This window comes from Cricetulus griseus, chromosome 6 (genome assembly GCF_003668045.3).
Source record: "Cricetulus griseus strain 17A/GY chromosome 6, alternate assembly CriGri-PICRH-1.0, whole genome shotgun sequence".
NCBI lineage: Eukaryota > Metazoa > Chordata > Mammalia > Rodentia > Cricetidae > Cricetulus > Cricetulus griseus.
The window spans coordinates 4982979-5054353 of record NC_048599.1 but is presented as its reverse complement, the minus strand read 5'-3'; the positions used below and the strand labels follow the sequence as shown (position 1 = coordinate 5054353).

General features: G+C 47.5%; 1 protein-coding gene across 8 annotated transcripts; it reads left to right on the top strand.

The window, feature by feature from the left end:
• Positions 1–45454: 45454 nt before the first annotated feature.
• Stx16 (syntaxin 16) lies at positions 45455–71140 on the top strand. Of its 8 annotated transcripts, none has more exons than XM_027419839.2 (9): positions 45455–45825; positions 53874–53885; positions 60206–60313; positions 61125–61265; positions 62042–62207; positions 64799–64890; positions 65394–65537; positions 66440–66520; positions 68361–71140. In XM_027419839.2, the coding sequence occupies exons 1-9, from the start codon at positions 45745–45747 to the stop codon at positions 68463–68465; spliced, it is 930 nt and encodes a 309-aa protein (XP_027275640.1). In that variant the 5' UTR covers positions 45455–45744; the 3' UTR covers positions 68466–71140. The 8 variants fall into 8 exon arrangements, with proteins under 8 accessions (XP_027275640.1, XP_027275645.1, XP_027275637.1 ...); XM_027419844.2 differs by having other exon boundaries at positions 53874–53899; XM_027419836.2 differs by having other exon boundaries at positions 45455–45876.
• Positions 71141–71375: the final 235 nt, after the last annotated feature.

The following is a 71375-nucleotide window of genomic DNA, read 5'->3' as shown; positions in this document are numbered from 1 at the left end:
ACTGGTGGCATGAAGGCCTGAGATGCTCCGGAGATCCTCTGTGGTTCTGGGTTTTTTTTGTTTTTTTTTTTAAATCCTTTCCAGCTGCCAGGATGAGGCCAGAGCCTCCCAGCTAGGCCCCAGTGAGGCCCTAGATCCCCAATCCAATGACATCATCCAAGAACCATCCAGCCGGCAGCAGACAGGCATGGCTGGCTACAACAGCATCCTTCCAGCTCTGTTTCAAGGCAGAGATACTTGCAGGGACTACTGAAGACAACTGTCCTCTCAGACCACTTCGGTAAACTGTAGGAGCCCTGTAGCCTCTGTACAGGTGTCCTTTTGCCAGAGGTCAGTGAAATCCATAAACCAACAAAGGAGAACAGCTTGACTCTCAGAGCTAAGAGAGCCATGCTCCTGCCTGGACCCCCATCAGAAACTCTGTTCCCAACTGAACTGACACAAGTCCCTGCCGGCCCACACTGGCCTCGCAGGGGGGAGTCACACACAGGTTTAATATACACTTGGTGGAGACCTGACAAGAGCAGTGGGCAGGGAGACTGCTCCATCGCCAGCTGCTGCTGCATCTGGAGCCCCCGTCTCTGGTTCTCTCAGTGGAAAAGTATGTTGGGCTTGGGGGTCTGCTCATTGGATGTTTCCTCTCTCAGGCTCCCACTCAAAAGACAGAACAGATTGGAGGAGGCAGGCTAATAGCATCCTGGTGACAGCCCAATTTTCATTTCTTGTGGAAGGGCCTCACATTAGCTCTGAGTCCCAGCCCAGCTCCCTCCACTCAGCCTCCACGCTGCCCTTTCCATTTGAAGAAATGCAGGCTGACCAAGACCACCTCCTTCCTAACTAGCCTGGACCCAGCCCGGACCACACGTTCTGTTAATCACCCTGGCTGGGAAGGTTTTCCAAGAAAAGGCACAGGGACATGAGGCCACTGGCAGCCCAGGCACACAGAAGCTTGCTGTCTACTTAGTTCCATCTTCTCTGGAGCCCTGTCTGCAGCTCCAGCTGGTCCTGGGCAGTGATATAAATGCCCGGAGCTTGAGAAATACATACCTCCGTTTCCTTGTACTGATCTGGTCTGTGGGGCTGGTGTTAGCAGTAAGATTGGTGAGGTCGTGTTATGTTGGAATTAAGGCTGGGTTGGTTTAGGGAGGATTTTGTGTTGTTCAGCTTTCCTTTGCTATAGCAAAATGCCCAAGAAAAATGATTTCAAGGAGAAAGGATATTTGGCTCATGGTTTCTCAGGTGTCAGCTCAGAGTTGTCTGGCTCTGTTGTTTTTAGGCCTCTGGTGAGGAAGAAGCATCATGGCAGAAGGAAGGTGGAGGTACTGGTCACCTCACAGAAGCCAGGAAGTGGAGAGGGGCGAGAACCTGATGGGCTCTTCAAGGACACATAATCCATTGACTGACATCTTCAAGCTAAGCTATGTCTCCTGAGTCATTCAGCCATGAACCCATGGATGGGCTAATTGGATAAAGTTGGCATCCTCATTGCTGCAACTTACTGGAGTTCATAGACAGTGCTAACATGGCATTACCCTTCAGAATGAGCTTTACTTTCACAGGCTCGTGGCCATGGCCAGTTGTGGCAAGGTCTTTAAAGTGGGAGAGAATTAGGGGAGAGATCACAGCCACAGACAGCCATGAGCAACCATAAGGTGACATATGGGATCTCCCAAGTCCCTCAGTTCCCTCCAGGACACCAGAACAAGGAGTTTCTCTGTCATATAGTGTGGTGATATGTTACCCAGACCTCCAGACCTCTATGGTTAGCTAATAGCAGAAAGGCTTTATTTTTTCAAGTGCAATATCACCACAATATAGAGCCCTCTGTCAGGGGGTGAGAGTAAGTTCTACACTACACGACAGCCCAAATTTCCATACTCCCAAACTCCATCTGTAACAGGTATTCCAAAGGTTTATGAAGCCATGGCCATGGCCATGTCCATTCACGGCCGTGACCTCACTCCCAGTACCAATAGTCTGCATCTGTTTTCTCATTAGTGACCAGAACAACCTAAAACAACATAACATGTTTGGTTGGACCAAAACAACATAAGGACAGTCAGGATTTGTTTTGCTCCTATTTTCTGAGCTAGCGCTGTGCCTGGGGTCCATTGTGGCAATGGGACTGCTTAGAGAAACAAGGTGTGGTTCACTCCATGGCAACAGGAGGCAGAGAGAATGGTCCACACAGTGTACAGGAAACAGAGCAGAACCATAACAGGGAGGGGCCATGGCAAACCAGAGACATGATGGACACCCTTCCAGAGCCCCATTTCCTCAGATGAGGCCTGCATCCCAGTTCTGCACCTCCCCAAAGACTATCCATATTTTAGATCCATCGGGGACTCAAACCATTCACTGGGTCCGAGTTCCCATGACCTAACCCTGGAATTGTCCGTGAAGACCCACCCAGGCATGTGCTTTAGTAGATTCTGGATGCTTCTCAGTCCAATAAAGACGATAATCAGGATTAACTGTCAAGCAATCCAGTAACCTCTCAGGTTCCCACTTCTGAATACTGGAGAATCAAGCAACACGTGAGTCTTGATGTTCCCAGTGTCACTCACTCTCCAATCCAAACATGACACATTAGGTTGGGGTTTAATATTCTTTAAGACCACACCAGAGATGCAAATATGGTGTGCACACGTGTGCATGAGGGTATGCAGTGAGTGGGCAGTGTGGGTTTGAACGGGAAGCAGGCACCTATGTGCACGTGAGTGTGCACAGTGAGTGTGCATGTGAGTGTGCACAGCAAATGCAGTGTACCAGTGGTGTGTGTGTGTGTGTGTGTGTGTGTGTGTGTGTGTGTGCGCGCGTGCGAGAGCAGATAAATGGATACAGTGTGTGGGTGCTCAGGTTTGAGCACATAGGTAATTTTACAATGTTCCCAAGCTTGCTTTCCACTCTCCCTGTTCCTCTGTCGCAGCACTAAAGCCTCATTAATGTGCAGGAGGCGTTCAGGCCAGAGCTTAGATGAGTCACCGCTGAGCTGCAGACAGTGGGGGCTGTGCTGGGTACAGCTTCTCCCCTCCTCCGGCCTCTGTTTTGGGCCAGCTTGTACACCCTACCTCTACCCTCCCTGGGCCTGGGTAGTGTCAGCTAGCTGCTTTTTGTGGGGATGGGAAACAGACTGACTCCAGAGGCTGTGGTTGTTTTTCTCTGCCAGACAGCAGCAGAGGTCGGGAGGGCACATACTGTTCCCAAGACTGTCCTTCTCAGGAGCCCTGTGGATGCTGATTGATAGGTCCTGTGCTCAGTCCACCCCTGCAGGTGTCTCCTACACGTGACTCTGTGTGGCTCCTTATTGAGGAGCTATCCAGCCCAACAGGACCATCACCCTTTCCTGTGCAGCCTGTTTGCCCTTCTGGGTATGTTACAGAAACGTCAAGCCCAAGTCTCATGAAGCAGGAAAATAAAAGGATCGTAGCAGGCAGAGAGAGGCACCACTTGAGGTGTCTTGGTCAATTTGGGGACTTCCTGAGATGTGCACCGCATGAGTGCAAACCCCATGGCTCTGCCTGGCCAGTACCGGGCTTGGTACACCGTGGAAACTAGGTAGACATGTCTGGGATGGAGGCTGGGTGAACAGTCAGGCAGAGAAGCCAATGACTTCAATGACTAGGAGAGTGACGACAGAAGGATGTTTAGATAGAAACGGCCCCAGAAAAGACCCCCTCCCCCAAACCTGGGCAGTAGATTGGCTGAAGAGAACAAGAAGGAGGTTGGGAGGCTGCAGTTTGGGCCTCTGGCTATAGAAGGGAGGAACCCAGGGGAGTGGGGAGCAGGAGAGGACAACCAGGAAAGGGTGATGTGTGACTCACATCCTGTGACAGAGAAGCCTTCTGCAGGGGACCAGAGGGCTGTAGAGTACCCACCCTATTGAGAGCAGTCCATGGATTTGAAAAGCAGCTCTTCAATACTCTGGTATGGGTCCTTGTTTGTGGTCAGTCAGCAAAGGAAGTGGCCATCTAGCTTGTACCTCAGGTCATGTGCTCATCTTCTCCACATACTCTGAAGACAATGACGCTACCCTACTTACCAGGCAGTCGTGGGTTAGCACATTCTACCTCTCCAGGATGGCTTGCTCCAGGAAGGTCAACCCACTTGTGCCTGATGCGATGTAGACTGACAGACTATGGCTACCAGGAAGGGAACCCACGATCCTGTTTTGCAGAGGGAATAAGTAAGGGGCCATACTCCATCCCTCTCTGCCACGATGAGATGTCCAGTATGGTAGTTAACTTGGGTTTAGAATCACCTGGGAGACATACTTTTGATGTGTCTATAAGGGAATTTCCAGAGAGGTCTGACCCAGCTGCACGGGGCTGAAAGTGAGTGGCACTACTGGACTGGGAAAAGCACCCCCTCTTTTTCATTCATAAACAGGAGGAAGCAAGATGTTCTAAAGCTGTTCCTCTGAACTGAAATACTCTCTCCTGGAAGGAGAGGAGAAACTCACAAAACTCAGGAAATAAATGAAATTTACAAGGCTTAGGAAGCTTATGTAAGTTCTTGTTTTTTTTTTTTTTTTTTTTTTTTTTTTTTGTTGTTTTTTTTTTTGGTTTTTCAAGACAGGGTTTCTCTGTATAGCTTTGGAGCCTATCCTGGCACTCGCTCTGGAGACCAGGCTGGCCTCGAACTCACAGAGATCCGCCTGCCTCTGCCTCCCGAGTGCTGGGATTAAAGGCGTTCGCCACCAACGTCCTGCAGCTTATGTAAGTTCTAAGGTTCACGAGACATCGTCCTAAAGTTATAAAATTAGTAAAAAACCGTGCTGGGGAGAGGAGACTTTCTTGTGGAGCTGCCTGTAAGTTAGGCAAAGAGCTCCAGGGATGCAGCTTTCCTAAGTCATTGCTCGTGGTGGGATGGGCAGGCTGGTGGTGCGGCTGCCTTTGGGTCATTCATGTTCTTCTAAGGGTCCCTCGTAAGGGACCTGTAAGTCATACCCCTGTAAGTCATGCCAATAAACTCTCTGGTTCACCAAGTTGGATTTGAATGGACTCATTCTTTGGCCTGTCATCAGTGCCCTATGTGAAGAGACGCTTGTTCATGTCTCTCCAGGAAAAGGCACTCGACACGTGAATACAAGCAAGCACTCATCTCTCCCTTCTTCCAGCTTACAGGCACAATGTGGACATTTGGTTGACATTCCTGCCACCATAGCTAAAGCCACACTGGCTACTGTGGCTTCTCTTCCACGTACTGCACTCTCAAACTGTGTGTCAAAATAAGTACTCCTTGCTTAGTTTGCTCTTGTTAGGTATTTTGTTGCACAGTAAGTAATACAGCAAATAGGTACTGAGGGTTGGGGCCTTGCCATGTGCTTCTTAAGCTTTGGATTTTGGGATATTCACCGAGGAAAGCTTTGGACATAGAGTGGAGATGACCCAAGAGAAAGGCTACATGTGAGACAGACATTAGAACTGGAGGTCAGCACTACCCTAGGCTCTTGGAGCCCAGATAATGCCACCACACAGCCCAGGTGCTGGGCATGACCTTCGGGCTTTGGTGTTGCCCAGGTGGTTTTCAGTTTGCATTCGTTCTAAGTCTCCTTGCTCTCCCCCACACCTCTCCTTCAGAATGAGGGTATTTATTCAACACCATTGTATATGGGAGATCTACAGTGTCACTCGCTTATGGATTTTCCAGGGGCTTATGGGTAAGAGATCACCTTGGTTCTCAGAAGCAATTTTGGATGCTTAAACTGTGTCAGGACTGTTAAAGCCTGTGGAGACTTTTAAAGTTAGACTGGAAGCATTTTGCATTATAAAAGAGTCGTTATTAAATGACCATAAACCTAGGGGAGCCAGGAGTAGAATTGTATGGCTTAAAGGTGATCTCCATGTATCACGTTGACTTACGATGGTTAAACTTGTTTGCAAATTTGACGTGATTTAGAATCGCCTTGGAGACACACTTTTTGGTGTGGAATCCCCCACCCCCACCCCAGCATCACACTTACACACTCATTTTCATGTCCACACTGCCGCTGTAAGGCTTCTCATATTACCAAGCCTTCCCCACCACAGCAGGAAAGAAAAAACAAACAAACAAACAAAACAAAAACCCAGCTAATTTTTTACACCCAGGGAGCAAACATTGAGGAGGTGGTACGGTCCTCAGATGAAAATCTGGTGTCTGAGTCCTACTCCCGGACAAGAGGAAGATAAAAGTGGAGGGACCTTGGGGGCAGAGGCCAACCTGGCAGGCCACAAGCAGCTTGAACCTGGTTTCTACCCACTCTGGAGGTGCCATTTAGTCCCAGGCTATGAGTGTACACGGAATAAGATAACAAACCACTTTCCCTTTGAAGGGAGTTTGACTTTGAAAGACCAGAAGAGCTATTTGTAACACTTTTAACCCCTTTTATAGATCAGTTGTTATGGAGGATGACAGAGAAAAAAGTCATGGTTTTAGGAGGAGAAGTTTTAAAAGGTTTGGTTGGGGGCTGGGGAGCTGGCTCAGTGGATAAGAGTGTTTGCTGTTCAAGGATGAGGACCAGGAGCTCAGATCCCAGAGTCCATTAAAAAAAAGAAGAAGAAGAAAGAAAGAAAAAAGAAAGAAAGAAAAAAACCACCTACTCACCTAACCAAACAAACAAAACCCTAAAAAAAACACCTGTGAATGGCTTGCATGAAACTGAATCCTAACCCTTGGAGAAAGAGACAGGAGCTCACCTGGGCCTGCTGGACCCCACCCAGCTCCAGGTTGACTTGCAGACCCTGTCTCAAAGAAATAAGAGGCAGAGGGTGAGAGAGCAGGTCACCTGACAGCCTCTGGAGCACACCCTCAGGTGCTGGGATGCACACACAGTGCACAAAGACAACACACTTGCTATCTGGTTTCATTTTTGTTGCTCTAATCAAACACCCCTGACAAAAACCAACTCATGTCTCTCTAGAGAAACACACACACACACACACACACACACACACACACACACACACACACACACACACACACACACACACACGGGATTTATTAGGATGGCTCACAGGCTGTAGCCCAACTAGTCCAACAATGGCTGTCTACCAACAGAAGGTCCAAGAATCCAGCAGTTGTTCGGTCCATTAACTGATGTCTCAGCTGATCTTTAGTACACACCAGAATCCCCAACAAGTAGACTCTAACCCAGTGAAGGAGTGGAATTGCCAGCAAGACTGGGAGCAAGCAGACAAAGAGAGCAAGCACCCTTCTTCCATGGGCTTCCAGCAGAAGGTGTGACCCGGATAGAGCTGTGCCTTCCCACTTCCCACTGGATTAAAAATAGTTATTCCCTTTTGAAATAATGTTTTTCTTTGTTTGTTTTGTTTTTGTTTACAATTCCAGATTCCATTCCACCATGGTGGGAAAGTCAGAGGCAGGAGCCTGAGAAAACTGGTCACATTTCATCCACAGTCGAGTGCACCTTTGCGTGCTAGGCTTCTTCATTCATGGACAATACTGGGCCCGGCCTAGCATGGTGCCACCCACAAGGGCTGGGCTTCTCCCACAGGCATGTCCACAGGCCAACCTGATCTAAACAATTCTTCAGTCCAGAGTGCCCTTTGAGGTGATCCTAAGTTGTGTCAGCTTGACAATTATAGCTAACCATCAATCTCCCAAGGAACTGTAAGAAGACCAGTGGATCCCACTTGCCCCTCTGATGCACCATTCCTTGTAGAACTTACTAGAGCCAGAGAGATCTGAGAACTTCACCCTTCTACTTGGCACTGCTGAGCCAGGAATTCATCCATAAGCATTCTTCTTTTTTTTTTTAACCTATTATTTAATATCCACTCTTGCAGATGTCTGCTGGTGGTTGGTTTGTGTTTGAGTTGCTCAGTTAGGTTTTAGGAATGTTTCTCCACCAACCTTACTATAAAGCATTCAGGCTATATTCTCCTGCCACATCTTGTATGTTCCCCCTCTTTTTCTCTGTCTTACCTTCTTTTTTCCATCTTTATCCCTTCTTTTTTTTTCCTTTTTACCTCTTAGTTGTAACTCTTTCTTGTATTTAGCAGTCACTAAACCCTGGTGACCCCACAGTGTCTCGACCGTCCCCTCCCGACTGTACTCAGCTGTCCTAGATTGCTTTCTGGTGCTGTGATGAATACCATGAGCCAAAGCAGCCTGAGAGGGAAAGAGCTTAGCTCATTTTACAGTTTGTAGTCAGTCAGTCAGGGAACCCAATGCAGGAACCTGAGGGCAAGAACGGAAGCAGAGGGCATAGAGCCAGGCTTGCTCCTCCTGGCTCACTCAGTTGGCTTTCTAATACAATTCAGGACAAGTTGCCCAGGATGGCGTCACACACAGTGGGCTGGGGCCTTCCACTTTGGTCATCAACCAAGAAAAGGTCCTAAAGGCTTTCCAATAGGTCAACTGAGGGAGGCATTTTCTCAACTAAGATTTCCTCTTCCAGACAACTCCAGCTTTTGTAAAGTTGATAAAACCAAACCAAACCAAACCAGGGCACTGCCTCAATTCTTTTCTTTCCAAAGTAGATCTAATAGTGACTCCTTCTCCTTGCCCACCCTACTTCTTCCTCACTCCTAATCCTGTTAACTAAAATTTGAATATACTTTATACTATCCTTTGTTGTTTATTCTCCAACAGCTATTGAAGTCAAAAGGGACATTGTTATTAATTTGCTAGTACAACAGTTGCGTGCTATAATATCAAACAGCTGTCGTTGCTCTCCTAGTTAATACCCTACTTGGGGAATATTATACAGCTTACACCAGGCACCTTGAGCTCCTGGTCTGAGGAATTAGTTTTTGAACTAAATACTCAACTCTATCACATCCAAATCCCACTTGAACATTACAGATACATCAACTGAAAGAATATAGCTGATAAAAAAATAACAACAGATGCATAAATCCCAATGCAGTAACATAAGAAACAGGAAAAAAAAAGCAAAGATGACTCCAAAAATTATTAACCCTACAGTCATGGCATCTAGAAAGAGTGAGCAAGATGAAACACCAGGCTGAGAATGCAGATAAGGATCATAAAAGTATGTTCAAAGTTGCATCTCCCCTTCCTCCCCCACCAAAAGCAAAGCCAGATGAACTATAAAATAAGGAAAGTGGCAGATGGTACAAAACGGTAATTCAAGAAAGAGATAGAAATACCAAAGTACGCCCCTCTGAGATGCTGGAAACAAACAAACAAAAAATGTAGTAAGTCCAGTTATAAAACTGTAGAAGTCCTCAGCAACAGAACAGTCAAGAAGACGGCATATCTGAGCTTGATGACGAGGAGAAAGTACTGAAACAACCCAACAAGGTCAAAGATGAAATGATAAGAAGGGAAGCAGGGAAAATTTCAGGATATACAAATGGGTTATAAGCATAGAAGAAGAAGGAGAAGGAGGAAGAGGAGGAGGAGGAGGAGGAGGAGGAGGAGGAGGAGGAGGAGGAGAAGAAGAAGAAGAAGAAGAAGAAGAAGAAGAAGAAGAAGAAGAAGAAGAAGAAGAAGAATTTCTTTCTAAAGGTAAAGGAAATACTTTCAAAAGAATCATAACAGAAAACTTCCCAAAGTTTAGAAAGGAGATGTCAGTGCCAATGTAGGAGACATTTAGGAACCAAACAGACAAGACCAGAAAGATACTTCCCTCCTCATATTTTAATTTAAACACTAATATGCAGAACAAAGAAAACAGGCTGTAATTTGGCACAGAAAAGCATCAAGTCACCTACAAAGGTGGGCCCATTAGAATCATATCTGATCACCCAACTGAAACTTTAAAATCAAGAGACATTATCCATCAGGCTCTGATGGATAATAACCGCCAACTCAGAGTGCTATACCCAGCAAAACTACCTGTCATAGCTGAAGGGGAAATAAAAACTTACCATGACCAAAACAGACTAAAGTTATTTATGATCACCAAGCCAGCCCAATAGAAGATATGTGAAGGAATCCTACAGTCTAAAGAGAAAAACAAGACATCCATGAGTCCTCAGGAAAAAAAAAAAAACAAAAACAAACCACACTAAAAAATCAACCAACCAAAAGAGGAAAAGAAAAATACCAAATTCCACAAAATCAACCAAATGATGGGAAACAATACACAATTTTCAACAAAGCTCTGAATATTAATGGTCTTGTTTCCCTCCATCAAAAGACAGACTAGTGGATTGGATCAACCAGGAGGCAATCCAGGCCTAGAAAGGCCACTGCCACATGGTCTATCTCCCATGTGGATCTGGACTTTGGATTTTTAGATTTCTCTGTTTGCTATGGAGCATCTGCAGATCTCAGAAAGCTAGTCTTTAAGAAGAGGCCTTAGGGATGAGAAGATTGTAGAACACATATGAAATGAAGGTGGAGGTGATGAATACTGGGGATAAAGGGTTTTGTTGTTGTTGTTTTTAACCAACTTTATTTTCTCTAAGTTAAAACAAAACAAACGACATTTAAAAACAGAGCCAGCTACTGCTACTTTCTACCAAGAAAATGTTTCTTTTGGTGTTCACCCATCTAAATTTCTGTGAAGGTGATCTTGTGAAATCGTCCAGGGGATGAATGTTTAAGCAAGAATGGGTTGGTAGCACAGGAAGACGGAGTGAGGGATGTATGGAAAACCCTCATTGAAGCCCCTGCTTTCAAAGATAACTTAAATACATGTAATTGTTTAAAAAAAGTTTTAACAAGGCACCCCTGCATGGATGAACAATGCTATCATTGAAAACATGGATTATTGAATGAAAATGTCAGTGCTAGGGGGATACTGGCTTATGAGTTATTAGTAAAGAGCTTACAGTGACCTCCAAAATAAAACAGGCTATTGTCTTTGTTCTTAATTACCTTCCAGAACTAGATGGTAAGATCCTATTACTGAAGACACAATACACTTTGGTTACAGGATTCAAGCCAGAATTGACTTGAAAACTTCTTCCCTGCTAGCTAGCTTTTATAGTGCCGGTGGGTGCTGGGCATGCTATAGGGAAAGAGAAGCCATCAACAAGAATCTTATCTCCAGTGAACCCTGCATGCTACAAGACTGGCCTGACAGGAACGGTGAATCTTCTAGTGTAACAGTGGTGTAAGTGTTACTGGATACCAACCACTTTTTGGGTTGACTTGAGGCCTGATCCACAGGGGGCAATTCATGCTTGGTACTGTACATCTGACCAAAAGCTCCAGCTGTGGAGCTCATAATCCCTACTAGGGGACATGTTGTCTAATTGCCTTCTAAATGTTTATGTTTACACTCACGTAGCTTGGTGCTGCCCTCAACCTTGGTTACAGAAGTGTCTCTATGTAGCGGCCAGCAGATAATGGAGAATGAGTGACTGTTGAATGCTCACCCCTCGATGGGACATCCATCTCAACTCCACCTAGGCTCTGGGAATACAATGTAAGAGCCAGAAGATGGGGAGAAGTGCTGCTAATTGCTGGATTCAGAGCATGTCATGGTCCTTGCAATCAGGAGCTCACATCAGCAAAAGTTATGCTCCGTAGACCTGCAGGTACAAAGTCAAGCTCATGAGATCAGTCAGTGTTCCAACAGGTAGCACCAACTGAGCCCACTGAGTTACAAAAAAAGGAGAAGGAACGAAGAGGCAGCTATATTTGGTAACAGGAGGAGTGGGATGATGTCTTAGGGTTACTACTGCTGTGACGAAACACCATGACCAAAGAAACTTGGGGAGGAAAATGTTTATTTGACTTATGTCTCCACATCATCGTTTGTCATCAAAGGAAATCAGGACAGGACTCAAGTAGGGTGGGGACTTGGAGGCAGGAGCTGATGCAGATGCCATGGAGGGGAGCTGCTTACTGGCTTGCTCGTCGTGATTTTCTGTGTGCTTTCTTACAGATCCCAGATCTACCAGCCAAGGTATGGCACCACATAATGGGTTGGGCCAGCCCCCATCAATCACTAATTAAGAAAATACCCTGCAGGCTTGTCTACAGCCCAGCCTTATGGAAGCATTTTCTCAGTTGAGGCTCCATTCTCTCTGATGACTGTAGCTTGTGTCAAGTTGACACGAAAATAGCCAGTAGAGATGGGGAAATGTGGTGTATATAATCAAGATACATTGTATACATACATGAAATTATCAAAAGAATAAGAGACAATCCCTTTAAAATAGAATTAATTGATAAAAAGCTAATCATTACAAATATAGCATATAACCTTCTATTCTTTGTTCTCATGGTCTCATATTTATTTTGTAATGTAGCCCAAATTAAAAAAAAAATATCCTGCCCCGGGCGATGGTGGCAATCCCAGCACTTGGGAGGCAGAGGCAGGTGGATCTCTGTGAGTTTGAGACCAACCTGGTCTACATGAGCTAGTTCCAGGACACCCTCCAAAGCCACAGAGAAACCCTGTCTCAAAAACAAACAAACAAACAAAAACTCTCAAGTCTGCAATATTCACAACAAATTAAAAGTCTAAAGACTCTTAACAGTGAAATCCTTTTTGAATAAAAAACCAAATTGTAGACTTTGTCCATGTCATAAACAGGATCCTGTCCAATGAATAGTCACACCAAAGCAAAACCAAGACCAAGAGAAGATGTCTAATCATCCAGCCCCCCTGGCCAATCTCTGGTCTGAGCTCCAGATGGCTGCCATCTATGGCATCCACAGCTTCTTTTGTGGGCATAGGCCATCACCATTCCACACCTGGAATGCTACATGGTGGAAATCCTGTGGCTTCTCTGATATGCTGGGTCTCCATTGCAACTAAGGCTTCACCTTCACCAGTGGCCTTCCAAGACCTCTGTGCAGGAATTCCAACACCACCACAAGGTACTACAAGGTCTCAGACCATGTGTGATCCCTGCATGCCTTCAAAGCCAGTACTACATGGATGACTCACATTGCCGAGTTCTTCTGACATGTAGGCTGGCCCACTTTGATGGCAACTGTATAAACTCCTGTGCTTTGACCTGAAGGAGACACTTTCCTGTAGTCCCAGTGAAGCCCAGGTTCACCTCAGTGGTGCCGGGCTCTTTGGCAATCACAACCGCTTCTGTAGAGGATCTCATCAGCACACACAGATTCTCAACCAAAGCATTACAATAATGCCCCCTGGTCCTGCTGACAACAAAGTCCTTGTTCTCTGAGATATGGCATGGCTCCGTGGCGATGCTACTCTCACCGATATTACCTTCAAGCTCCCACAAGAATTACGCGTCAAGCTATGAGCACTCAGTGATTTTTCTAGCCCAAAGATCTCAGTCTTCCATATTCCTCTCACAACATAATCCAAGGCATAAAAGACATATACACAGTCAGTTATATCACAGCAACACTGCTTCATGTACCCCTCTTGCCATGATAAAACACCCTGACCAAAGGAACAGGTTCTATTTGGATTACAATTTCAGACTGCAGACCTTCATTGTAGGAAGTGACAGAAGCAGACACTCACGAGGGAGTTGGTCACACCACACCCCCAGTCAAAACCAAAAAGAAGAAGTTCACGCAGGCCTACTGGCTTACTTCCTGGCTTGCTTTTCTTCTCTTACACAGTTCAGGCCCTGGCCTAAGAATGGAACTGTCCCCCCACTGGCATGCTCACAGGTCAACCTGATATAACAATCCTTCAGTGAGACCCTTTTCTGGGGTTATTTAAAGTTGTGTCAAGTTGACAAAGCTAAACATCACACTCACACAAGTTGTGATGGCTAGTTTCCATTTTCAGCCTGGTGAGATTTAGTAGGGGGTTACTTTGATTATGCTACTTGATGTGGGAAGACCTTCACTGTGGCCTGGGATCCTAGGCTGTATAAAAAGGAGAATGTAAACACAAGCACTCATCATGGATATGACATGGTCAACTGCTTCAAGCTTCTGTTGCTGTGATTTCCCTGCCACAAGGGACTGTCACCTGGAACTATGAGACTATGTAAGCTCTTCCTTCCTCAAGTCCCTTGGTCAGGGTCTTTTGTCACAGCCACCAAAAGTAACTTTGGTGGTTTGAATGAGAATGGCCCCCATAGGTTCATATATTTGAATGCTTGGTTCTCAGTTGGTGGAACTGTTTGGGAAGGATTAGGAGGGTGTGGTCTTGTTGGAGGAGGTGTGTCACTGGGGTGAACTTTGAGGTCCCAAAAGCTCATCCCATGCCCGGTTAGTGCTCTTTTGCCTCATGTTTGTGGATCAGGATGTAAGACCTTAGCTACTGTTCCAGCACTAGGTCTGCTGGTCTGCTGGCATGCTCCCCACCATGATGGCCACGGAACTGTAAGCCCCCAATAAATTATTTCTTCTGTAACTTGCCTTGGTCATGGTGCTTTGTTGTAGTATCATAGTAACAGGAAATTAACTAAGACTAACACACACACACACACACACACACACACACACACACACACACACCACCACCACCACCACCACCAACAACAACAACAACAACAACAACAACAAACTCGATAAAATAATAGGTTTCAGCAGTGGATAAACTGATGGAGACAGCATGTTGAGAACTGTGGAAGTCATTGCTCCATCTGTCCTCCCCATGCTCATGTCCTCATTGTGTCCTGTGAGAAAGCTCCCTGGCCCTGCTGACCATCTCTGCCTCTTTGGTTGACATCATGCTTGACTGAAAACTTGGTGAGCTTCCCCTGGGTAGCCAACCTAAGGACTCTCTGGCTCAGGGATGGGCCTGGGAGACAGAGCGCCTCTCGCTGGGTCCTAGCCTTGTCTCCCTCACTGGACTCTTTCCCTTTTTACTGTCCCACTGTCCCTCTCTCCTTCTTTGCCTTTGCCATCTCCTCTCTCTGGCCTTCCCTCTTCCACCCTCCTCCTCTCCTCCATGTCTTCTCTGCAGACCCTAAGGATCCTTAGCATATGAGAAGAGACTCTGGCTATTAGACTTGGGATCCCTGTGAAAGCCTGTTACTTCTGCTCAAGCACTTGTCTAAAGAACAGCTCCTGAGATCTTTTCCATTGTGCGGATGTGTGGGAGGATGGGGTGGGATGCATGCAGAGCCCAGAGGAGATGTCTCCCTCCATCACTCTCCCCCTTAGTCCCTTGAAATAAGATCTCTCAGTGAATCTAAAGCTCGTGGGTTTGGCCACTCCTTGCCCTTGTACACAGCAAGCACTCTTAGCCACTAAGCCATCTTCCCAGCCCCCATACCTTTATTGTCTAATAAATTTTTATGTAGCCTTTGGAACATAGGTATATGAATTAGGTGTACAAATCAAACACTGATATAAATCATGAAGAAATTCATTTAAAAACAATTCTTTGATATACACATAATTTTACCATTTATTAAAGATGAAAGCAAATTTGCATGCTAATGAGATGGATATGCTTGTTCATTTTTACATAAAGAATTAAATCTTGGCTGAATATTTAATATTGCAGGATGTTGAGCATCTTCAATGTTTTTCAGAGTTGCTCAATATTTTGATTTTATAATCATCAATGCAGAGAATGTCACTTTGCATAAATACATAGCACAAAATGGTAGAACTATGTTTAGGGCCATTTCAGAAACTATAGGAAATTCTATCTAAAACCCAAGCCAGAATTCATTTAATGATATTTTTAATGCAACTCAAGTCAGAAACTCAAACAGCAATTTTTAAAGTCAAACACTCTAACACAATACAATCCAAATACATTCTAATTTGATATTTACATGCTGAAGAGTGGCAGTGGGAAATATGAAGTCTTTGTTTTCTGTAATTAAAGAGTTCTGCTACTGTGTGAGCAGAAAGGTTTGCACGTACAATCGAAGCACAGAGACCCGGGCCAGGAGGGCAATCCCAGCTTGCTGCAGGGGCCATGAGAGCTGAGCTCAGTCCTGATCACCATGTATAACCTTGTAATCACAGTGCTGGGGAGATAGACAGACAGATCTCTGTGGCTCATTAGCCAGGCAGTCTAACTACTCTGTGATCCCTAGGTCTCAGTGAGAGACTTTGTCTCAGAAAAACAGCATGGACAATTCTTGAGGAATGGCATCCAAGGTTCACCTCTAGCCCACCCCACCCCACCCCTCATACATACACCCCCCCACGACCACAAGCCACTTCATTTTATAACATATGACAATTTGGAATCTGTGCTGAGAGATTTTCATTGGATGAGGTGTTGTGAATATATTGGTCACAGCCAATACTTCAGCGACATCGCATGCTGCAATACTGGCAAACACTGCAAGAGACACCTTAGATTTATGATGAATTTCATTTTGAAGTAACTTGGTTGTTGCATGTTTAGAAACCTTTTTTTTTTTTTTACTGGTGCCAAGTTTTTTCATAACCACCACATTCAGTTTCATGACCTTGGTGTGTAAGAAACTGGGTTCTAGAAGAGTCTATGGTATGCACTGGAGAGACTGAAGGTAGTGTACAGAGGCAACAGGATGACTGCAACGTATAATGCCTTTACTACAATAGGTTAGACACTAACTCCCTGCCCATTACCTCATTTTCTTGGAAAGAACTTAGACACATCCCCAGAAGTCCTTTGAGCAAGGCCAAGAATCCAGTGAGAAGAACCAACCTAGCACTGGAATAAGCTAAGACATGAAAATGGGTTTCCATGGTGTGTTGGAGGCCCTGGTGGAGAGTAAGGTATTTTGGCACAATTCTGGAGGTGTCCTAGATAGCTTTAACTGTCAACTTGACAGCCTAGAGTCACCTGACAAGGGGGGTCTCAATTGAGAAATGACCAAGATTGGATTGGCACATTTGAGAAGGATTGTCTTGATTGTGAATAGGTACCATCTATCCTTGGGCAGGTAGTCCTCTGCTGCTTATGAAAGCTAGCTGAGTCTGAATCTGGGAGTAAGCTAGCAAGGGTGCTTCTTTATGGTTCTTACCTCCAGGTTCCTGCTAGAGTTCCTGCTCTGACTTCTCTCTGACTTCTCTCAGTAAGACCCTGACCTAGTAATGCTGCTTTGGATCAGAGTGTTGTTGTTGTTGCTGCTGGTGGTGGTGGTGGTGTGTGTGTGTGTGTCTGTGTTGTGTCTCTGTGTGTGTAGTGTGTGTCTGTGTGTGTCTGTGTTGTGTCTGTGTGTGTCTGTGTGTCTATGTATGGGTGTATGTGTGTGTGTCTCTGTGTGTCTGTATCTGTGTAGTGTGTGTCTGTGTGTGTGTGTCTGTGTGTGTGCCTATGTGTGTGTGTGTCTGTGTATGTGTGTGCCTATGTGTGTGTGTGCCTATGTGTATGTGTGCATGTGTGTGTCTGTGTTGTGTCTGTGTGTGTGTGTGTGTATGTATGGGTGTATGTGTGTGTGTCTCTGTGTGTCTGTATCTGTGTAGTGTGTGTCTGTGTGTGTATTGTGTGTGTCTGTGTGTGTGCCTATGTGTGTGTGTGTGTCTGTGTGTATGTGCCTATGTGTGTGTGTGTGCTGTGCGTGTGCGTGTGCGCGTGCGCATGCGCGTGTGCGTGTGCGTGTGCGTGTGTGTGTGTGTGTGTGTGTGTGTGTGTGTGTGTGTGTGTGTGTGTAATTACAGAAACAGAAAGGAAACTAGAGCAGAAAGAGGTACTGGGGAAGTGGGGTGTGGCTGTGATGAACCTGATCATGTGGCTGTCTAAGTCTTTGGACTGTTTCTCTTGGGGATTGTAGAATTATCTAGAACTTTAGGCTGGAACTTCTCTCAGGGCTTAATGGGCCATAATTATGGAAGCTTGGAAGTCAGTAAATCTGAAAGAAATGCCTGACTTGTGAAGTTTCATAGGGAAGCAAAATAAGTCTGTCAAGACTTGGGGTCCAGCCTGTTTGTATGATATTTTGGATTAAGAATTTGTGTGCTGATCACTGGGGTTGGAAACAGCTGTAGTTGACAGGAGACCTGTCCCACTGAAGTGAAACCTTTTGTGCTTCATTGGGATGACAGGAAAGTGTTCCCTCAGGATCAGCACACAGCAATTGTGCTCCAGGGGGACCAAAGCCATGTCTCCAGCTGGCAGCCTAACTCAGCAATATGTAAGAGTCCCCGTGTGACCCTCGTATTGGAGTCATGGAAGCTGCCAGGACTGAAGGGGTTCTAAATAGAGGGTGAACACGGGAACCAAGTGGAGAGGTAGGGACTGGGCTGGCATTGGTGAAGGTGCAGTCTCAGTTGCAATGGAGAGCCTGGGATACTGGAGATAGTAGTACAGAGGGAAGTCCACCAAGGACAACAGCAGGTGTGGAGTGTGAGAGTCAAAGCCTGAGACAAGCTGTGTGTTGTGGGTAGCTGACCTTAGAGAGCAAGGCTGTCCAAGCCTTTTGAAGCCAGAAGATCACAAGTTAGTTCCAGATGCTGGACATGGAGCTATGGGCTCTGGGTTTACACTGCTGGAGCTTGGTTTGGCTCTGATTTGATAGTTTCCATGCCCTGCTTCTTCTCTTTTAAAAATAAGAAAGTGTACAGTTCCTTTTTTTATTATTTTATGGGAACCACTGTTAAGGGACTTTGGGCTTCTAAAGCACTGGAATTAGTAAGGGCTGTGAGATCTTTAGAAAAAGATTTAATTTTTTTAAATTTATGAATTTGCTTGCATGTACCACATGAACACTTGGTACCCACAGAGGCCTGAAGTGGGCATTGGGTCCCCTGGAACTAGAGCTATAGATGGCTGTGAGTTGCTGTGTGGGTGCTGAGAACTAACCCAGGTCCTTTGTAAGAGTAGCAGTGATTTTAACCTCTGAGTCATCTCTCAGCTTCCAAACTGTAAGACATCAAAAGCTGTATTGTGCTTTGTATTGTAATATTAGCATGGTATCTTGGGGACAAGGAGTTGAAAGGTCATGGTTTAAAGTGTCAGCTGTGTGTCAAGTTGACGAGGAGTGGTGTGTCCTAGTGGGCTTTAACTGTCAAGTGGACACAGTGTAGAGTGACACGAGAAGGAAGTCTCAATCGAGGGACTGTGGAGATTGGACTGGCTTACGAGCATGTTTATGAGGGAGAGGTTCTGGCCCACTGTGGGCGGCACTGTTCCTAGGCAAGTGGTCTTGAGGAAGTTAACTAAGCATGAGCCAGCAAGTGGCATTTCTCTATGGTTCCTGTCTCCAAGTTCCTGCCCCTACTTCTCTTAGTGACAGACTGTGACCTGGTCGTATAGGAGAAATAAATTTTTCATTCCTCTAAGTTGTTTTTTGTTATGGTGTTTGCCTCAGGAATAGCAAGAGAACTAAAAAAGGAGGAGACTGAAAAGTGAGAAAGATGAGGCGGTAAAGACCTGGACTCAAACACCCCATTTTCTTTGTCAAGCTCTTAATCAGTTACTTTCCTCTCACTGCTGAGACAAACTACCAGACACAATCAACTCAAAGAAGGAAGAGTTGATTTTGGCTCAAAGTTCAGGGTATACAGTCCATAATGGCAGGAGAGTCCTGGTGGTGGGACCTGGAAGCTGCTGGTACATTTCTGCAGCAGGGAGCAGGGAGAGATGAAGGCTGCAGCTTAGCTCACTGTTTCCTTTACCTTCAGCCTGGGACCCCATATGGGGTGGGTCTTCCTGTTTCAAACGACCACTTCTAAATCATGTTCCCGACATGCCCGGAGCTGACAGCCAAGAACAACTATCACAATCCTGTTTCCTGATCCACTGAAGGGAGACCTACCTTCAACAAGTGGCCCGAGTCATCTTTAGAGTGTCTGGTGCCATGCCTGGCCTGAACTCAGGGTATGCTTTGCGTCATCTTTATGAGACGCGTGATGCTGCTGTGTGTATCGTCTGTATGAGCTGTGCGATGCTCCTGTGTACACAGGACTAGCTGAAGGGAAACCCTCACAGTTCCTAACTAGGTTCCCCTGAAAGATGTCGGGGTCCTTCTATAAGGCATGGCATCAATGAGGACTTGTAGGACATTGCTATCCAGTGAACATGTGGCTCTGGCAGTACTCTGCAGGTAGCTCAGCTGCGAGGCTATGGCGATTGCTTCCCTATAGATGGGCATCGGAGGCCAAGCTGCTCCATGGTGTTGCCCCTGCTACCATGATAGAATCCAAGCTCAGAATCCTGGCCTCCAACGCTCATCTACAAGGAGGCAATAAACTCACCCAGTGGTGACAGTGGGAGCAGGGTCAGGGACTGTGGGTGTAGTATCTGCCCTTGGTCCTGCTGCTGGGGACACCTCAGTCACAGAAGTGGTAGGGAGCATCCTGCCCAGGGACTCCAGGGTCTCTGGAAGGCTGTCTCCTCCCTCTTCCCTACAGCTTCCTGTCCTGATGGTATAGTACACCAGGGGGCTCATGAGATATTGTTTCCCCCAAAGAACTCAGACAGCAACAAAATATTTGATGGTATAGTTTCCAGAAGTTCTACTCCTGAGAGAGCCTGTCTTCCAATGATTACCAGCTTCTTCTGTGCCAAGGCTGCCTTCCTTGGGGACCATCAACATATGGGATTTGTTTTTAATTTAAAATAAAGCAGACTCCCCAATCCCCTTCCTCTCTTGCTTCTTCCTCTCACTGGCTGGCACTCTGACTGTCCTGTAAGCATGGCAGTGTTGCTGCTTCCCAGCCTTTGTCAAGGTTTTACCTGGAAATTGTCACCCGCTCCCTTGTCTTGGCCATGTTCCAGGGGCCCCCACCAGCCCCCGTTGTTGCTCACCCCAACCTCCTGGACCTCTTGGTCTCTAAGCAAGTGGATCTGTGTTGTCCCCTCCCTAGCAGCCCACCCCCTTTTCCTGTCCTTGAGAGGCCTGACAGGAATCCAAACAAGTCCTGGGGGGTGGGGGGTGGGGGGTGAGGTGGAGTAGGGGGTGGGAGGTGGGATGGGGTGGGGTCGGGTAGGGGTGGGGTAGGGAGGGCATCTCCTGCTTTTTCATGCCTGCCTGTGCTTGCCCAGGGAGAGGCACCTCCACCCTTGGTGTGAGGCTCTTTGTAGAGGAAACCCAGGGAATAGGCATCTCTCCTCCAGCCTGTAGAACCTGTCACCCATTCTGACCCCAAAGCCTGCTCCTAACTCCATGGGAATATTCCTAGCAAAATCCCACAGTTGCCATCTAAGACTGTCTCAGCTCAGGGCTGGCCATTGGTGGCCTGGTGTAGTTAAACTCTAAAGACTGTGTTTTTTCAGATTTTTCACAGGGGTTCAAGTTTCTTAGCTTTGATCAACAAAAGAAGGGGGGCGGGGGAGGAGACTCCACATGGCAGGTCCAGACTCCAATCTCTCCAATACCTTCTCCCTGGGCCTCCCCCAGCCCCAGAAGCCCCCTCCCCAGCTGTGACATCACCCTGCAGATGACAGCCCTGTGATCCATCACCAGCCATCTGCTTCCTTGCTGCCAGGGACAGGAGAGCCTGGAGTTGGCCCCCTGGGCTAGGAGGCAGCTGCACCCTGCCCATCACAGCCCACAAAAGGCTGTTTGCATTTGTTCATATTGGTCCCCCACACCCCTCCCCAACCTTCCAGTCTCTGAAGACAGGACATCTTCCCATCCAGGCCTGGAGTTTCTAACCAGACAGCCTTGCTTGCAGTGAGATTGCACTGAGATTGAGATTTGATGAGGTAAAGCCTTGGGCATCTGTGATTCTGTTCATGGTTCAGGCTGTGATGAAAGGGGCTGTTTGCTTAATACCCAGACCAAATTCAACCCAGGGCCTGGGCAGGCGCTTGAGAGAAGTGCCTCTACTTTAGCCTCTTGAAAATTTGTGGCAAGATCCAAACACTTGTCAGTCTTACCACTCCCTTGAGAAGGGTGGATTTTGTAGCGTGACATGGAACTGTTTGCTAAGATAGAGAGGTCTCAGCTGCTCTTCAGGGCTCAATGCCGGCATCTTCATTCTTTGGGTCCAAGATGTAAACGCTAAATCCCAGCCCCACTTTCTAGACGGGAGAGTCAGATGGGTAGGCCTTGGAGAGGTCTAAGTGGTTACAAAGGAAATGAATACTGAACCTTTGCAGGCTTGTTTCCCGAAGTGTGTGGGGAGAGGTGGGTGAAGAGTAACCAACTCGGCACCAGAATCTTTCTCTTACAAACAATTAAAAGGGCTCTTCTCTGTCTCTACCTTGGGACAATGACCTCCCCAGACAGCAGCCCCACGGGCCCCTTCAAAAGGGCACAATCACCCCCGTAGCGTCTGTCGGTTCTGCTTGACTTGGAGAAATGGCTCCCTCCTCGGAGTTCCTAAAACATTTATCATCCCTGCGATTCCCCGGGCAATTAATCAGGTGCTGCCTTGACTATCTCTTCCAACGTTGTTGTATCGAGCGGCTGTTTAACCCTTATCAGCAGCGGGGCTTTCGACAGCTTGTCTTTCTGATTCAACAGGAGCTTTTAGAAGGCCAGGCAAAGGTCCACCTATCTCTGTGTCCTGTGCTTATTCCCTGAAGATGTCTGGGCTCTTCACTGAGAGGGTCTGTCTACCCCATAGATAGCATTTGCATGCAGGGTGCTTAGCATCGGGCTGAGGCCCACGGTGCTCACAAAGGGGCCATCTGCACTGGTGTGCTCATGAATACTGCTACTGGTTTGTTTGAACATGATTGAGTATTTGTGGCTTTTATTGTTGTTTAGATTCTTTTAAAGATTTGTTTTATTTTTATTTATTTAGTGTGTGTGTGTGTGTGTGTGTGTGTACATAAGACCAGGTGCCCTCAGAGTCCAGAAAAAGGCATCCCTTGAAATTGGAGTTACAAACAGTTGTGGCCACATGGCATGGGTTCTAGCAACCTAACTTGGGTCCTCTGTAAGATCAGCCAGCACCATTGGGTCATTTCTCTAGCCCTGTCTTAAGGCTTTATTAATGACTACTGTGGAGTTGGATATGTACCATGGTCTGTGTGTGGAGGTTTGAGGGCAGTCAGTCTGTCCTTCTACCTCCAGGTCATCAAGCTTGTATCATCGGGCAGCAAGGGCCTTCATCCCCAAAGCCATCTCACTGGCCCTCATGACTGAGCATCTCTGGGCTCCAGGCATTGTGCTTCTGTGGACATTGAGGGCAGCAATCATATCTTTTCCTGATGAGCCTTGGAAACACAAGCTCTGTTCTTTATGGCTGTGAGGCTCTCTCTACTTCAAAGGCTTGTGTCCAAGAATTCTCAGTCTGGGTGAAGGTAGTTGTTTTGATCTCATGTTTAGTATGTGGCTTTCAAAGGATAGAAGTTTTGTGGACAGAAACCTCCCACAGTCCCCCACGGAAGTCAAGAAGGAGGGTCTGGGAGTGGGGCACTCAGCTAGTCTGAGGTGGGGGCCCAACATTACTGGAAAATGTTTGTGATTCAGCAGTCCCAAGGATGGAAAAGACTTGAAGCAGCCCGGGTAAGGATCCAGGGAGCACCAGCCCGAGTGAGGATCCAGGGAGCACCACAATGTTTAGGGGATCAAGACTGCAGTCATTCCAAGTAACCCAGCCACCACTGGGCCATCAGTTGTCTTGAACTTGTACCAGTCCCTCACTGCTTCCTGTGTGAAGAATGAGGGTACAGGGGGAGTGGCTGAGAGTTGTCATGATCACCCAGACGAGATCTCTGAGCTTGAGATAGGGGGTACTGGAGGAGGCAGAGAAACACCTCCCTTCCAGATCTTTCTGAGATGAACTTTTTGCCTTGCCTGATTTCCTCTGTCTGTCAAGGCCCCGTCATCCCTCCCCTATGTTAAGGTTTTCTGTTTACAGGTGTACTACCCTGTGCACTGGGGAGAGCCCATGAGGACAGAGCCCGAGATGCATCAGTGCAAGGGTGGGCATGAGAATCACTGAATCCCTGCCAGGGCTGAGAGCTTTACAGAAACTGCATTTGGCGCTTTCCTGCAGCCAGCTAGACCCTGGAAGTAGAGGGGCTGCTGATCTCTCTTAGGCTGCAGATCATGCCATTCAAATGTGAGCACTCGAACCATGCCTCACTTCTGCCCGAGGGTTATGACTCTCCTGGGTTCCATTCCACAGCCCACTTCTCAACCAAAGCCTGATTTGGGGGCAGCTGAGACCAGCCCCAGGTCCCAGAAGGAGAGAAACCTACATCTCCCCAAGGGCCACCAGCCGGGGACAATGGATCCTCTGTCAGCGAGTAGCGAGTATTACAAAAACCTAAAGACATTATCCTGGCCCTGGTGAGACGTTTAGGAAATAAAACAGATTTTAAAAACACACATACACATGAAAAATGAAGTAGAAGGGCTGCTGGTGGTGAGAGACTCCAAGGTGACCTCACCCTCATCTGCCCCGAAAGAAAAGAGAATGATGTGTGGCCATTTTGAAAACCCCAGAGTATGGGCAGCCCTTCGGAGACGTGTTTACCTCAGTCATGGTGAGGTCAAGCTCAGGAGAACCTCAAAAGGCAGCTGCAACGATCTGTCTCCATTGTCAATGTGATAGCATTTAGAAACTCTGATGAGCCACACTCTTACTGTGGAGATGTTTCCAGAAAGGTTTAACTGAGGCGGGAGGGGCTAATCCCCATGCCTGACTCCACTGCTCACCTGGAGCCCTCGGGGTGGATGGGGGGGGTGTTGCAGAAGCCAGATTCAACAATAACATGAGCATTGCAGGAGACACAGCTCACTATGCAGCTTTCTGTGGGGGAGGAGGTGAGAGTGACTGGTGTTGTGACCAGGACTCTATGGAATGCAGGTTTCCATGGGCGGTGGGAGTGAAAGGCTTTCTCATTGGTGAGAGGTTCTCTCACCACCAGAGCCTCATCCATGCTTCAGGTTGCAGACACAGACTAATGGAGCAGCTAAACATGGTGTCAGGAGGAGAGTGGGCCAGACCAGGTTATGCCCTAGAAGAGATAAACACAGGTGGAGTCCTGGGGAGACCTACTGAGAACATGGCTGAAGTCATCTCTGAGCAAGTACCGGTCAGGTTGGACCTGGACAATAAGGAATACTGCCCCAGGCAGAATGGGCTATGTGTGCAAAGGCCTTGTGCAGATCAACTTGGCTAGCTCTGGGGACATTCTTTTTATTTTTATTTTCTTGTTTTTTGTGAGACACGGTTTCTGTTATGTGGTTCTGGAACTCACTCTGTAGACCAGAGTGGACTCAAACTCCCAGAGATCAGCCTGCTTCTGCTTCCTGGTGCTGGGGCTGAAGTGTACATCACTGTGTCCAGCCTGTCAGAGACATTCTCAAGGCCACAATGACTGGATAACAGGAAGGCCTGGGGGTTCCAAGTCTCTTGGGACAACCTTTGTAGAAGTGAACAGTAGCCCCGAGGAGTTTGGGCTTCCTGTAACAGCTCCCGAAGGCTAGGGGACCTTCCTGGGAGGTGTGTGACAATTGGTAAGCAATGCCTGACGAGCATGGACAGGGTAGTGGGGTCAGGAGTGCTGATGTGTTAGTCATCTTTCATGGAGAACATCTTATTCTCCCCAAGCCCTGAGTGTTTTCTACCTCCTAACCCTGGGGCATATATATGATGGACATTTAAAAATATTTGTTCTTGGTCTGGTTGTCTATTCTGCTGGTGTTTTAGAGGCTGGTGACCATAAGCTAGGTAAGGGGACAGGAGAAAGGTTGTAGAGGTGTGTGAGCATGTGACTGCTACATGATGGGTCCTCAGAGGACGGCCAAATGCCTCATGAATCCAAGTACAGGAAGTTGCTTTATATGCATGACACCAGGGACTGGGGTTGCCATGGATCTGCCCAGGAATGGATGTTTCCTTTGAAGGTGGGACTTAAAACAGTGTTTTATGTAGCCTAGACTGACCTCAAAGTTCCTATGTAGCCAGGACTGACCTTAAGCTCAACCTTAATTACTTTTCCATTGCTGTGAAAAGACACCACTGCCAAGACAACCTCTGGAAGAAAGAATTCATCTAGGGTTTATGGTTCCAGAGGGTTAGAGTCCACGATGGTGGGTCAGAGGTGGCAGAATGCAAGTGTCTGGGGCAGCATCTGAGAGCTCACATCCTGAGCTGCAAGCAGGAAGTAGCGAATGCTCGAAGGATGGCACGAGACTTTTCAAACTCCGAGGCCCACCCCAGTGACACAGCTCCTCTGACAAGGACACACCTCCTCCATAAGGCCACACCTCTGATTCCTTCCCAAAGAGTTCCACTACCTGGAGACCAAGCATTCAAACACATGAGTGTGTAGGGGGCCTTCCTCATTCAAACCACTATTTTCTTCTCCGGCCCCTGTCTCCTAGGTGCTGGTGTAACAGAAGTGCATCACTACACCCAGTTTTTTGTTGTTTTTGAGAAGGAATCTAATGCCCAGGGTGGCCTAAAACCAACCATTCAGCCCAAGATGGCCTGATATTCCTGTCTTAGTCTTCTGAGTGCTGGGATTATGGACAAGAGCCAGTCAGTCCTTCCCTCTACTCCAGGGAGGGGACTAAGCTCAGGTCCCTGTGTTCTATCCCTGAGCTCTGTCCTCAGCCCTACTTTTTCTCTTTTAGACTCATGAGCCTTTTCCTGGAGACCTTGCTAGCCTCCTTCAAAAGAGGTCTCAGAGCTCCCAACCCCCAGAGTGTCCTATTTGTTTCTGTTGCTGTGGTAAAACTCCTTGACAAAAAGTAACTTAGGGAAGAAAGGGTTTATTTCAGCTTACAGTTCCAGGTAGTAGTCCATCATGGCAGGGAAGTCAAGGAGAGAGGGGACTGAAGGAGCTGACACATCACATCCACACTTAACCCCAGGAAGAAATTAATTCCCACACGCCTATGCTCAGCCCGTCTTCTCCTTATTTTATCCTCAAGCCCAGGGAATGGTGCTGCCCAAAGTGGGCACATCTTCGCACTTCAATTAATGTAATCAATACAATCCCCTAACAGAAGTGCCATTAGCCAACCTGATCTAGACGGTCCCTCACTGAGACTCTTCCCAGGTGATGCTAGAATGGGTCAAGTTGAAATTAAAAACAACCAACATAACTCAACTCTCAGGGCCCACAAAGGTGGCTCTGCTTCATCTTGGCTCAAGGTCAAAGAGTTTGTGGTTACCAAATGCTTATAGAATTAAGAAAGAAAGCCTGTTTGTTCTTTGTACATAATACCATGTTCCCCTTTTCAGTTGGGGTATTTAAGAGTGGTGAAGAATAAACTCGAGGTGTTAAGCAGTCTCTGGATTGCCCTCCTGACTCTATCCTGTGTCTCTGTCTCTTTCTTGGCATCTTTGCCTGCCATTTCTCAATCCACACTCCCCCTTTCAGGTACAATTCAGGCAAGTTGGCTGGATCCAACTGAGACCCCCCACAAGACAGGCTACAACATTCAACCTCTTGTCAACTTGATACACAAACATACCATAGCATTTTAAGCCACAATTTTCCACCTCTTGTCCTTCCTGTTCCATGGTCTTTTTCCCCCTAATAAATATATAAAATATAGTCTAAATGAAGGGACCAGCTCCCCATTTCAGCAGCCATAACAGCTGAACACACACTTGCCTGACCTTGTCTTAGTCACTAAGGTCAGATGCCTGCCCCTTTTGGCAGCCATAACAGCCAAACACGTGCTTGTCTGACATTCCCTTGGTCACTAGGAAGTCAGATGCCTGCTTCGTGGCAAGGAACCAATCAGAAGTTAGCTGGTGGTGCTATGCTTTACGGCTCTGGGTGTGCTTTATGGACAAGCGCACAGCAATGATGTGCAGAGCATAGCAACCACCCTGGGAGGGCCTATGGGCCATAACAACCACTTGGCCAATCAACACAGGGTAAACCCTCCAAGCCTGGAGGCACACCAATCCTGAGCCTGTGCATACCCCTAGACACTCCCCTTATGCTGCCCTATAAGATCTCTATGCAGACTCTTCGAGCTGTCTTTTCTAGCCATCCGCCATGGCAGGTGGATGAAAGACCCGAGCTAACATGGGGTTAGCTCGTTAAACAACTGTAATAAAGCCTCGTGCAGTTTGCATCAAGCTTTCGACTCTGCATGGTGATTGGGGTGGCCGCAGTCCTGGGCTAAGATCCTGGAGGCCTGAGCTTTCCGGGGGTCTTACACAACCTTTAAAATCCCAACAGTAACAATTTCAAATTTTTGAAAGTCCACAGTTTCTTTACTGTGAGCTCTTGTAAACATAAACAGGTTGTATACTCCAACCATATAATGGTACAGAGAAAACATCCTTATTCCAAAAGGGAAGTGCTGTGATTTAAATGAGAATGACCCCCACAGGCTCATAGATTTAAATGTTTGGTCACTGGGGAGTGGTGGAAAGGATTAGGAGGCATGGCCTTGTTGGAGGAAATGTGTCACTGGGCATGGGCTTTAAGGTTTTCAAAAGCCCAAGCCAGGCCCAGTCCCTCCCCTGCTCATCTTTTCTCCTCTCCTTGCTACCTGCAGATCTGGATTTAGAACTCTCAGCTACCACTCCGGCACATGTCTACTCATGTGCCTCCATGCTTCCTACCACGATAATAATGGACTAATCATCTGAAACTGTAAGCCAGCCCCAATTAAGTGCTCTCTTTTACAAGAGTTGCCGTGGTCATGGTGTCTCTTCACAGCAACGGAACAGTGACTAAGACAGGGAGTATTAGCATTAGCAGTGAACAATCACATTGAAGCAAAACTAAAACCCAACAAGGAAACACTGACTCCTGCAGCTCCATATCCAGCATCTTGGGATTGTAACCATCTTCTGAGCTGCAGAGGACTTGAACAGCCCCACCCCAGTTCTGCAACTGCACACACAACTTCTCTTTTAGGTGCTGGTCACCTCTACTCCACACCTGCTGTCCTTCTTAGCAGTGTCTCATAATCCTGGCAACTTCAATACCCTGAGGTCTCCATCACAGCTGAAATTTCACCTTCACAGCTTCTCCAAATGGCTCGGGGCCTCTTTGCAAGGGCTCCAACTGTACCAGACAGTACCTGGTCTTGGCTGAGCTCCACAAATGCCCCCCCCTTCTGTCTTTGCCATGTGGACAATGCATATGGCGTTGACAAATTCTGCCAACAGCTTGAGGTTTTAACCCCATCCTCTTGAACCACAGTCATGTCATCTTCTGTGTAATGACCCTGAGAAAATGTCTTCATGTTGACCCAGAAAAGTGTGGGGAGCCCCTCCACTAATTACTGCTGCCTCTCCAACACTACCCCAAATGCCATTCTGCCTTAAAGTGTCCCCTGGCAAACAAATCAGCTGATCATCTTCAAACCCCAGTGAAGCTCTCATGACACATGAAAAATGCAGCTAGATTCTTGGCCAAAATGTCACACAAATGCCTCCTCGCCTAATTCCCCCACAGAGTCTTTGTTCCTCTGAAGCTTTATGAGCTGACCTTCTGTTGCTGGTGTTTTTCCCAGCATCCTCCTCCTTCAAGCTCCCATGTGAACACCTATGAAGATCTGTTCAGATCATGGCAGCCTCTCTAGCCCAGAGCTCCAAAACTCTTCCAGTGCTTCCCCCCAAATCCTGAGGGCTTAAAAACCACAGGGCCATGTTTACGATTTCTGTCACTGTTAAAAATCCCCTGACAAAAGCAACTTAAGAGAGAAAGGGTTGATTTTAGCTCGAGGCTCCAGGTCACAGCCCATCATTGTAGAGAAGTCAAGGTGGGACTTAAAAGAGGTAGTCACACGGCATCAACACACAAGAGCAGAGAGGAATGGATGGGTTTATGCTCAGCTTGTTTTTCACATTTCTTTTTGTTTTTGGTTTTTTGAGACTGTCCTGGAACTAGCTCTTGTAGACCAGGCTGGCCTCGAACTCACAGAGATCTATCTGCCTGCCTCTGCCTCTGCCTCCCAAGTGCTGGGAGTAAAGGCGTGCACTACCAGGACTGAAACTCAGGGAACTGTGCCACCCACAGTGGGCAGGTCTTTCCACCTCAACGTACATAACCAGGACAACCCCCCTCTATACATGCCCATAGGCCAACCCAATCTAGACAGTACACTGAAACTTTCCTCCCAAGTATTCTAGATTGTGTCAAGCCGACAAATTTAAACTAGCCATCACACAGAAGAACAGGAGGAGGTAAGTCCCAGTCCCCTGGACGTGTGCCCATAGCTAGCGGTACAAAGGCTCTCCTTAATGTCTCAGAGTATGCAGAGTTTCAGCTTTCTTCTCAGAAGGGAAAGTTCCCCACAGATCCTGCCCGCCAGTGCACACATATGGGATTGATTTCCTTGCCTGCTTGTTGGCCAGGGTTCCTCTGGTTACTGTGAATTCTTTACTCCTCTCCAACTGAAACAGTCATAGGGTGGTATCCCAGGAGACTTTTTCCAAACTTGTCCCCGGTGAAATCTGATGTGGAAACGCCAGAAGCCCTGTCTCCCTGGAGTCTCCATTTCTCTCACAACATGTCAGAGGGGGACACAGAGCCCACATGTGTTTGGAGTCTTCCCTGATGTCACCACCTTTCTGGGTGAGGAGGCCTGGGGTAAACAATGCCATTACCTTGTAGCAAGTTTCATTGGGTCAAGAGTTCCAGGGACATGTTCCCCACAGTATGGAGGTTCTTCCAGCTTTGAGATAGCAAGAGTTTCTTATCAGGTTCAGGAAGCTGCCAACAACACAAGACACTCAACGTTTCAGCTGGGTGCTATTGCCTCCAGGGTACATTTGCAACATCTGGAGCCTTTGGGACTGCACAGTGTGTGGCTCAGGCTGTGGGGATCCAATAGACAAGGGCTGGGACGCTTTTGTGGTCACCTGACATGGGACACCTGGACTACAGAGATGTTCTCCTGGCCTGCGCACTCCCCAAGCAACCTTTGCTGGAAATCCTTGGGCTCTAGGAATGGCCGCACCTGGGGCACAGACTACCAAGTGATCTCTGGGAAAAGAACTTTCTCAGAGCCATTATCTGCCTTGGACACCTCCTTCCTCTCCTTGACTTCCTCTTTTATTCCTCCATGTGTAGCCTGGTGTACCTTAAAAACAAAAAGTGAAGACATCCGGCAATGCATCAACTGAGATAAAATACTTATCAAAATGGGTGGAGAGGAGCAAGGAAGAGAGAAGGGACAAAGCAGGGGAGGGGATGGAGACACTTCATTCCTGGCCCTTCATGTGTGCTTGAGGTGGGTCTAGATGCTCTGTAGAAACTTCTGGACAAGGGCTTTGCAGTCTTTGCATTTGGAGCAGCTGCAGAGTGGGGAAGAGGGAAGGAGGCCGCCCAGCAGGTGGGAGCTGCCAGCCACACGCTGAAAAGAAAGTCTGTCCCAGATCTTTCTCTAACACCAGTAGCTTGGAAGGCCCACGTGTTCCTGCTTCTGTCCACCCCAGTGCTAGGAGCATTCCAAAACCAGAGGCTGAGGCCCGAGAGGTGGCTCAGTGGGTAAGGCACTTGCCGCCAAGCTTGACAACCTGAGTTTGATACCTGGGACCAACATGGTGAAAGGAGAGAACTGACTACACAAGCTGCCCTCTGATCGCCATACCTGTAGGAACTGGCCCTAGTCAGTTTTTACTTACTACAGGCAAGTCCTTTACCAATGGTATTACGGGACCCTCACCCTGTGACCTTTGCCATTTATCAACTTTTTTTTTTAATCCCCTTCCTCTTTCCTGGCCCCTCTCCCAGCAACACTTAGTCCCTGAAAAGTTTCTTGGTCTCTACTGCAACACTACCTCCTCCAGAGGCCTTTTCTGAGCATCCTTCTTCCGTGTCTACCATGTGCTGGGAGACAGGGACCATGTGCCTTACTGGCCACGTTTCCCCAGCAGCCATTCTCGATGCTTTTGACTTCCTGCCTTTATGGGCTACTGTGTAAGACCGTTGTGGGCCACATGAATAGTTCTCCCAAATGACATCATTGGAAAGTGAGGGAGTGACCTGAGGACATCTACAAGAACTTTCTGAAGCTACTTCTTCACCTGCAAAATGGGAAGGTAGAAGAGGGTTCCCGGAGATGATTCACTAGGGGGTGTGGAACACGGTTACAAAGACAACACCCAAGGGGTGGGCACAGTTGGACAGCCTCCTAGAAACACGTGTGCTCTTTTTAACATGAACCAAGAGCCTGGGATGTTTCCTTCACATCAGCTTGCCTCATTTCCCATTTGCCTGTCACCTGAAAATACCAAGGAGCTGTGGCAAAGGAGGCCCTGTGAGCACCTCCAGTTGCATCCTTGGCCCCTCCACTGCCCTAATCTTGCGAAGGAGACCTGCTAGGGCCTCCTGCTTTGAAAACGAAAATACCCTTGGTTCTGTCACCATCAACATACGTGTAACCCTCCACTGGCTGGGCCCAAGAGAGCCAAATGGGGGACAGAGACACCAGACTGGTGGCCTCCAGGGAAGAGGTGGTCGCCTTCCATCTCACTCTTGCGTCATGTTCACCCTCAGCAATCCAACTCCGACTCAAAAGAAGAGCCTCTTCACACTCCACTCTGGATGGGTGGGTGGGGGCTTGGCTTCTAAGCGGCAAAGGATTTGCTCATATTCGTGACTCTTCTTATGCCAGCTTCACCTATTACCTCAGAAGTTCCCCCAAAGCTAAGGTTCATTAACCTGGATTGCCACATCTGACAGGAGAAGTCCCTAACATCATGGCACATTGTGTCCTGAGCCCACCTGTCTTGTCCTCAATCTGCCAGATCATGAGGTCACACTTTGAGATGTGACAACTGCCTGCTGCATACCCACCCCCCACCCCCGCCCCCGCTCCCGCTCCCCCGCCCCCGCTTACCCCCTCCTGCATTGTTATCCTAACAATCTGGGTCCTGGGGCCTACCCAGTAAGCCAATCATGTCAGATGTGGCGCCCACACTGGCCTCCTGTGACGCTCAGTTGGGTGGTGGCTTTATTCCCAGGGTGAAGACTGCTTTTGTCTCTCAGGAGGTTCACCGTCCGTTGACTATTCATTTATTCCTTCATCCACTTAACAAATATTTACCCAGCCCTTGCCCTGAGTAAGGACAGAACAGAAATGAATTACGCACACACAATCTCACAGCTCTCCATGGTGCCAGAGGGGAGATAAGAAAAATCTATGCTAGCAACTCATTGTGGGGCTAGCTGTTCTTTTGAGCAGCTGGGGTCTGCTGCTAACAAAACCCCAATTTCCCTGCTGTCCCTGTTCTCACCGGGTGTGTCAGAGGTGGGTGTGGGGTAGACAGTGCTAGATGGTTTGCTAGTACTAAACAAGGCCAGAAAAGGCTCAGTGACCTGGCTGTGACCTGTCAAGGATAGGGGAAGGTGATCTGATTTCGTTTTGGTACCTTTGTAGGGATGACCCCATGAATCTAGTTAGGACAGAAGTTACCGATGCAACTTGCCAAGGAATTCTTCCATCTGCCATTGGCCTGGGAAGATGTCCTAAGAGTAGAGATTCATATCTGGACAGATCCAGAGACAAGAGAGCACAGCATGAGTGATTGTTGATCAACCTGCTGACCAGTATCAGGTGAAGACAGGGTGCATGCCCAGTGGGCTCAAGTTTCTCCACTGAGTGTGTCATTCCTTTCAACCTACCTTCACCCCTTGTACCCCACACTTCTGAACTACATCTAGGTCTAAGTGACTTGACCCCTCAGTGAAAAACACCAACTGGCTAGTTGGATGTGGCCCTTGGGAGGGACTAAGGCAAGAGGATTATGAGTTTCAAGGGTTACATCCGGAGATCTTGACAAAAAATATAATAATAAAGAAAAAAAAGAGAAGAGACCAGTTGTCCAGATAGCTACACATTGAGACACTGGTCTTTGTGAAAGATAATAAGAAAATAATTCTCTGAGATGTGCTCAGGGCTCCCCAAAACTTGACTTCAAGTTCAAACTGTTCCCAAGCCACTGACTGACCCTGGGCAAATAGCTGCTGTTCCTTGGACCACACCAATCATTAGGTATTTGTCCTACACATTTGTTACTTCTGTGTATTAGCTCCATTTCTCACTGCTGAGACAAAGTGCTGGACCAAGACAACGTAAGGAAGGATGGTGTCATCTGGAGTCAGCACTCAGGCTGACAGTCCATCATGGTGGGAAGCCATAGCAGCAGGATGGCAAGGCAGCCAGTCACATCACATCCAAATTCAGGAAGCAGAGAAGGATGAAAGTTGATTCCCAGCTCAATTTCTCCTTCTTTTTCAGTCTAGGACTGAAGCCTGGGGGATGGTGCCACCCATATTCTGGATGGCTTTACCCTCCTCAGTTACCCCAGTTTCGAAACTACTTCAAAGATATATTTGGTGATTTGTCTCTTAAATGATTCTAGACACTATCACGTTGGCAGGCAAATCAATCAAAGAGAAGTACCATAGCCAGGAGACTAGAACAGGAACTAGAGTCAGCAGCTGGTGACCTGGGAACGTGGATGCCTGCTCGGGGACTCCAAACACTGAAATGGCTGTACTTCTCTTCCCAGCACATCTACTTAGCACTGCTTGTCCTCTGCTTTTCCCCTTTGATCCCAAGCAAAGGTGGGCAAGACCCTGCATCTAATAAAGTGCGTGGGTGTTGCTGTGACATTCATTCCAGTGGCCCAGCTTATGGGATAGTGCCACCGACGTTTGGGAGTTCTGCCCTTCTCACTTATCCCATTTAGAAACTGCTAGGGGAATGACATGGAAAGCCATACAAATGACCCAGATTCACACAGTGCTTTTATGAGAGGAAACTGTTATCTAAGAAGAGCTCCTTTGTGGGAGGAAGTCTGCACCCCATGGAAAGATGGGGTTATAAAAGGTCAGCAAGGAGCCAGGCCTCCAAACAGTAGTGGGCAGGATGGTCTTCAAGTCAAGTCCAGACAAACACCAGCTCATCCAACTCCCACCATCTCTCTGAAACACGTGCAAAAAGAGAAAGACAGAGGCAGAGACACTGGGGCCATTTTACCCTCACTCTTCAAAGGGAAATTTGTGTGGCTTTTCTGGCCCAACTTGAAAGATGCCTTCCCTCAGGCATGCTCTCAGAGTAAGATCCAAACTCCCTCCGGTGTCTTCCAAACCCAACAAAACTGGAGCCAGTTTCAGGTCGCCGCCCCTCCCCATCATCACCACTTTGCTTCTTCCAGGCTGCTTGGCTCCTTCCTGTTCCTCGAAGACATTCTGCCCAAGCCACTGCACCCCTGCACTGCCTCACCCTCAAAGCGCCCTCTGACTCAGTGGCCTCTGCACAGACACACCCTGCTGTCCTTAGGCCTCCTCCGCCTACAGCGGTCCATGTGGACACTACAGCTTTCTCTCCATTGGCAGCCGTCCCTCCTGGAGGTCTCACTGTTTGCTGCTTGCTTTCCCATTTCTTCCCTTAGAACAAGATCACAACAGAGAGCTGCTTTGGTCTTGTTCATCATCTGAGTTGGGAGCAGGGCCTGGGCCACAATGGGTGTGTCTTCCAGGAAAGCAGAAATAAGAGCTTTTTATAATGAAGAGATATGCTAGGGTTTATAGAGACCGGCTGGCCAGTTCTGGAAGCTGGCTAGGGAATCTGTTTAAGGAGTAACTCTGGACTTCTGTGGATTCTGAGGTCAATAGGACAGGCCCTAGAAGGAAGGTGGAGAAACTAGGAAAGGGGGAACAACCTGAGTAGAAACCAGGACAACAGAACTGTTATTATTGTCCCTGAGTTGAGTGTGGGGCTGAAGAGCTGAAGTGTGCACAGTTGGCTGGGAGTCAGTTTACAGATGAGGGTGCATGTGTTGTTGGGGTGCACCATGCTTTCAAACCAGTGGAGTCAGCCACACAATACTTGTTGGTTACAAAAATGGCCACCACGTCCCCTTCCTTATACATCTTGCAAGAGTGTCCCTGGTGGCCCATTGAACTTTAAACATACCAGGAAGAGAATTCCGAGAAATGTAGTTGCACCAGCCAAAGGAACACACTCCTCAGCCATCATCCCAGGTCTACAACAGCCTTGATTGATGGAGTGAGCATCAGCTCTAGGCTCCTCTGTGAGTGCCAAAGATAGGTATATCAGTCTCTGGATGGTCTCGTTTCTACCACCACCTCCCAGTCCCCCATCTGCAGGCCTGTGGGATTGTTGCCTCTTTCAGGAGCCCTAGCCTCATCCACCTTAAAGAGTCCGGCTTCATACAACACCTTCCCGGAGTCAGTTCACATCAAGGCTGAGTTTGGCTGGTGTCTGCACACACTTCTCAACGTCCCTCTCTGGGAGAACTATTATCACACTTGGACCCCCAAGATTCAAATATGCACTTCTCATTTTCTCACGTGAAATTATAGATCTTAAGTTTTTCTTAAATTTTTTCTTTAATTTTTTTTTTTTTTACATTTATTTACTTAGGAAGGGAACAAGTGGAGGTCAGAGGTCAACTGCCAGAAATTAATGGTCTTCTTCCAATAGGAGTTTTGGGGATCAAACAGAGATCCTTGGACTTGTGTCATGGTGCCTGCACTCACCGAGCCTTCCTACCTGTTCAGGGTTTTCTTCTTTTAATACCTATCTTGGTAATCTTTCCCAATAGAGATACACAGGTCCACGTCACTCCAATAGTGGCATGGGGTTCCACAAGGACAGATCTTAGGTAACTAGAAGTTTCCATTTCCACAAGGATCCCTAACAGAGTCTTCTTACACATCCTGGCTTGTGTCTCTGCATCTTCCCTGCACGGCTCACTTCTGGTGCATCATGGGACTCAATAGAAACATCCCCGCCTCCGAGAAGCCCACCCAAACCATTAAAAGTTAAGTTTTAATATGGTTTGGCTCTTAGTCCCTCAAATATCCATCAGCCAAAACCTTGGTCTGCATTTTGTGTTGCTCTTGAAAGATGGTGGCATCTCCAGGAATGGGGCTGGTGTAAGTGAGGTCACTGAAGGAAAGCTCTTGTGTGGCGTACTGAGGTTCAGTCCTCCCTTCTGTTCTTTCAGTGGCCTCTCTAGGATCTCCCAGCCAAGATGTCCTGCTTTGACACTGGCCCTGAAACAACAGTGCCAAGTGACCAAGTACTGACATCCCTGAAACCGTAAGTGAAAATCAACATTTCTTTCTTCTGTGTTGATTGTTTTCAGCTATTTTGTCCCTATTAGGTGACTCACACAGTCTGTCCTCTCTCCTTTGGCTTCCAGGCACACACTGCACACCTGTTGTGTGACACTATGATGGTGACAAATGTCTACTCATCCCAGATAGGGAGCCCACAACAGACCAAATAGAGAGACCTCTAAAGTCCAACCAATGGAGAACCAATAGATTTTTGGGGGGTTACTTACAGGAGTATGCATGAGGAGTGATTTACAGGAATTACTCAAAGAGAGCTGTATCACTGAAGGTCATGAAGATCACCCCAGCATGGGTGACAGCTAATGAAAACTGGAACCCTGCAACTTCCTGTACAAGCTGTAGGCACAGGGAGCTCAGCTGGCCTCAACTTCTCCCAGGCAGCTTGACCCATATGAGCCTCCCCTAGATCCAGCTTGTCCAAGAGTGCCTCCCTGCAAACCCTGATGTTATATAAGCTTGAGGAAGAAAGAATCTGCTATTAGTCAGTTTCAGGGACTTCCTGAAACTGTTCAGTTGTTTATTTCCTGTGTCCTAAGGAACTTCCCTACAGGATGGCATGATTACCCTTCCTTAGAACATCTTGGACCTTAATTGTGTTACCTCCTCTGTAAGAGATTGATCTGTCTGCCCCTTACTGTGTCTCAGCACGGTTTACATTAGTCAATACACAGTAGGAACTCATGGCTTTGTGAGTTCCGTGAACACCTGATTTCATGACTGACTCTCAGGGGTTCCCAGTGTTGCCTCACTCATTTTACACATCTGCCCTCAATTCCCAGACTTCTTACTACTCTCCTGTTGACTCCAGCTTCATCAGGGTCACCGCTGGTAGCACTCTCCCCTTCTGGAATCCCTTCCCCATCATTCACACTCAGGTTCCCCCCACCTGCTCTGTCAAGAATGCTTTTGCTGAACTAATCTCATCCTTTCCCCACTGACGCCTGTGTAGTCACTTCAGCACATTTTTCCAAGCTCCATTGCCCGCTAATTGTTTCCCGTCTGTTGGCTTTGTGTCCCCGGGCTAGACTGTATGTTCTTAGAGAGTGTAACCGCCTCTGTGATACCACAGACTCCCACAATACAGGGTTTATGGAAGCTGTTCCATAGTTCAATAGAGCAATTGGTTCCTCCATCGATTGGGTCAGATTCTAATACTGGTCCCTGGATGTTGTCCCTGGGGCACCAAAGAAGTGCAGAAAATGACAGTCCTGTTGTCACAGCAACAGGTCTTTCCAAAACACCCCACATTTTCAGTCCCTTACACCCTAGCCACCAAGGTCCAGGCTGCCAACTCTCCCTTCAGAAGATGCCCACAGTATGCACTTTCATTCCTAACTCCTGGAATCACCCACCTCGGGAGAAGAAACAGGTACCCAGAGTGGATGAGATGAGCTTCACTCTGAACCTGGAGTCTAGATATATTTCAGACATATTTCGGTATGAGTCCTGCTCCATTGCCTTCATTTCCATAAAAGGCACGCAGTGGGTTCTCCACCCACCCTGGTAATGCGGTGATGCCACAACTGATATGCCAAAGGAAACCCTGAACTGGGTTGAGAACTGAGCATGAAAAGGGAAGAGAGAAAGATGGAGCCAGTGATATGTGTTTATTTCAGACAACCCAGAGGTGAACATTGATTTAGACTGCCGGCTATGGATGAGTCAGCCACTCTGGAGGAGGAGATGTGCCAGTTGAAGACATAAAATCACCACCTGGGTCCATACTTCCGTCTCATTAACACACAGTTGCCTGTGGCTTAGAGATGCTGCCTGCTGACAGGCCCTGAGAGGACTCACTGCTCACTCCCCAGAGGAAGCGCAGCTCAGGGGCAAGTCAAGCAGGGGCTATCTCCTACTCCTTACCCATCTGGTGGAGGAAGACAACACAAAAGCACACCAATACAAGATGGGCCAGCATGTTCTGTTAGCCATGAGTGACCACAGTGTTTGTGCTCAGAGAAGTGGCTGAAGTCCCAGCTGGGGTGGGCATGAAGGAGGGAAGCATTTCCTTGCTGATGCCAGAGTTGGATCTTGAAAAATAAATGGAAATTTTGCAGAAGAGGATAGCGTGGAGGCAGGCATTCGCAAGAGAAGAGATCAGCCCTAAAATGGACAGAAACAGCAAGCAGAGTGCGAAGAGGTTGGAAGTGGGTGTGGTGGGGACCCCCACTGAGACACTTCTGGCTGATTAAGACAGTCTGAATCCACTTCCTCTACCGACAGGAGGAAGACAAGCCTCATCAGCAGAGACATGTGGACAGAGTGATCTTTCTAGAAAGGAGATGCTAGAGCCATGGGGTCCAGCTAGATTAGTCATTGCTGCAACCTTCAAGGCTAAAGAGGACAGGATCAGGACAGAGGCTGTGTGGAGGGACTGGAGGGCAGACAGGAGCTTGGTCATTGAGACTCAGTAGCTTTGAACACTGGTCATGGATGGTATGCCAGCTGTTTCCAGAACCAAAGAGAAGTGAGGCTGGCAAGGGCATCAAGGGGCCAGTCACTGCTTCAGATCAGGAATTGAGGACAGAGTATGCATTCAAGAGAGAAGCCAGACCCTCATGCTGTACCTGCAGAACGTTCCAGAAGCCCTATGCAGCTGGAAGTTGGCAACAGAGGGAAGGTAAAGGGTGGTGGTTGAGTTTATGAAGATGGTCCAGGGGCAAGTGACTCCTGAAATAAAAGTAGGTAAAAGGTAATGGGATAAAACATGGGGTTGGTCCAGAGAACTACTCTGAAAAATGAAGGAGAATCAGTAATGAGTTCTGGGAGAAACAGATGGCAATGTGTAGATCACATGGTGGATAGGAAACTGACTAGAGACAGCAATCTATTGCACCTGAACACAAAACACCCATTTCTTGGTTCTCACACACTAGTTGGCGGGGTCTATGGGGTCTAGCCCTAGCCCCTTTACGTTCCTATGTCAAGAAGTCATAAGACTGACCCAGGGGTGTGATCATTATCTCTAACCAGTTTAGGACCACAGACCTGTAAATGAGAGTCAACTGTAAGACTTTTGCTAAAACCATTGCAAACACAAGTGTCCTGCTTCCTGCTGGGGTTGTGATATTATAGGACACCAGTATGGAGCTTTCTAGATACCAATTTGTCACCTCTTGGGGAGGCTGGCCAGTGAAGGAAAAGCAACAGCAGAAGAAAGAGTACACACTGTCCAGCCTGCAGCTGCTGCTGTGCCTAGGGATTTTATGTACTTGAGCCAACTGAACTGGCTTTTAAACTTAAGCCAGTTTGATTTGAGCTCTGTCGTTTGCAACCAAAGGAGTGCTGCCCCTCGAGTGGCTACATAGCTAATGAGAAGCTTCTGGTGATGAAGGAGCACCAGGGAGAAGACTAGCATCTAGCTCTGCACTTGCACACCAAATTACCAGAGCAAGTCAGTGGTTATAACAACAACAACAACAACAACAACAAAAACCCAAACTAGAAATTGACAAGCTGGCTGCATCTCAATACCTGTCACTGTGAAAACACAATGATTTCCTTTATATTGCAAGGAGTGAGTCACGCTGATGCGGACTGGCTTGGCACAGCAACTTCATGCTCCTGCCAAGGGCGATGGTTATGATGGGAGCTGATTTATTTGAGGCCACATGTGTTAGCATCATCCCAGCAACAGAAATGCAGATATGCTTTTCTGCTGTGTGCTGTTCCAAAGAGGCCCCTTGCTTGGCCATGAAGACGAAAAGCCAGGATGTTAAATAGTATGTGAGTTCTGAGGTTGACCAAATGTGGGTTCTGAGGGGGGAAGAGTCCACTCCTCACAGCATGGACATAGTAAAGAGTGGCTTTATATCAAGTGGAACCGGGTTGTGCAAAGAAGACATTTCTAGAAAGATCCAGAAAAGGGATTCCAAGTGCTCAGGCAGCCTGGGCAATGAAGACACCAGTGTGGGTGAAGAACCATACTGTCTACAGACTGAGGACTTCAATCCTCTCTGTTCACATTACCCACTGGGTATCTTGTCCTTATAGAGTTTTGTGGTATTCCATCTCATCTTTCCAACAGCCTATCCACCTACCTTTCCATCCAGCCCACAAATATTTATTGCACCAGACTGTAGGGGGTGCTAAATCGGGAAGGAAGCATTTCCCAAGCAGAATGGGAAGAGCCCACCCTTGCAGAGAAAGCTCTTTACTGAAGCCCTAGAGTGGGGAACAGCTTACACTGTGGAGTCAGTTAGAAACGGCTGTGGATGCTGGCCCTCCATCCCAGAGGTTCTCTGCTGAGGGACAGAATGGAGGCCCTGCAAGCCCAACACCAGGAAAGATGGGACCGTGGGGGGGGGACAGTGATGAAATGAACCCTCCTGGGATAAATCAAATCAACTCCCACACTATATTCTAATACAGCCACATGATAGCAGAGACCGGTGCTTTAAGAGAAAATGAGGAGAGAAAATACTTAAGATGGAGACTAGTCCATCCATTAGCTTAATTTTTTCTGCCAACCAAGAGGGGACTGTCATTACTTAATATTAGTGATAGCCCAGCTGAGAGAACACCTGCTTTATGCAGACGGTTGAAGACGGCTGCTGCTGTGGCCAGAGGGAGCTGTCTCGGGGCCTCCATCAGGCAGTGACATGATCAGATTTGCGCTCTGGAAAGGTCACAGCGGCTGCACTACAGAGGATAGATGAAGGAAAAGAGACATGTGGTTGTAATGGGGCTGTTGGAAATGAGAGTTAGGCTTTGGGCACCTGGAGAGGTGAATTCCTTTGGGGGGGCAGACTTTGGGTCTCTTTGACCCCTTTGACCAACAGCTAGCCCCTGCCACCAGTAGGATTTGGGAAACGCTTATAGAATTGAATTGTCTAGGAGAAAAAGCTAATGAAGTCTGCATGAAACAAAACCGATGTCTCTTGCCATTCTCTGCTTTGCAATGAACATGAGAGCTGAAGGCAGAGCTGGGAAGCTTACTGGGGTCAGAAACCCTTGAGATTGTGAGCAACAATTTAGGTGGATAGAATACAAAGCTGCTGTTTCCTGTGTCTGCCTGCCTGATGAGATCTGTGCAAGCGAGCCGCTCTGTGGGCTAAGGGATGTTTGCTGCTCATCTGGGTGAGAGAATGGCCACCTGCCTTTTAGAAGGTCAAAACTCAGTGGTGTCCATCGGGACCAGCTAAACTCCCTTCCTATGAGGGAACATTACAATCACATCTGGGTTCCCAAACCATTAAACAAGAATCTACAACATGTGCTTGGACAATGTTCAGTTCCCACAACTATGCCTTCCTCTTTGGGAGCACAAACCCAACCAGTGCTTTCAGATGGCCGGACTGCTGCAGGAACAGATCCCATCATGCTCACTGTGTTGAGGATTAAGGTCTTTCCCAGCCACATCTCCTTTAAATTTCTTCCCTAATGGCTGTGTGAGTCTCACAGTGCTGCAAACCCATCTTGTCAAGCCACTAGCCTGCTCTTGCTGCCAGCCTGCCTTCACAATGAAAGTCCATGTTTATGGCCCCCTTCCGCACTGATTAGGGTGACCAGGAGACAATGGAACACTTGTTCCCAAAAGGGATTTCGTGGACCCATTGGCAAAACATTAGAGAGTGGGTCTGAAGCACAAGAAACAGGACAGCAATGCTCTGGAAGCTTGGGGGGGGGGACTGCGGACTCCTTCCCCAGGCCAAGAATGAGCCACAGTGAAAGCTTTTAAAATAGAAACCATCAACGTAGATTTCAGTTTCAGGGTAACACATAAAAAAAAATCTGAAGCTACTTGACAGAAAAATAGAGCAGCTAAGAACTTTGGAACATAATGATTTCACACACACACACACACACACACACACACACACACACACACACACACACACACACACACACACACACACACGTTCTTGCTCCTCTGTAATGCTAGACAGAACCTACAGGGACATGACCACAGTCAGGCAGAGAGACAGGCCTTCTCCCCAACTCTCAACACCAGTTCCTGCCCAGAACCCGGCACCTCCATGAGGCCAGAGCTTAGCTGCTCCAGGCTGCCTTCTGGCTCCTGTACTCTGCGCCTGTATTCTTCCATCTCCTTGTTGCTGGGCTCCGGAGTTGCTTGAGGTGCCTGTTTGGAGAATAAGAGACTTCTTGTTCTATTATTCATATGTGCGAACACTGTTCATCTCTCTCAAAGAGATGCAAGCTTGGTTGGTTTTCTAAATGTCCTACAATAAATATTTCAGATTCACCAGGAAGGGTCGTCACCATGGGCTGAAGCACAACGCCAGGAATTTCTCTGCTAAGCTTCCTGGATGCAGAAAATGAATAAATTACCATTCTATATATTATTTGTCCGGGATCTGACAGTTTACAAGGTGCTTGTATTTGATCTTCACAATAACCCGTGAGAGGTGGGCAGGGCAGGGATTGCAAAAAAATTATTAAAACTGGACAAATACATATATTTAAAATACATACGCTAAAAGAAGGCTCTAAAAGCTTTAGAGACGCTGGATTGAGGTCAGACCATTTGGGAACTTAATTTCAGGTCTCCAATATTCGTGCAAGTATTTAAAAACCATTTATTCAGAGCTTGTTACAAGCCAGATGAGATGCCAGTGGGTACAAAGATGACTAAAACACAGCCGTCCAGCGTAGGAGGAAGATCAGGTTCTAGTCAGAAGTAAACAAGGCCCTGCTCTGCAAGGGGGGTGGGGTATGTGTGCTCTGGAGAATGGAGGAGAGAATAGGCCCACAGCTCTAATTCAATGTCCCTTCCTGAGCGGACTGGGCGGTTGTTTGTAAACGCCAGAGGAGAAGGAGGAGGGGGCTCTGCCACGTGACTGGGGTCGGCTCTCTCTGGAGGTGTCAGCTGCTGGTTGGCAAGGGAACTCTTCCTTCATTGCACAGAGCTCTCTCGGGGTCTACGCTGGGCTCCTGGCTTTTCTCTCCACGAGATGAATCCGGGGCCTGTGGCTTTGGAGCCGCCGAGTGCAGGGCCCTACGGCCTCCAGCGGGGTCTGGGCTGTTTGTTGTCATCCCCGGAACAGTCCCTGCTGATCGATGGCAGCAGCTGTGCGGGGAGGGGGTGCTTGGGTCCACACCGAGCTCGGCAGTGGAAGCCGGTCCTCACATCAGCGCTCACCGCTGCTCCCCGGGGCCTGGATTCTTCTTTCATGCCTTCATTGTGTTATGTACCCCAAAGATACTTTTTACACGAGTGCTTAGTTGCACAGCAACGCACGAACATTTCCACACGAATGCTTACTTGCACACAAACATGCACCCTTAAGAGGAAAGGCATCCGGGGCTCCAATGCCTGGCCTCGCCCGAACCCCAAGTGTGACCAAGGTGTTCCCAATGCAGCCAGCCCCAAAGCTGGGGTCAAGGCTGCACCCCAGGAATCCGCGCTGCAGATGCAGATCTGTCACCCGGGCTTGCCGGTGGGTCGCTCTGCTCCAGGGATGCGGCTGGAGCAGCCCTAGGGGGCCCCTCGGCGAGTCCCCCTAAGCCAAGACAGAGTAGCAGTGAGCCAGATGCATGGTTCCACGGACTGGCAGGCGACCCGAAGGCCCAGCTCGATGCAAGGCAGGCATAGCAGCAACACAAAGCTCTTTTGGGGGGAGTGAGAGTGAGGGAGGGTCTCCCAGTTAGCAGAAACCTCCCTGGCAAGCACAACGATGCAGTGTCCCCTACGGAGTGTGGCACCTAAGGGTGGGGGTCGACGTCCCCCTGACTGTCCTCAGCAAGGCGTGGAACTCAAGATTTTTTTTTTCCTCCCTGTTCCTTTTTCTCGCCTGGTTGTTTTTTGGATACTTTTCTTTTCTCTCTCTCTCTCTTTTTTTTTTTTTTTCAGCTTTAAAAAAAAAAGAAAAGAAAAAGGCACAGCCATCTCAGCAGCGCCAGCAGCCTGCAGTGGAGCGTGCCCGGCCTGCAGAGGCACTGTCTCCTGCCTTTTCCTCCGCCCCCGCGCAGGACTAGGCTCTGCTAGAGCCACACTCTTGTTTGCTTGGCAGTTCTACTAGAAGTTTACAGTTGTCTGGACCCCAGCAGTGATTTTCGGCTCCAGGGCCAAGTTTTTGAAGTTTTCTTTGGGCCAGGATGCCTGTCCCAGAGTCTGCACACACTTAGGAAGAGGGAAACAGGGCACCCCGGGAAATACCCCAGAGAGGGCGGGGCGCTCCCACCCCTGGGGCAGGGCAACAAGGGAGATCCCTCTCCCGGAACGTTACAAACAATCCTCATGAACATCGCAGGGGGGCACCCGCGAGGAACGGACAGGAAGAGGGCTGGGGAACGCTGAGCCCGGGACCACACGCGGAAGCGGCCCTGGGGCAGGGTTGCAGCCATATCCCGGGATGGAGGGTGCCGGCCAGGAGGAGTGAGGAGGCCGGGGTGCAGGCCGTGAGGTCCTGGTGGAGGGAGGCCTGCAGCCTGCGGGCCTCCGGGGAAGCAGGGGTCGGGTCGCCCTGAGCCCTGGGAGGCTCTGAGGACTCGGAGGGAGCTGCAGACGCTCGCTTGGAGTCCTGGGCTCAGGCCTGCTCGTGGCTGGAGCAGGCCTTTTGTGAGGAGAGTTGACCAAAATTCGGAGTTAGAGCCACATGCCAGACACGCAGGCGCTAAGCGAGTGTGTTTCGAGGCCCAGACGTCAGGGGCAGTCTCAGGAAGCGAGTGGGCAGGGGTCTTGTGCACGCTCCCTCCTGATTGGTGGGTTAGACGCTTGCAGATCCGCCGCTGGATTGGGGAGGGGTCTCCAGGACGTTCGGTTTCTATGCTAGGATTGGGGGGATTCTAGTGCTTAGAGATCCGAGCCAGGGCTGGGGTAGGGGGAGCCAGACAATTGGAAAGCCTAGGTGGTTATTTGGGGAGGGGTCTCTGCGCTTTGGCGGAGCGCAAAATTGCACCTTTTTTTTTTTTTTTTTTGTGGCCTGAGGCCTTGTCAAGAGAGGTTTCTAAGAAAGGGTGGACCAGCCAGGCTAGCGTGAGAGAAAGAAAATAAAAAAAAAGAAAGAAAAAAATCAAGACTATAAGGGGGTGGGGGACCCTGAGAGGGGGGGTCACAGAGGTGAGACATGGCCACCAGGCGTTTAACCGACGCTTTCTTGTTGTTGCGGAATAATTCCATCCAAAACCGGCAGCTGTTAGCCGAGCAAGTGAGTAGTCACACCACCTCCAGCCCTCTGCATTCACGTAGCATTGCTGCGGTGAGTCTCCCGGCGGCCTCTCCAGACACACACACCGTGTGCACTGCGGCTCTGCCTGTCTGTCTGTCTCTGTCTGTCTGTCTAAAAAGAGAGAGAGAAAAAAAAAAAAAAGGAAGAAAAAGAACAAAACGACGACGATTAGGAGTGATACTTAAGTGGAAGGGCTCCCTGGTCAGGGGTCATGGGGCACCTACGACCCCCAAAGGGGACCACAGTATCAAGCCCTGCTCTGCCTTACTCACTCACTCCATGGCCTCTCAGTCCTCAGTGTCACAGCACGACAGGCAGCTTCAGTTTACATGTGTTTTAACCACGAGGACTTGGAATCTAGGCCTTTCTCCAACCTTCTTTTTGTTTTGTTTTGTTTTGTTTGGAGTTCTCCCCCCCTACACACACCTCCTGCAATGGCTTCACTTTGGTTCTTTGGGTCAGGTGGTTGGTTAGCTGACTCAAACCCTTGCAAAGGGAACTCTCCCCCCACCCCCACCCAGGAGGGAGTTGTGTTGTGTGTGTGTGTGTGTGTATTAGGGGTGTGTTGTGGTGTGTGTGTGTGTGTGTGTATTGGGGGTGTGTTGTGGTGTGTGTGTGTGTGTGTGTGTGTGTGTGTGTGTTGTGGGAATGGGGGTGTTGTGGGGGTGGGGGTGGGGGTGTTGGGTGTGTGTGTTGGGGGTGTGGGTGTTGGGGGGTGTTGGGGGTGGGTGTTGGGGGTGTTTGGGGATGGGGATGTGTGTGTTGGGGGGGTGTTGGGGATGGGGTGTGTGTGTTGGGGGGTGTGTTGGGGATGGGGATGTGTGTGTTGGGGGGGTGTTGGGGATGGGGATGTGTGTGTTGGGATGTGTGTGTGTTGGGGTGTGTGTTGGGGGATGTGTGTGTTGGGGGTGTGTGTTGGGGATGGGGATGTGTGTGTTGGGGGATGTGTGTGTTGGGGGGTGTGTTGGGGATGGGATGTGTGTGTTGGGGGGTGTTGGGGATGGGGATGTGTGTGTTGGGGGTGTGTGTGTGTGGGGATGTGTGTGTTGGGGGGTGTGTTGGGGATGGGGATGTGTGTGTTGGGGGTGTGTGTTGGGGGGGTGTGTTGGGGATGGGGTGTGTGTTGGGGGGGTGTTGGGGATGGGGATGTGTGTGTTGGGGTGTGTGTGTGTGTTGGGGGGTGTGGGGATGGGGATTTGTGTGTTGGGGGTGTGTGTTGTGGGAATGGGGTGTTGTGGGGGTGTGTTGTGTGGGTGTGGTTGTGTATTGTGTGTGTGTGTGTGTGTTGTGGGGGGGTGTTGTGGAGGGGGTGTGTACTCATTTTCTCTTCTCACAATTTTTCTTCAAATGGCCCCAGTCCTCTGTGTAGCCACGCCCCCCCCAGGAATAATTGTGCTGCTGTTTTTCCTGGGCTCGTGCTGGTGAGACTGCAAGGTGCTCGGCCCTTCCATTTCCCACACAGGAAATTAAGCTTCCCCTCCATTCGAACTTTTTTAAAAACATGATGTGATGTGAAAATTAACCCCCCAAAATAGCACCCAGCTTTTGATTTTATTGACCGGAGCTTCACTTGCTCCAGCAGTAGTGGGGTTTGTTGTTGTTGTTCTTTTTCAAAGCAGTGTTCCAGAAAGATTGCTGTATTTGGTTTGTTTTTGATGCAGGCTTTGACTTCCTGAGCCTCAGTCTACCTCCCTGTCAAATAGAGGTTGGATGTGAATGGGCGTCAGATGAGTATTTATAATAACCTTAATTGAAAAGGGAGGTTTGAGTCGGAGCATAGGGGAATGCACAGTCACCCCAAGCCCTTAGGAAGTTGTATTTGAAATGCAATGTGTGAAACCCTGCGCCTTTCCCACCTTTTAGATGCTGGATTGCCTTTTAATTTTTTTCTTTTATCGTTTATCAAAGTGATAATGAAAAATTAAGCTCTGTGTCGTGATTGTCAATGTGTTGCCAAGACAATTGTCCCCTTTTTAAGTCACCATGAAAAAATTTTTAAGTCACCGTGGAAATTATGCTTGGCCATATTATTCACAGAAAAGGTATTTGAAGCCGTGTGCGCCGCGGGCGCCGTTTTGGGGGGGTTAGGTGTATGAACTTGGTCACAAGGCATAGGAAATTGCCCCCCAAGGGGGCAGGGGCTTTTGTTTACATTTATATTGAAGGGTTTTTACTTGTAAACTGAAAGACATAATATTACATAGAAATAAAAAAAAAAAATCTCAGCATGGAGATGGGTTCATTCTAACATGGCTTTTGAAAAGAAAGGGTCTCCAGAAATAAACAGAGACATAGTGAGTGGCAGCGGAATGAATACAGCTGGTGAGTCTTCCGTTATGTTAATAAGAGTCTCCTGTTCTTTATGTCTTAATTTTATGCAACCTCATGGAGAGGGGGAAAAATAGCCTAGCACTAAACCCGTGCTAAAGCTTCTAGGGTCTCAATTTTAAGTGATAGAAGATATTGTTTGATTTTTTTAAATTTAATTCTGTATGTTCAAAGCACTCTGAACCTTTGGGTAACATGAGAAAAAAATCAGCAGTTAATTCAGAGAGTTTGATTCACGATGTCTCAGACAGGCAGCTTTTCAAAAACAGTTGCCTAGTCCAGCTGCTTTTTAAATGTTTTTCTCAGTTAGACTATTTGAATATGTATCTGTTTGTGTATGTAAATATGTGTGTAATAAAGTAATTAAATTGCTTAGCTATATTCTATGGTTTGGAAAAGCAGATAATATCAAGAAATATACAGATCTGTTTAGCAAATTCAGGCAGTTTCTTGAAAGTGATTTATAAATGCAAAAAAATTTAATGTTGAAGTTAAGAACATTAGAAATATTTTCATGTGTCATGTTATTGAAAATACTGAGTGCTTTTTTTTATCACCCTGTGCTTCGGCATCTTTCCTAGATGAGGGAAAGGGGTGAAGGCATGGAAACGCCCGAGTGGTCAGTTCCGACTACAAAACAGATCTTTGCAGTGTAACAAAAATAGTTTGCCCAAGCTAGAATTTAAAAGGCAAAAATACATTTCCACATTTCTATATTTTAATTGTGTTCTTTAAAAAAAATGCATGCTGTAAATCTCTGTGTTTAGAATGGACACAGAGACATATTTTCAGTTTGTTTATAAGTTTTTTTCCACAAATTATTTCTGCACTTAAATAATAAAGAATGTCAAGATATTAACAGTAGTAATTACAATTTTTTATATCTTCTGGAAGTCAAGAAAGCATTATAAACATTTAGAAAAAAAAGATATGCTTAAGACAAAATTTTTAAAAACTACAGCATCGTTCATACAGTGCTTCCAGCTCAGAAAAATTTGAAATCCACATTTTGACTTGCAAGTTTCAAAATCATGTGGTAAATCAAAACTATCAGTTCAGCTTTGAATGTGGACAAGACATTAAATGATATTAGATTATCCAAATAATTAAAATTAAATTTGCTAATCTTATTAGATATCTGTGGACATGTTTAATATTGAAAGGGCACTTATTTTATTTATATGTTCTGCCCTCAAAAGTGGAGGAAGTCGAAAAGCAGAAGGTTTTTAATTGTGAAGTCTGCTGCTGCACGTGCATGTCAGGGACATGTTACCACTTTGCATTTTCTCAGTACATTTTTCAGCCTGGAGAAATCACAAATAAAAACTTAAGAAGTATATATTTTTCTTAGTCAGATAAGACAAAAGAGACAAGTTGTAAATGCATATTTAAACATTTAATTAGAAGGGAAGTAGCCAAACCTGAGAATTTAATTTTTAAAAATCATTACCTGGAATTTTAAATTTCTAATTAGAAGGGGAAACTGTAGACATTGATTTTAGTGTGTTTATTGTATGATGTGTAATTAAAAGTAAATATCTAAAGAAATAGATTTTATTTAAAAATCTAATGCTGAGTCTCCACACCTTTATTTGAGGATAGCACTGCAGAAATGGATTACAAAGTGTGGATGTGCATATCTCATACAATTCAAAATAAACCGAAAGCCTTAACTAAATTTAAAACAGGAAGCTTTTAGAATATGGTTTAAATAGGAAACTACAGGTTTGCCGGTGACAGCTTCAGGAGGAGGCTGTGTATGCAAGTAGACTTAACGGCCAGGTCCGGCTAAACGTGTCACTTATTAAAGAAGGATTTAAGGAGGACTTGCAGGCAGAAAAACAAGCCAACAAAGAAATCCCAAAGACCAGACGAGACCTGAGACCTTTGGTCCAGTGTCCCTGTTTGTGGCACCGAGTGTTTCCTTGCTGGACTCCTCTGTGATGGATACAGCGTTCTGGCAGCTGTCGTCTTTTTCATCTTAAGTATTTTCCTTTATCAATGCTAGCAGTTTGTCTCCCACTCAAGGGTCTGTCACTCGGTGTTGGCTGCACAGGATACTGATTGTTCCTGCATGTGGACCCCACAGCTGCCTTATTCCCTGGAGGGTTTTTCCAGGCTCAGCCGTCCCGGGTCAGACGAATTGTTTAAATTTCTTTCCTGTGTATGAGGGCTGATTTTTTCTGTATTCTTTTTAAAGTTCAGCACAACCACCGTACAAAATTCTACTCATTTGTGTTTTTGTGTTCCTATTAGTAAAGTTAATTGTTAAAAACAGACTGGGGTTTGATTTTTGTGTTCAAGCCAAAGGCACTTGTTGGTAATTTTCAGGAGCTGTGTTCTGCCCTAGGTTTGGGGCATCCATCACGGTTACCCTCGGCAGCAAATGATAAAGGGAGAGTGATGAATGGAAGTCTGGGAATTTAGCCTAAGCCCTGCTCTGCTGTGGATGTAATCTTTTTGGACATCTTTTGTCTCTTTGCTAAATTGAGGATTTTGAGTGAGGTGATCTCTGGTGTGTTTCTGCAGCTCTGTTTTAATACTCGTTTCCCCTGACAAAGCACACAACCTTACCTTTAAATTGAAAAGGAGGAATCCATAGTCAACAACATTTGTGGCTATCAGCTTAATGCTCCGGAGGAAAAATACATAGGAGCAGCTTCAATACTGTGCAAAAGTAACTTTTTTGACATCTTGTCTGCTAAGTACAGGTTTTAACTCAGCGCCTCGTGTAAACATAATACAGTTTAAAACATAATACATAATAGGTGGATTTATAGAGTTTAACAATTTAAAAAAATAAAATCTTGGAGTGACTGAAAGGGTGACCTGAGTTAGTTAAGGTGCCGTGTTGCTCCTGTTTGCTTGGCTCTTGAGATGAATCTGAACCAGGGTGGGAGTGCTTGGTCAGTGTTGACTGCCTGATCTATACTCTGCTGTAAAAGCATGCACAATTTATAAATGGAAGCTAGAGTTAATTGCTCCTAGATTAGTTTGAAACTAGCACATTATTTTTAATAAAATGTGTGCTTTGTGGGAGGAGAGAACCAAAGGATGAACTGCCTATAGGAACCTGTGGTCCTTGCTCAGGCTTGACTGTAATATTAGTGAAGATTTATGAGTGCTTACTGTGTGCCTGGCAAATCTGAGCCTTTTCCATGTGTGACCTTGTGTCGTCCTGGATGTAGTTGGTGCTCAGGGTTCAGATGGGTAGAGGAGTTAGGAACTGACCCTGTCACCCTCTTCACCAGCACGGGATTGTGGCAAACTCCTGGGCCATAGTGGCCCTGGCTTCTTCCCAGTGGCTGTGGCTTGTTTAATTACTTTTTTTTTTTCTCTTGCAGTAGGCTAGTTTTTTATTTCTTTTTTACAGCCATCCACAGTCAGTTTTTTCTTGCTCATCGAAGGGCCTCCGTCTGCTGGAAAGTCATATCTCTGTCTGTAGGCTTCTCTATGAAATCATTGTATGTTTCTCTTTGGATGTGTTTGCTTTTCTGCATGTAAAGGTTCCATTTGAGCAAGGAGACTGACTGGCCAGTGAGGGTGCTTTATTGGATGAAAGTGAAGCAGACTTTTATTTTGGCAGCAACAGGAATAAAGTAAACATCAGTATAGCCCAGGCCTGTGCTCCCAGCTCACTTTGCTCAACCCTTCCAGACCCCTGAGCAAACACACATGGGTTTCCACTTCTCAGTTTTATATAGAAAGTTCTTTAGACTATAAATTCCAAATGCTACTTGGAATTTTTCGTTGTTTGCTTGATTGCATGCCATGGGCAGGTCACAAGCCTTGGTTTAGATGATATAAAGGTTTTAGAAGGTGGTGATGGGTAGAAAGATATTTTCTTTGGACTGTATTATGTCTGTCCTGATGGTGATTCTTAAGTTTTTCACTCGGGTCCAAATGACTAAATTTCCTGGTAATTTCATGGCAGGAGTTTTGAAAACCTTCTGTTTTTTAAGAAGTAGAATGAGGGTGGTCTTTGAAAAGGTGGTGTTCTGAATTTAGTCCTGATGTGCAAATAATTCCAGGCATGATTAATAACAACAGAGAGGCTGGAGGGTGGGATGGGGAAAGGAAGGCTTGGGTGTACCTCAGCTGCCCCCACTCTTGTTGTCAGCAGATACTGTGACTGTGACATTTTGAAATGTAGTTTTGAGTATTTCTAAGTGTTGCTTTTAATCCTAGACTCTCACGATTGTAATTTCACCTCTTAGCGCCTCGTAATTGTAGGAATGAAAAGAAGAGGATGTGTGCGGCCAGCTAATAACTCAGCGGCAGGGGCTCAGGTGGAAGGCGACTTGGGTGATGGCTCGCAGTGCCTCGTCCCTAGATGAAGCCCTAGGAGGACCCTCAAAGGGTCTAGGCACCAGCTCCTCTGCGGGCTTCGTCTTTTCTCTGGGATGTCGATGAAATATGTCCGTGCTCTCTTTCTGGATCTGCAATGCTTTTTAAAAACATTTTGTTTTCTTTTTAAAGCAAAATGAGACGAGATGAGCTATTTCCCTGACACGGTCCCCTCGAGCCTCCACTGCAGCAGGGTCTCACTGGCGAAGGGCAGGAGAGCAGAGGCTCTCGGCTCTGAGATGCTCCTTCTGAGATTTCTACGTAGAGGAAATCTCTGATTACTTTGTAGATTTTGTTACTGTTTTGATGGGGTTTTTTTGTTTTTGTTTTTTGTTGCTAGCATTGTATAATAATATTTTGATATCAATAATCAAGTTTCATTTACACTACTAATCTTTAAATAAGAAAATTATGTTTTTTTAAATTTACTGCTAAACAAAAAAAATCAACACAGCAATATCTGTTGATTATTGAAATTCACCACTAATTATTTTCATGATCAATACCATAGGAAAAAAAGGACCTTGTTGTTTAGATTATCTGTCATTAGTAACTGTCTCTTCAGAAGATAGAGTTTCACGTTGATTTTAAAAAGAAGCTTTAGTTTTCAACTGAAATTTAACCCTTGAGTTCCCATTGCCCCTTCCCAACACTGATTAAGCCCTTTTACTTTCTGCTTTGTCTCCTTAGTTTGCAGTACGGCATAGCCCTCTACATAGCTGTGCCTAACCACAGCATATGCCTGACACATGCAGGAGTGGTTCTCTCTCTTCCCATTTGTGTCTCTATCACTGGGGGATAAATCCTTGACTATGGGCTTGATTTGCACAGTCCTTAGGTAGAGTGGCTGCAATATTATTTGAATGCAACCATTAGTAGACAGTTTTGTGGGTTGTTTATATTTTAATTTAGTTGCATTTGCTGAGCTGATTGCCATGTTAAAATATGCAATTATATGACACAGTAACATTATATTTTAGCATTTATTTTTATCTTCCTAAGGAAATTTAGAAATGATGTTGCAAGTAATAATTGATCTTTATGAAAAAGATTACCACTATACTTTAGTGAAACAAAGCAAGTATGTTTTGCTTGTTTGCAATTTGTTTTAATTTTTACAAGTATTTATAGATTCCTACTGTCTTTACCAAAAGAACTACAGTAAATAAAAACACAAGTTGGTATACTTTTTTCTAAGAAGATAGATTCCAGGGCAACTTTGAAGTGTTGGGTTTTGTAGTCACTTGAGTAGGTTGATACTGTCCCCTCACCTGATGGTCTTGTGTGTCTGTCTGCCCATGCCTCTCTGCTTTTCCTGCCTGGACGGCCCGACGGCAACACCACAACCACAGGAGCTGGACGAGGTACTGTGCTTTGGGTATGTTTTGTCTTGGGTGATTTTAGTGTATAAAATACTGTTTTCCTGAAGTCATTGTTCATATACAGACAACACTAGTCCTGGCATACATGTAGAGTTGATTTGAATTACTGTGTGGCGTGTACACTGTGCCTGTGTTCACACCATGTGAGATGGATGGTGACTTAGAAGGATAATGAGGAGCCATGGCTACTGTTTGGGAACATTCACAGTTTGGGAACAGCCACAGAGGAGAGAGAGTTCCTTGACCACATGCAGGATGATGACACCTGCTCTCCTGATTTCTGAGAAAAGGTGACATAGTGGTTGAGGTGGAGCAGAGGGGACAGGCCATCTGAAGGAAGGAAGCCTCAAGCAGATAGAGATGGAGCCATGAGTGCTGCTGCTTTTTGTCCAGTCGCTTGTGATGAAGTGAGGGTGCGCTGTGTGTGTGTGTGTGTGTGTGTGTGTGTGTGTGTGTGTGTGTGTGTGTGTGTGTGTTAGAGAGAGAGAGAGAGAGAGAGAGCTGCTGCTGCAGGGACCACGTCTGCCCTTCCGCACAGCATTTACTTGGCCTTTTTGTTTGTTGTTAGCATCTCACCAGGAAGGTGAGGAGACTATGCATCCACAACACTTGATTCCAGTAGCCGTGCTAACAGGGCCCGAAGACAGGGCAGGGACATTGCTGCTGACTGCATTCGTGGCTTTCTGTCTCAGTGATGAAGGGGCAGTGAGAGCTTTTCTGAGGGCAGGCTGGTTTGTTGTAATATGTAAGTTGATACAGAAAGGCAGGTCAGGGGTCAGGATCACTTCTTTTGTAAACCTGCAGGTGCTAGCTCCTGGGTTATACTCTAGCTATGTATTGGAAGAGCCTAAACTCATAGCTGGTGGTGCCAACATACTTCACCACCCAAGCTTCCTTCTTTGGGAGCCGATTAAGCAAAAGGCAGAACTCTTTAGTATTTGACTTCATTAGAATCCCACTCCTGAAGACTAGAGGGAATGAGCTTCCTGTCCTGTGGTCAACTGGGAAGGATACAGGATACAAATGGTGATAGACTTCTGGTGTGTGTGTGTGTGTGTGTGTGTGTGTGTGTGTGTGTGTGTGTATGTTTTAAATTTTTATTTTTTCCCCTTAAGGAGAAGACCCACATTGGTGTGTTATGAAAAGACACATGGGACTCTTTATAACAGTAGAGATTGGGAGGAAGAGTAGGCGGAAGGAAAGCTTTGGTTTTGACCCCACCCTTACGGTACATGTGCATTCAACCACTGGCATGTGTAACTTCTGTCACAAGAAACATTAGTAAGCCACGCTCCCAGCCTGAAGGCCAGTAACTAGGTAGCCGAGGTTAGGCCTTCCCATCCCATCCCATCCCATCCCATCCCATCCCATCCCATCCCGGTCCTCACTGCCAGCACCCAGCCTGGGCCGAGGAAGATGTAAGGGTTCTGCTGCTATACAGTGAAGCTAGCGGGTGGGTCTCATGGGGAGTAGCAGATGGAGATGGCTTTGTTGAGGAAGCTCCTGCTAGGTTAAGCCCTGACACAGGGACCTTGGTGGACGCACGTGGGACATAAGGACATGCTCTCTCACTGAGCAGGTTTCAGCTGAGGAAAGGGGTGTGGCTGTAGGAGGGCAGCTGAGTGGCTGTAATACCTCAGGCCTCTAGTGCCTCCTGTCAGGGCAGCTTCTAGACACTAGCCATGTGTGAGAGGAACTTGCAGACACTTGGTGTTTCTTTGGGGGATTTGACCATCACATAGCCTAAGCTGGTCTCCGGCTCTTGGCACTCCTGCTTCCTCGGTGGTCCAGGTACTGAGGTCACAGAAGTGGACCGCCACATTTGGTCCCTGTTTGCATCTCTCGTGCTTGGCACCTGTGAGCAGGACCCTGGAGGAAGTGCGGTGTGCTGAGCAGTCTGCATTTGTGTTCTTGGCTCTGCACGCTTCACTTACTCCCTTCTCCAGCAACATTATGTTTTTCATGAAGTGTAGCTTCCAGAATTGTGTGAGACATACTTTATTTACCTCATCCGTTCATTCCACCCATTTGCTGCTGACTCATTCAGCTAATTATAATTGTGTGTTCATTACTGTGAAGTGCCAGGTGCTGAACGAGGAACCCAGGATGTCGTTGGGAAAGGTGTCCAGAGGCTCGCTTTGCTGAGGGAGGTTGGGCTTCAAGGTAGTGTTCCTGGGGAGTACCTGGCATGAAGCCAGGGGTCTGAGAGCCCCTACTCCCTCCAGGCAACCAGCACTGCAGGCATCCGTGTTAGCCACTCTCCTCCTCTTCACTCTGCTTAGGAAATATTCACTAGAGTTTTGGCCAAGGAGGGGCCATGTTCCATCTACAGTGTTGGCCAGGACAGTATCTGTTCTCTCCTTTGTCTTGTGTGCCCGGGTTTTGCATTTTCTGCCATGGATAGATAATCTTCCAGAAGACAGGAGCTATTCAAAAGGATAAGGTATAAGTCAGGATCCCAAGCTGCCTAGGCCTACGAGCTGGCCCTTGCAGCCTTGAGCAGGTATCGAGACTGGAGGTAGCAGCTGCCCTGGGGTTGGATCGCCTTTGTCAGTCACAAGAAACCAAGCCCACAAGCATGCTTGGTGCCCTGATGATGGGCAGGAGTTGCTGGTTGTCTTTGTTTTTTAGCTTGTGTATATCGAGGAAGGAGAGTCAGTGAATTAGCAAGATTATCAAGACAGTGCATAAGATTCCCAAGGCTATGTGATCTGTTGTGGTGCCGTTCAGAAAGTGTTTCAGTAATTTCATGAGAAGAGGGCATTATTTTTAATCTCAGGCTAAGATAATTCAATTGAGCCAGATGGTGGTGGCGCGCAGCTTTAATCCCAGCACCCAGGAGGCAGAGGCAGGCAGATCTCTTGTGAGTTTGAGGCCAGCTTGGTCTACAAACTGAGTTCCAGAACAGCCAGAGCTGTTACACAGAGAAACTCTGTCTGGAAAAAACAAAAACAAAAAACAATTCTAAAAAATTTAAAAAAAAAAGATAATTTGGTTGTGACTTCTAAATTCTATATCCACTTGCTTGTTCACTCCCCCTTGAGCCTGGAGGTTTCTGTCCTTGTGCTTTGACTGCAAGATACAGAGTCCCATTGCAAGAGTTGCCAGACTGTGGCTTGTAGTTCCCTCCTGGACTCTTGAATGTTGAGTGCTCATGCAGTGGGCCTCTAGTGAGAGCTGCTCTTGCTGTACTGCTGAACTTGGCACAGATCTCTGTGCTGTTCCTTGATCTCACTGTGTTGGTTTACACATGGAATGGGGTGTTGTGAGCATGGAAGGCTGTGATTTGGAGCAGCTGGATTTGTAAGACAGGGTGCATGTGTGTTTCTTCCACAGGTCAGGAATTTGTCTTCAGACAGGTGTCCATGTGTGAAGGTGGAGGCAGGGTGATAGACACCTGCAGGGAACTTGGGCACTGCTGTGAGCACTGCTAAGGCACAAGAACAGGGCTCTGAGGTAGGACCATGTCCTTTGTGGCTCTTGGAGGACAAAGATGAAAGAGTTCATTTTTAAATTAATTCTTGACTGGGCAGCTTATATAACATTGTTTCTTACTTAAAGATACATAGAAAGATTTTATTTTATTTTTTTAACTTCAGAAATACAAATTTGTTTAAGAAAAGCCTTAACTCATGTCAGGTTGTGGGAGTAGAGAGAGTTGAAATTAGGCAAGGATAGATGGAGAGAAGCCTGGCTAGTGAGGTCTGTGGGGAGGACAGTAGCCTGGAGACCAACGAGTGCTCAACTCAGCTCAGCTCAGCTCAGCTCAGCTCAGCACACCGGCATGTTGCTAAGGGGAGGGAGGTTCAGGAAATTGAAAGGGTGATTATTTATTTTGCCCGTAAGATACATTTTCATGTTCCTGTTTGTTCCCATTTCAAGTAGTTGACGTTATCTTCAATTGTTTTCCTTTCTCAAAACACATGTTCCTTTTCAATAGTACACACTGTGATACACATTACAAACCTGTACTGATAAGAGATGTGGAATGTGTCTTCTCAGTAGGACAGGGCTTCTGTCACCATGAGCTATGGCCATAGACTCTATCGGGGACAAATAATTGGCCACATGCAAGCCCGCAGTCCTGGTGCAGCGCAGAAAAACTGCAGTGGCTGTGCAGGCTGGTGCCCATCCCTCCTGAGGTCTCCTAGTTTGTTGGCTTCCGTGAGAGAGTGTTCTGACTTTAGTCTTGATATGCATGGGTTGGGGACACCTCTCTTACAAAAGAAAGAGCTGCTTAAAACAGTGCAGCCAGCTTCAGCTGGGTGTTCATATGTGGTTTGTGACCTTATATAAAATGATGCTAGTGAGAGTCCAGGTGAATTTAAAGGTAACATCTCTCTGCATCTTCCAGTTTAACACGCATTGTAAACAGTGAAGACAGCACTGCCTATTTTGTTCACAAGTCAGTACTTTCTCTGTTGAAACGTGTGGGAATAATGCAGATTGGAGAGTAAGCAGGCTAACTCATTAGTTAGGTACTGTGACGATTTAAAGTTGTGCTTTGTGTGGTACCCTGGAGTTGAGTTCAGGTTCAGCCCCCTCATAGCAGTGACTTTGCTGGGATCTGCTGAAACATAAAAGGCCAGAGCGGATGGGTAAGCAAGAGGCTTGGTGACTGTGGAGTGGGACTGTTTGCACAGTGGTCAGCAAGACAAGTCTGGTCAGACTGGCACTTGAGTGCTGGGACCTTCTCCGGCCCCTACGTAGATGCTGCAGGGAGAGTTGAAGCCCCAGATCTCCTTTGCTGTCTCAGTTTAGCAGCCCGTTGCCCTGGTTGATTTCTCAGTGAGCTGCAGTTATAATGCATGGATTGCTGAGAGTAAGCTCATAGGGTGGGTGGCAATTCTGGAATCAGCTGGCCCAGGTTTTAATCTGTCATATTACCAGTAGCATGGAGCCTTAAGGCAGGCTTTTTAACTTTTCTGAGTTTGGGTTCTGTATTTATGATTGAAATAATGTTTCTCAGCTCACCTAGTTTTTGTGAGGATTAAAATAATAAATACAAAGACTTACATTAACGAAGGTTTAATGTGGCTGAGAACCACCAGGGCCTGCAGTCAGCAGTGTGTGTACGTGAAGGACATACCATTAGCTCAGGCATAGATGTTACTTGGGCCCACAGTGTTGACCTGAACAATGATGGATGTGGTCACAGCCCCCAGCCTTGGGTTCATTTCCATCATCATGGCCCTTGCTGGATGCTGGGGCAGGTGGAGCCCAGGCTACCAGAAGTATGTGGGTGCTGAAGGCCACAGTTGGAGTCTTGAGTGTGAGCTCATTCTTGGGGATCATAGGCCTTTTCCGTGTGTGTGTGTGTGTGTGTGTGTGTGTGTGTGTGTGTGTGTGTGTGTGTGAGAGAGAGAGAGAGAGAGAGAGAGAGAGAGAGAGAGAGAGAGAGAGAGTTTTTCCTTCATTTGTGAGAATTTTAGATTTGCTCCTTTGTTGTTAGGTAAGCAAATAGGAATTTGTTAGATGCATGAAAGATAGATAAATGCAGAGGTTTGCAGGGAAGGAAGGGGCAGGCGTTGCTTGCCCAGTGCTGCAGTAAACTCAGAAAGCTCACGGAGTGCTGTCTGTAAGGCATCTATTGGCCACTCACTGTCTTGGTTATCATCTGGGTCTTTGAGTCAGCATTTAAAATTCTGTGCTTTGGAGGACCCCTCAATCCTTTCAAATCCATCCATTGCCTCCAGGCAAAATAAATAAGTAACCAGGCAGTCTGTGATTTCCCTCCCACTCGCTGGAATTTCAAATTTAAAAAACAAAAAGTATCTGTCATTTCAAAGTAAGGGAAGAGCTGCCAGTGGCCATGCAGCTGAGGCACGGGAGTGTCTGGAGTGCCGAGAGTGCCGAGACTGGAGGATGGCTGTGGCCCTCCAGCAGTCTAGTTACCCCTTCTGAGCAGTTCTTAGACACATGTTACATGCAGTTCATGGTCTTGTGACATGAGCTCAGCAGCAGGCCCGCTGCCGTCACCCCTGCCCAGTTCGCAGCCACACATCCTGCCCTGGCCCAGTGCTGTTGCTAAGAGGTCTTTCCTTAAGGATCTGGGTTTCTGACATTTTCATTGCATCTCTGTAGCCAGATAAGTCAAAGGCTTGTCCACAAGAGTGTCCAGGGAAGTTAAGACCTGGTGCGAGAAAAGATAGGAGTGGGGTTCAGACCCCAGTGTGTCAGGCAACTTGTCACACAGGCACGCCATCGCCCCTGCCTCTGCAAGTCTGCTCAGGGACAGTAGGGGGTCCATGTCCATCCAAAGTGACCTCTCATCATCTCTCAATGTCCATTATTCCCTGTAGCTTGCTGATGACCGCATGGCACTGGTGTCAGGCATCAGCTTAGATCCAGAGGCAGCAATTGGTGTGACAAAGCGGTCACCTCCAAAATGGGTGGATGGAGTAGATGAAGTAAGTTAAACCATAGTTTCTAAGTGTTTTGTTTTGTTTGTTTTTTAAGTTTGTATGACAGCATAGCTTAAAATATCTGCCATATGAGTCAATTTGGTTCCAGTTAAAGTTTATCCTCAGACACACTCACACTTTGAATTTATTCATTTATATACTGCATAATCAAGTAAGAGTGTGTCTGTCTGTCTAGATAATTTGGACCTCACTTAGCAGTAACTTCTTGAATTAAAAAAAGAAATGAAAAACTATGGAATAAGGAAGAGTGTGTGCTTGTTTGTTTTAGGTTATTTATTTATTTATTTATTTATTTATTTATTTATTGGCTTTGGTTTTGAGGGGCAGGGCTTCTCTGTGTAGCCCTGAGTGTCCTAGAACTCACTCTGTAGACCATGTTGGCCTTGAACTCAGAGATGTACTCACTTCTGCCTCCCAAGTGCTGGGATTAAAGTCATGTGACACCACCGCCTGGCATACCAGTGTACCAGGGTATGTGCCTGTGCAGATTATAAAAGACCATTGGATCCCCTGGAACTGGAATGAAACAGATAATTATGAGCCACTATGTGGGTGCTGGGAACTGAACCCAGTCTTCCCCCACGGCAACAAGTGCTCTAGCCACCTAGCCACCAAGCATCTTGCCTTGCCAGCTTTTTTTTTTTTTTTTTTTTTTTTTTTTGGTAACTTGAATTTTAAAAATTACTTGTGTGCCAGTAAGTCGCCAGATTCAACTAAAGGCAGAGCCTGGTGTAGCTAGTCATCATGAATGCATAAGGTTACCTGCCAGGCATGAGTGGGAATGTTGTGTGTTTAGGTACAGTACGATGTTGGCCGCATTAAACAGAAGATGAAGGAGTTAGCCAGCCTTCATGACAAGCATTTGAACAGACCTACCTTGGATGACAGCAGCGAGGAAGAGCATGCCATCGAGATAACCACCCAAGAGATCACACAGGTGAGGACACAAGACTGGCCTTGGAACGGCCACCTCCAGTGCCACAGAACCCCTATTCTAACCCGAGCAGTTGAGGTCCTGGAGTTTCATATTCCAGACTGAAGACCTCATGGGGACTTGGAAAAGTCCAAGGTCTATGAGTTGCCAGCATGTGTGTGTGGTTTCCTTGGAGGTATGGGCACAGTTCTTCAGTTGTTGGTAGATAGTAGAGTCAGCTTAGTAATGCATTTGGTCATTTGATGTTAAAATGTGTGGTTGCTGTCACACACCAGGACTTGCAGTTTTATGCAAAACACAGTGCTGTAAGAAGACATCTCAGGGATTTTATTGGAAACACTATTTAACCTTTAGGTGATGTGACTGTGTGTTCAAGTCTCCTTGTTACTTTGAGAGTAGTCATCCAAATGTCTGAAGCCTGCTCTGTGGCAGAGTCACTGTGAAATGTTTTTCCTCAGTCTCTGACTCAACCCTCCCATCTGTGAAGTGGGCACATACCGCGCATAACAGGATGTGGAGTGAGCAGATGAAGGCACACCATCGACGTTGTACAAACAGAAGGCGTAGTCTAGTTAGGTCTGCGTGTGTGAACACAAAACCTCTAGCCACCCCCCAGTACACGCATGTGCGCGCGCGCGGGCGTGTACACACACACACACACACACACACTTACACCTGCCCCGCCCAACTCTTTCATACCAGCCTGCAGAGCAGGCGCCTCCTGGCAGAGGCCTTGGCTAGGAGAGGCTTCTTGATGTAAGCCAGAGCTATCCTCTCAGCTCTTCCATAGGTGCCAGCGAGCCGTGCAGGCCCTGCCCAGCCAGGCACGAAGGGCCTGCTCTGAGCAGGAAGAGCGGCTACTGCGGAACGTGGTGGCGTCCCTGGCACAGGCCCTGCAGGAGCTGTCTACCAGCTTCCGGCATGCACAGTCCGGCTACTTGAAACGTGAGTGCTGCCAACCCTGGCTGAGGGACTCTCGTGTAAGAAACTGTTTTCTGCCATCCTTTGGGGGCCTTTCACTGTTAGCAGCTGGTTAGCACATTCACTCACACCGGGGAGACCTCACCAAGGCCGGAAGGTCTGGCTCCTGGTGCAGCAGTAAAGACAGTTCTTGTCCAAGGCAATAGCACCCAGCCCCGGCTGTGGACAGACTTTGACAGTCACGGCATATTTAGAAAAGAAGGCTTGTTGTGGTGTTGGGCTTTGGAACTCTGGTGACACGCATGTCAGAGCCACACCCTCACGCAGTGATGACGACACGCATGTCAGAGCCACACCCTCACGCAGTGATGACGACACGCATGTCAGAGCCACACCCTCACGCAGTGATGACGACACGCATGTCAGAGCCACACCCTCACGCAGTGATGACGACACGCATGTCAGAGCCACACCCTCCACGCAGTGATGACGACACGCATGTCAGAGCCACACCCTCCACGCAGTGATGACGACACGCATGTCAGAGCCACACCCTCCACGCAGTGATGACGACACGCATGTCAGAGCCACACCCTCACGCAGTGATGACGACACGCATGTCAGAGCCACACCCTCACGCAGTGATGACGACACGCATGTCAGAGCCACACCCTCACGCAGTGATGACGACACGCATGTCAGAGCCACACCCTCACGCAGTGATGACGACACGCATGTCAGAGCCACACCCTCACGCAGTGATGACGACACGCATGTCAGAGCCACACCCTCACGCAGTGATGACGACACGCATGTCAGAGCCACACCCTCACGCAGTGATGACGACACGCATGTCAGAGCCACACCCTCACGCAGTGATGACACGCATGTCAGAGCCACACCCTCACGCAGTGATGACGACACGCATGTCAGAGCCACACCCTCCACGCAGTGATGACGACACGCATGTCAGAGCCACACCCTCACGCAGTGATGACGACACGCATGTCAGAGCCACACCCTCACGCAGTGATGACGACACGCATGTCAGAGCCACACCCTCACGCAGTGATGACGACACGCATGTCAGAGCCACACCCTCACGCAGTGATGACGACACGCATGTCAGAGCCACACCCTCACGCAGTGATGACGACACGCATGTCAGAGCCACACCCTCCACGCAGTGATGACGACACGCATGTCAGAGCCACACCCTCACGCAGTGATGACGACACGCATGTCAGAGCCACACCCTCCACGCAGTGATGACGACACGCATGTCAGAGCCACACCCTCCACGCAGTGATGACGACACGCATGTCAGAGCCACACCCTCACGCAGTGATGACGACACGCATGTCAGAGCCACACCCTCCACGCAGTGATGACGACACGCATGTCAGAGCCACACCCTCACGCAGTGATGACGACACGCATGTCAGAGCCACACCCTCACGCAGTGATGACGACACGCATGTCAGAGCCACACCCTCCACGCAGTGATGACGACACGCATGTCAGAGCCACACCCTCACGCAGTGATGACGACACGCATGTCAGAGCCACACCCTCACGCAGTGATGACGACACGCATGTCAGAGCCACACCCTCCACGCAGTGATGACGACACGCATGTCAGAGCCACACCCTCACGCAGTGATGACGACACGCATGTCAGAGCCACACCCTCACGCAGTGATGACGACACGCATGTCAGAGCCACACCCTCACGCAGTGATGACGACACGCATGTCAGAGCCACACCCTCACGCAGTGATGACGACACGCATGTCAGAGCCACACCCTCCACGCAGTGATGACGACACGCATGTCAGAGCCACACCCTCACGCAGTGATGACGACACGCATGTCAGAGCCACACCCTCCACGCAGTGATGACGACACGCATGTCAGAGCCACACCCTCACGCAGTGATGACGACACGCATGTCAGAGCCACACCCTCACGCAGTGATGACGACACGCATGTCAGAGCCACACCCTCCACGCAGTGATGACGACACGCATGTCAGAGCCACACCCTCCACGCAGTGATGACGACACGCATGTCAGAGCCACACCCTCACGCAGTGACGCCTGCATGGTCCTTGGGGCTTGAAAGTAGGGTGAGAGTACTCTTGCATCAGCTCACCCTGTGACTGGGTTTTTCTGTATTGTCATTGTAATGGATAAAACCTCACTTACTCCTGAGACCCTGCTCCCCTTCAGCTGCATGTCATAATTTCATGTCCTGAGAATCTGACCAGAATGCTTACAGGAAATGCCCCAGGAGAGGAGAAGACTGGTTCTGTGTTAATGTGTCTTCAGAGGAGTTAGAATAACTGTTTGTGTGGCTTGGAGAGTCTCAGGTGGCCGTGTCCTGTCTGTCTTGATGTCCAGTGAACTGGGCATTTACCGAGTGACTGCCCTGAGTACCCTGGATATTTGCATGCGATTGTAGTGCATTACCAACCCCCCCTGCCCCCCTCTGTAGGTGGGCTTCTTCAGACCTGTCTAGGGGGCCTCCCCCTGCTGTTAGGTTTTACTCTAGATTGCCTTTTTTCATGGTGGAACAGTAGCCACGCGCATTCAAAGTGGGCTCCTGTCTGGTAGGCATGAAAAACCGAGAGGAAAGGTCTCAGCATTTCTTCGACACGGCAGTGCCACTAATGGATGATGGGGATGCTGCTGCTCTGTACGGTCAGGTATGTGATGAGGCTCACATCCACCCCTGCTTTGCCTTACTTCCTTGCTCCACTGCAGTTGGGGGTGGGGGGTGGGGCTGTTGTCTTGTATCTATTGAGTAGTCCTTGCCACAGGCAGAATGGCCATGCTGTGCCCCCTCCCAGGGAGGCCTCCAGTGTGTTTCCCAGAACCTGAGATACACAAAGCCATCCACATAGCCCTGTCAACTACTGTATTACACACTGTGATGCTTTATAAAAATACTTTCAGGCCAGTTGGTGGTGGTGCACGCCTTTAATCCCAGCACTCGGGAGGCAGAGGCAGGCGGATCTCTGAGTTCGAGGCCAGCCTGGTCTCCAGAGCAAGTGCCAGGATATGCTCCAAAGCCACAGAGAAACCCTGTCTCGGAAAAAAAAAAAAAAAAAAAAAAAAAAAAAAAAAACTTTCAGAATTTGTTTTCCCTAAATGTTGTCTGAAATGGCCTGCCACAGCTTTCCTAACAAGGAGACTCTTGTTTGGACAGGGTTTCACAGATGACCAGCTGGTACTGGTAGAGCAGAACACACTGATGGTGGAGGAGAGGGAACGAGAGATCCGTCAGATTGTACAGTCCATTGCGGACCTCAGTGAAATCTTCAGGGACCTGGGAGCCATGATTGTGGAGCAGGTGTGTGTCCTGTGGGTGTCTTTCCTCCTGACCTTCAGTTGGGAAAATACTTAAACATGCGTTACTTGCACTGCACGCGTTTGCAGGTACTGAGGGCTGTTGTTATTCCTTGTGACAATACTGATTGCTTTTTCAGTCTGAAAGAAAGAAGGAATAAAAACGCTAGATGTTCTTGTGCATGTATTCTTTGGAGGCCTGGTGGAGTCTGACCAAGCCTGTCCCAATTCTGCCATTGTACAAGATTCCCTTCTGACAGTGGCAGATTGTTATATAATGGCTGTTGGAACCACCAGCTTTTAAGTAGAATTAAATCGTTGTTCATTGTTACAATCTGATTAGGGCATTTTATTATCTTGCCAGCAGGGATTTGTTTGGGTCCTGGTCCCCTGAAACGAACTGCAGAGTTGAGCATTGAGGCACCATCAGAGCTGGTTGGTTAACTGCTGTGTTTCCCAGGGAAATGCCATCTTTTCTCCCTGTTTCTTGTATGAGCCAAGAGACTGTTTAATAAACCTGTCCTTGAGACCCAAGTTGGCATTTTAGACAGTGATTGGAGCAGCCTGGCCAAGGTAGTAGAACTTAGCTGACAGTCTCCATTTACCAGATGCCAGTATTTAAGCTGCAAGAAGTGGAAAGCCATGGCCCTTTGCTTCCCAGAGCCCATTTCTATGAAACACGTTTCTAAGCCCTAGTACATCTGAAAGGTGGTGTATCTGTAGAAGCTAAATCAAAAACAGACCTGTTTTGGTTCTTGCTACAGCTGACCCAGCACTCAATGCAGCGTGCCCTGGCACTGCTTGGGGGTCTGACACTGCTCTGGAGGGGTCTCTAGGTGTCAGGGTTTGCAGTTCAGTCTCCCTGGCTGTAAATGTTGACTGTCTGTACTGTCTCTTATTGCTCAGGGTACAGTTCTTGACAGAATTGACTATAATGTTGAACAGTCCTGTGTCAAGACGGAAGATGGCTTGAAACAGCTTCACAAGGTACCAATGGTCTCTGTGCTGGGTCTTCAAATCTTGGGAGTTCCTAGGAGGTTCTCTTCTGTAACATGTCCTCAGCCCAAGACACCAGGGGAGAAGTGGGAGCCGCTTGAGGCTTGCTGTCATGCTGTAGCCTGGCTGTCATGCAGGTCTCACCAAGAGGTCAGACAAGGCTGGGGTGCACCTGGGGACCCAGGGTTTTCTTTCCTGCTTTTCATCTTTCTGTGTTTTGTTAGAGAAGCCAGTTGATTGCACTTTCCTGGTATGGGCTTGAGGCCATCTCTTGTTGCTGCTAACTTAGGGTGTTGGGGTTCACTTCTGACAACTTGCTGGCAGAGGGCAGTCAACAAGGATAAAAATCTAAATGTTCCTTACTGTGTCACCTCTAGAGAAGTTTGTGGGAATGAAGTGGGTTGTGCTCTTGATAGTGACAGGCCTCTTTCATGGGGTTTGCATGTTCATTAAATTTCTTTTTAAGAAGGTGGTGGAAATCATTTTAGAACTCTTACAACCAGTTGTAAGAAACGGGCTCATGAACATCCAGGTCACGTGTGCAGTTGGGGACGTGCCTCCTGTGAAGGGAGTGGAGCCAGCTCTACTTGACAGATAAAATCAACACTGTCTGCTTCCTTGTCACAGATACCCATTGGTGCCTCTGGGCGCGTGATGAGCGCTTTCTCAAGTCCTCTTCTTCTTCTGAAAGCAGGAAGGAGGCCCTTGGCCATCTGTGTGCCCATACCTCACAGGCTAGGGACAAGTCTTGCTTAATAGGTGTTTGGAGTAACAGGTGTATCACAAGCCAAAGCTGTCACGGGTTTGAGGTGCTGTAAATCACCCACCAGCCCTGGAGTTTCCTAGGTCACAACTAGGAAATGTGCTTGTGTTGTGATGCAGACCCGGGGGAGGGGCTGGGTCTGACACAAGCTATGACTTTCCTTTTGGTCTGGAGTTATTGGGGGCTTCCCAGTATGTGGTCTGTGTTGGCTCCTTGGTTCTTGGGTTGCTCTGAGGAATGGCGCTGTCCTCAGCCCACACTGTGGAAAGGCCACTGAGACTTGGGAGTTGCTCCCATTGGCCAGCTCTCCCAACAGGTGGTCCCCTGTCCTGTTTCCAGGTGAGGAGAGGCTTCCCTGGTGTGTTCCCTAAGGATGCTAAGCCACCAGTCTCAGCAGTCTCTGACCATGTGCTCCTTCTTTGGGGTCTGTGTCAGTCACCAGCCATCTGAAGGATGTTAAGTGTTCTGTATCACTCACATTGACTGGGGAGGGGGCTCCCCAGTGCTTCTGGGTGCTGCATGTAGGGGGAGGTGGAGCTCTTCTGTGTGCCGTCAGTCCTGGGGTAAGGGTGGGGTAGTTCCTCAGGTGGCTCTTATGTCAACGTAGATGAGTACATTGACCATTTCTTCCTCAGACAATGAGGTGTTCTGTTTCCAGGTTCAGCGGAAGTAGAGACAGGGCATCTTGGGGCCAGTGGTTCCATGCTTTCAGGTCACCCTTTTCTGTACAGGGAAGAAAGACAATGTACATTCATCCTGGGCACAAGGACCTTCCTGAGAAGCCAGAGTAGGAAGTAGCAGGCCAAGGTGACCTTGGTGTTTCTTGGCCTCTGTCCTCACAGTAGATCCACATGTGAATCAGGGTCTTGGTGGTTCACACTAAGGGAGGGTCTAACCGTGAGGCTTGTCCTGTAGTGCAGATGTAAGACCATCCTGCAGAGCGAAGGCTTGTGTGAGGGCTGTGGGGAGGGCTGTGGTGAGGGCTTGTTGTGAGGGCTGTGGGGAGGGCTGTGGTGAGGGCTTGTGTGAGGGCTGTGGGGAGATGACACCTTCCCTCCTCTTTTGTAGGCAGAGCAGTACCAAAAGAAGAACCGGAAGATGCTTGTGATTTTAATACTGGTTGTCATCATCGTAGTGCTCACTGTGGTCCTCATCGGTGTGAAGTCTCGCTAGTGACTCCACATTCTGGAGAGTGCTACTGCATGGATTCCTGGGTATGAGGGCTTGGCTGGCGCCACACCACTGTACTGCCTACAGAGCATAGCCAGCTGGCCCAACAGTGGGCAGTGCACCTTCCTGTGAGCGGCCTGTCTGGTGGACTGGGATGCAGGCTTGGCCACGGGTTTCCATCTCTGTCCAGAGCTTAAGGACTTGAAGCTCTTGCTGAATAGACTGTCATGTAAACATGCTTTCCAGGAAGTGAAGGAGTGGAGGGTGACAGGCATTGCTGAGGCACCAGTGTCATGTGCATGTTCTCCTGAGCAGCATGTTAAATAATTTGTAGGAAATTGTTTTCAATCATCTGGTTTTTAAGAACTTTGGTACCAAAAATTTATGAGTAGAGGCGCAAAATGCCTCTTCATCTTCCCAGCTGAAAACAAACCAAGAAGTCCTTCAAGAATTTATAATCCGTTCCCCATTAACTTAATTTAGCTTTTCCATCACTGTTAACGATCAGAGTAACAAAGTGTGAAAAATAAGAAACCATCATTGATGTTAATTAACACATTTAGACGGGCCAGTTAAACCAGCTTCATGCGTTTAAATCAATTGTAAGTAGCATATCCCTCATTCAGAATTTTGCACTGCCTTTTCTACTGTAAACCAAGAGGGGTTACTAAGCAAAACCTCCTGAATCAGAAAGTTGGTCATTTGAACCTCATTTCATGAAAGCTTGACAGTGTCACAAACTAGACTGAGCCAGTGTGTCCCCAGCCATCCTTGCTCAGTCCATTGCTTACACTCTAGCTACGTAATGACCTGTCCAAACCTGACTTCATTTAATGAACTGTAAATTTACACAGAAGCCATTTTAAATGGGTCACCCCATTTAGGATTAGTGGATCTCGAATTATTAACCAAACATCACTCCATTTCAAAGTAAAATATTCTACCCATGATTTGATTTATCCACTCTGCCATTGCCACTTAGCAATGCCCAGAAAGCGGGTATATTCCTGAGGACAATGAGAACCTCGACTAGGGAAGCCCTGTGTGTGTGTATGTATACTCGAGCGTGCTGTGTGTAGATATGCGTGCTCTGTGTGTGAGCATGCATATCAGATTGCCAAAGGAAGGCTCTGTTTACCTACTTGCTAACCATGGTGCTGGGGTACTCTGCAGAACTAGAACGGTGTGGACATCGACGGGGTTTTGAAGACAAGGGCATTAGTGTCTCATTTGCCCTGTCTTCATTGACACTGCTGTAACTTTAATGTTCTTTGTGTGATTATGATGGCTTTTTAAAATTGTCTCTGCTTCTCTTCAATTATTTAAGAGTATGGCCCTGTTAAGTGTGTTCCATTTTCATTTGTATATATGCAAATGTATGTATATATAGATTTCACTGATGGAGTGACTCAAAACTCCAACTCCTGCAGATCTACCCTGAGCTCAGCCTCCCTACCCAGGCTGTGGGATATTGGGATCCAAAGGTTTACCAGACATTTTTGGTGACATTAGTCGGGACGGTTGGGAAGGGGGGTCAGCACCCACCCCATTGCTTCAGAATTGGGAAATGGGATCCCACAGGCCTCCACTCCTGACTTCTGAGGTTAGACAACCTGCTCCTGGGTGGATTGTTAAGTTAGGGGACCTGCTGTAAGCAATCTGTGAAGGCCATGCCTAATAATTGTGAGAGCCTCAAAGAAAGGTGGCCTTTTAAGAAAGGATCACCACTTATTTATATTTATTTCCCTGAATAGCGTTTTTTTTGGGTGGTGGGGATTAGTTTCCCCCATCCCCTCTGGGTAGCCTAACAGATCTGGTTAGGAATTGTCCCAAGGACCTGTGAGAAGAGGGACTGTCACCTACTGTCTGAAGACGGCCACCCTGATGGTCACCCTGAGGGGGCATGGACAGACCCGGGCTCAGCTGGGTCCAGAGCCTTGTGCACCAGCTCTTTGGAGGCCTCACTGCTCTTTTCCATTGAGCCTGCCCTGGGGAAAAGACCAGAAGCTTGTGAGGGTACCAGAGAAGTTAGTACCAGAGTCCTGGTAGGGACCTCAGGGTAATTGATTTTGGAAGAGGGTTCTTCTGTCTGCTGACAAACACTGTCTGTGGGTTCATCCTGCCCTTCAGTCTGGCTCCCGAGGTGACAATCAAATGTCTCCCTGTGCCTAGGAAGTGCCCTGCGGAAGAAGCCCAACCCCTGCACACCTCCTCCTTCCACTGTCCTGGGGGACCCCTGTAGAGTGGGGGAAAAAGAGAGGTGTCAGTCCTTTGGGGCCCCTGATCTTGCCTAAGACTAGCTGAGAACTGCTGTCTGTCTGTCTGTCTGTCTGTCTGTCTGTCTGTTGGGGGGAGGGGCATTTGGGTGCTGGCTGGGCCACTGTGTGAAGCAGTGTGTGTCTAATGTAACGGATGTACCGCTTTCTCTGCTAATTGAGAGAGCATTATTTATTTGTTTTGACACAAGTGCTTGCAGTGTTTCATCCCAGCTAATGGCTTCTTAAAGGTAATAAAACCCGCCAACCTAATTGGCCAGATAAGACCTTTTTCCTTGTGTGCTTAAATAAAGCAATTAGTGAAGCGCTTCTATCCAAAATGACTTTTTTTTTTTGTCCTAACTAATTTACTGTTACTGGAAACTTTTTGTACAATAAAGCAATCTCACAGATTGAAAAGCATCCAGCATTCCTAGTATTAATTTTAATGATGGGGGTCATATTTTGTTCAAATGTGTTTGTGTTAGCAGAGGGTCTGGCCACGTCAGGGATCTTTGGGGCCATGGCTATTTATTTTGTGCCTGAGGCCTCTGCCTCAGTGTCTAAAAGTCAATTTGTCTATCTAATGGAGGCCCACAAAGGGACCAATCAATTTGCTATCCAATATACAAAAAGAGAAGCCACATAAAAGGCTGAT

Excerpts from the sequence above, each read along its gene's own strand:
- Stx16 (XM_027419836.2), top strand. The coding sequence starts at position 45,745 with ATGGCCACCAGGCGTTTAACCGACGCTTTCTTGTTGTTGCGGAATAAT. Across the intron at positions 62,208-64,798 it reads ACAGTCCGGCTACTTGAAAC|GCATGAAAAACCGAGAGGAA; the intron begins GTGAGTGCTGCC and ends CCTGTCTGGTAG. Across the intron at positions 66,521-68,360 it reads GCTTGAAACAGCTTCACAAG|GCAGAGCAGTACCAAAAGAA; the intron begins GTACCAATGGTC and ends CCTCTTTTGTAG.